The sequence below is a fragment of the Nicotiana tabacum genome, chromosome 8, assembly GCF_000715075.1.
Source record: "Nicotiana tabacum cultivar K326 chromosome 8, ASM71507v2, whole genome shotgun sequence".
NCBI lineage: Eukaryota > Viridiplantae > Streptophyta > Magnoliopsida > Solanales > Solanaceae > Nicotiana > Nicotiana tabacum.
In genome coordinates, this window is record NC_134087.1 from 11,568,113 (window position 1) to 11,640,201 (window position 72,089).

At 38.3% G+C, this 72,089-nt stretch overlaps 2 protein-coding genes across 2 annotated transcripts; one reads left to right on the forward strand and one right to left on the reverse strand.

Annotated features, from left to right (window-relative positions):
* Positions 1-310: 310 nt before the first annotated feature.
* Positions 311-5,610, reverse strand: LOC107767756 (putative folate-biopterin transporter 3). The gene is made up of 5 exons (XM_016586849.2): positions 5,007-5,610; positions 2,057-2,316; positions 1,657-1,752; positions 1,411-1,581; positions 311-1,229 (listed from the first exon to the last, which is right to left on the reverse strand). The coding sequence occupies exons 1-5, from the start codon at positions 5,368-5,370 to the stop codon at positions 618-620; spliced, it is 1,503 nt and encodes a 500-aa protein (XP_016442335.1). The 5' UTR covers positions 5,371-5,610; the 3' UTR covers positions 311-617.
* Positions 5,611-36,740: 31,130 nt separating this feature from the next.
* On the forward strand, positions 36,741-42,286 carry LOC107767757 (AP2-like ethylene-responsive transcription factor At1g16060). The gene is made up of 8 exons (XM_016586850.2): positions 36,741-37,095; positions 37,296-37,378; positions 37,557-37,565; positions 37,808-37,896; positions 38,026-38,099; positions 38,182-38,232; positions 39,426-39,502; positions 41,631-42,286. Exons 1-8 carry the CDS (start codon positions 36,914-36,916, stop codon positions 42,083-42,085), a joined length of 1,020 nt encoding a protein of 339 aa, XP_016442336.1. The 5' UTR covers positions 36,741-36,913; the 3' UTR covers positions 42,086-42,286.
* Positions 42,287-72,089: the final 29,803 nt, after the last annotated feature.

The following is a 72,089-nucleotide window of genomic DNA, read 5'->3' on the forward strand; positions in this document are numbered from 1 at the left end:
TTCTTTGAGTCCAAATGAACCACATTTTGGTTCTGGACTCTAGTTTTCCCCTTTTAGACAAGATAGACTCAGTGGTCAATCGGTGGCCTTAAGATTGACCACTAAGTCTAAAAGAAAGGGCATTTCGGTGCATAAAGTATTCCGCCTTTACGCAGGGTCGGGAAAAGGCCGCACCCCAAAAGGGTGTGATGCAGACAACCTACCCTAATGCAAGTATCAGTGGTTGATTCCACGGAATGCGTGTTCTTTTAGACTTAGCGATCAATCTTAAGCCCACCAGCCACAGTACTATTCCATTTGCTCCTCTCTATCACAGCAAGACCAGAGCCAACTGTACTATAGCACAATTAATAGCTGCACAAGATTCCAAGAACTACAACTACTCGTCGTACATATAATTTCACAAGGTCACTCTTTCTGAAGTATTATGAAGGAATACATGAAACGTAAGACTTGCCGGATGAATAACTTTGGTCAGTCAGCTCAACTTCTTTTTACCAGAAAGCTGGTAAATCCCATCTTGTATAATTTCTGTCATGCTGCACACCAATTCAGCAGCACAGGAGACAAAATGAAGTTTCAAACTGGAGTACATTTTCCCAGTTTGTAATTTTCACTCATGTATCCACTAAATGCTGGTCAACATTGCTAACAAGAGAAGCCATTTCCATATTCTGATTTTCAACAATATCGTCACCCTTTTTACTCTTCAACATTTCAGTTGGAAGAATAGAAGCATTTGGATCACTGCTTGGTATTAGAAAAAGAATACAAACTGGAAGGATTCTTAAACAGCTCCGGATCACTATCACTATCCAAAGGTTGTCGAATTGTGTCCTTGTAACGTTGAAGGTATGAAGTAAGAGGCCTCCACCCCAGGATGCTGTGAGCATACCAATATGATCGATTGACATTAGCAAAGCAAAAAAAGTTCCTTCAATGCCTGAAGGGCAAAGCTTTGAACTGAGTACAAGAAGAGGCATCCATTTGAGACGCCCGATCATATGAGAGAATGCTGCATCGCTTACAACAACAACATAATCAGGGATACCAAATTTTAAGTTTACACGTGAGACCAATATTAAATCTACCAGCCCTGAAGCACCATACAGTAACTGAGTCCAGAAAAGTACGCTACGGAAAGGATGGTTTTTAAAGGCATTCTGGTAAAGGAGAACACCAAGAAGAGAGCCCACCGCACCAACAGAAGATATGGACCCTACCATCTCCTGCACAACCCATGCAATTATATTCAGACGTCTTGTGTTAAGATAGTTTACGTCTTGTGTTAAGATAGTTTTCCAACTCGAAAAGAAAAGAATGACCAATTTTAAATAATGAGCAAGAAGTTAGGTCTTGAGTCATTTTCAAAGTTATCCACAATAGGTTGTAGAGATAAAATTCAAATACCTTTGAAAAAGACGGGCCATCCTTTGCATCTGTATACCAGTAAAACATTCCCTCGTGAATATGAAAACTCAATGCAAGAGAAATGTACATGTATATACATGGCCTCCAAACACTCTGGCATTTCAGTGCCATCCACATAGCTTTACCAGCATCAGAGAACTTTTGACTTACCTGTCTCAGAAACATACATATATGAGACAAATACAAAAGATAATAAGGATCCCTAAAGTGGCGAAGGCGACTTACCCGCTTATATGCAACGTTGGGTACATATGTTTCACGTGACATCATTCCTACCAAAATGACCAGACCAGCAGGGATGCTTAAAATTCCAAACACTCCCTGTCAGAGTTATCAGTAGACAAGAAAATATATCAGCGACATCAAAGCAGTGACTGCTATTGAAACAGTCAGCTAATCATGAAGCATGATGGTTCAGTATGATCTAAAAGTAACCTAAAGTAGCTTAAGATACTGATATAATTCAGGAAGTAAGAAAATCTTATTGAGATAGTAATACCCTAATTTTCATGTAATGAGTCTCAGGCTTGACAAAATGATTTGATCAAATTCGCAAACCTCAACCAAAAGCAGAAAGAATACATCCAGAAAAAAGGAAAGATAGCAAATAACTCAATCAACAAACCTTGGATCCAATTAGATGAACCAAAAAACCACTGATTCCGAACCCTATCAGTTGCCCCACTGAAGAGCTCAGACCACACAAGCTTTGCATGTCACTGGCAAGAGAAGGATGGCTTATGCTGTTCTCTGTCACACATGCATCAATAGTCACATCTGCTATTGCCACTCCCGCACTGCCAGCCATTAGGCACAACAAAGCAAATGCAAGGTGTAAGTTCTGGTTGATTGACAGACTAAGCATGGCGACAACACCAATGAAACCTAAAGAACAAAGGGAGGTAAGTCAAAAGAATGATTTTTTATTTGCAATGTCAATTACACGGCAGCTGGAAGTTGGAGACTAATGAATGCAATAGATTGTTAAACAAGCTACATCAAAAAATTCCATTTGTTAAAAGTTTTCATAAGACCAGCTGGAAAAAAACATGAAAAGGCACAAAGGATAGTTTTCTTTTGATTCCCCATATATGACAAAAAGAGTAGATGTGGTTCTTTGTGCTTATCAATTTCATCCTTCACACTTGGCTTTACATAATTTGGCCATAGAGCAACTAGATCAGCCACTTGAGTGTTTCCCTTCATGCTTTGGAGACTTCACAAAATTTAGTTTTCCCCATTCTCCACTGAATGTTAGGAGGCCCTATTTTGCTGGAGATAAGGTATCAATTAACTCATTACTCACACATGATGTGACTGAAATTCTAAACTAGCAAAATAGATGCGGAAATAGAAGCAGCAATTAGAGAATTCAATATTGTCAGAACTCACTTTCGATTGCGGTAGACAGTCTAGCACCTCAGCTGATTTGACAGAAAATAAAGATTTTGGAACTTTATTTCTCTCTTTTCTATGGTAGACTTTCTTATATTAAATGGCCGTGACAAGATTTTGCATATTTTCGTGTGTTCAAGACCATGTTTTGTGGAAAGTAACGACTAATGAAATCCGTTTATGTCGTCCCCACAAGCATATAAGCACCCAGATATGAACTTATATCCCCGCACTTTGTGTTTGCGCATATATTAATTTGTTAGTTGCAAATGTACTGGAAGGGTGGCATTACCCTCATACAGAACCAAAAACTAAGTGAAGGTATTGCCAAATATGAACAACTAAACCCCATTTTCACAAATCAATTAAGCAGAAAGTGAGTAAAAGAAAGAGAGGAGAATAACTCTTGGCAAAAAAGAACTGATATCCTTTGCTCCATGAGCCACTGACTTTTCTCCCCCTTTCTGGTGGCGTTTTTCTTTTCGTCACTTTATAATTCTTCGACCACCAAAAATTTATCATAGTTACTATGATGCACTAACCCCCGGTCTTTGCGAGTTCGGCTCATTTCTAACCATAGGTGATACAAGTAGCGGATTGGTATCGCAAATTTTAGCAATCCATGTTGTGATCCTTTTGTTTTAAAATGTAATACCAATTCATGTTTCTAAATGCATCTTGGAGTAAGAAAAATGTGAACCCAATTTCTTTCTTAATAATGTCCTGTAGTAAGCCTTCCAAACTCTCTATTTCTTAATATATATTAATCTATGATGTAAAGAAGCTACACATACAGAATTTATATTTTAGGTCAGGTTGCGAATAGCAAACTCATTCTGGACTCAGGAACCATAGCAAGTGACATATTCAGTATATCTTCTTTCAATCCCATCCTCCTTCCTCCCCTATGCTTTCCTCACTATCATATCTATTGCTTTCCTTTTCTGTTTTTTAATAACAGAAAAGGTCTTCCCCGGTATTCTAAACTCTTCTTATCATCCCAGAGAACAGATGACTTGGACAAATAATCTTATTTTTTGAACTACGCAAGTCTATCGGAAACAACCTTTCTACCTTCCCAAGGTAGGGGTAAGGTCTGCGTACACACTACCCTCCCCAGACTCCACTTGTCGGATTATACTAGGTTTGTTGTTGGTGGTGGTGTTGTTTTTGAACTGCGCAACTGCGATGAGCAAGTTCCTTAAAACTAGAGCTAGTTTGACCTCAGTGAGAGAGCAATGATTTTAGCATTCAAAATTTTAGGGGCCTCCTTTGAGCTGGACTACAAAAGAACAGGTAAGCAAATAATCTTACTGATCCTTTTGAATTCCTTGAACAAACACTGGTGCATCTATCTCCCAACGTTTCTCTAATTAAGGAGAAAATCACCATATGAACGTAAGAACAATTGTCACAATGTCACTATTGGAATAACACATAAATATTCTTCCATCTCCCAGTGACATCATATTGTTAGGTACTGACGGCTCATTACTGCCATGGTTTCCAGAAATGGGCCAGCTTCTAAAGACCAACGGTTACTATTGTACAGCTAGTATGAACAACTCATATCATCAAAATGATGGCAGTTTGGGACAAGATTGGAGCTCCTTGGTGTATTCACAGGGAGGAAATTTAATAAAGAAAAAAAACATTAGTCAACTCATTTTTGTAATAAAGATTAATAGCTTAATAAACGATTCAGAGCTCAAATAAAGCTTTACAGCCATAAGAAACCCCAAGCACACTAGGAATTTCAGCTGTTCCTCACGCTTGATCTTAACTTATGCTTAATGGTGGTTCAAATTTCAAAGTCATCATATTGTCATTACTTTACAAAGGATAAAAACATAGTTGAATTTTGAAACAAGAAACAGAACTAAGAAAAACAGATTCAAATTAAAATGTGGTTGTTAATTGATTTAGAAGCTTTCTAAGCAAACAAACCCAAGTGCTCACAACTTACATGAAAAAGAGAATGAAAAAAAAAACGGATCGCATGGTCAAAACTTAAGAATAATTTCAACAAACATGTCACAAAGAACAGAAAAACAAACATAACTAAAATCATTAAAGCTAGCATAACTAAAATCATTAAAGCTAGCAGGCAGCAGCTAATGAATTGAATAATAATAATAATCATACTAGCCGTTAATTCAATTTGCAAATGATGAACTTACCACCAAGCATGAAGTAAGGTCGCCTTCGGTATCCTAAAATAGGTAGAGTATCAGTTAAAAGACCCCAAAGAGGCTTAACAATCCAAGGCAATTGAATAATTCCAAAATAAATTTGGGCTTCAGATGGCTGTAACTTCTGTTCATCTTTCATATAATACTGTGTACTAATCTTGCTCAAACCTAAACTCATTCCCTGATTTATCCCATACACAATTACCACAGCTGACACAAAGCTCCAGTGCAACTCCTCACTTAACTTTCCTAACCAATAAAATGGCCTTAAAATCAGACCCAATATTCTGTTTTTTGGCTTCTTGTCTCTGTGAAGTTGGCCATCAAGTAAAATCGTACCTTCTTGGCCCATTATTCAATTGGTTTTCGATAAGAGATAACCAGATCTGAAAAGTTATTTCTGCATTAGATGATTTGAGTTCAATCAAAGGAGCTTTTAGAATTCGAGAAACATGATGATGGACTGAATCAACGTGTGAAATGGGTAACGGAAAACTGGTAAAGTCAAGTAAACAGTGCGACGACGAAGAGGAAGAAGAAAATCGCGTAACCAAATCGATGTGTTGACTTGAACGACAAGAGTTTTGGACCAAAACATCCCTAAATTATACTCTCTCAAACTTAAATTTCATCCTTTAAATATTTATATGATCACAAAACATCCTAAAGTTTAAATACAATGAGCAAAATACATCCTACTGTTGGTCAATGTTTGAAAACTAACGGCAAACAAAACCTTTTTCCCCCAGTACATGTTATTTACAGATTATCCGTTTCCAGTATTCTAACGTTAAAAGTTAGAAAATGGCCAATCTAGCCCATACTGGTCGAACCACCGTAAACTAGGCGTCTGATTGTAACCATCACTTGTTTTAAAATGAAATTCTATGTTTTGAGGCTTTAAAAATCTCTTTTAGCATCATCTCAATTTGTGTGCACAGTCCTGACGAGTAGCCAGAAAGCTTAAATGTGAAAATCTGTGAAAAATGATAAATTTTGACTATAAAATGAATTAATTTGACTTTGGTCACTCGAACCCGTGATTTGACGGTCCCGGAAGGTCCGTAGGAAAATATGGGACTTGGGCGTATGCCCGGAATCTAATTCTGAGGTCCCAAGCCCGAGAAATGAATTTTTGAAAGAAATTATTTTCTGAAATTGTTTATAAGGTTTGGAAATGAATTTTGATTAGAACATGTTGATATCGAGCACGTATTTTGGTTCCGGCGCCCGGTACAGGTCTTATATATGATTTATGATAATTGGTGAAGTTTGGTAAGAAACGGAATCCATTTGACGTGATTCGGACCTTAAATGCAAAGTTGATGTTTAAAGAACTTTTTGAGAAATTTCATTGATCTTGAGATTTAATTCAATGTTCATGATGTTATTTTGGTGATTTGAGTACATTAATAAGTCTGTACGATGTTTTTGAGGTTGTGTGTATATTTGGTTTGGAGCTCCAAGGGCTCGGGTGAGTTTTGGATAGGTCAAAGGGTGAAATTTTGGACTTAAGGAATTGCTGGCCTACAGGCTTCGCAATTCCCAAACTCATGTTCGCAATTCCCAAACCCATGTTCGCAATTCCCAGGCTTCGCAATTCCCAAACTCATGTTCGCAATTCCCAAGCTTCGCATTTCCCAGCATATGTTCGCAATTCCCAAGCCAGTAGAGATCGGAGTTCGCAATCGCGAACTCCTATTCGCAATTCCCATATCAGAGACCTGCAACTTTTATACTTAGACGATTATAAACTCATTTTTCATATTCTCTCAAAACATAAACACACTTAAGCGATTTTTCAAGGATTTCTCCTTCTCCAAATCAATTGTAAGTCGTTTTTAACTAACTTCCTTCAATTCTTAACATTTTTTAACATGATTTCAACTTCAAATCAATGATTTTCATGGGGGAAATTGGGTGTTTTGGGTAGAACCTAGGTTTTTCGAAAATTGGGGATTTGAACCTCGATTTGAGGTTCGGTTTCAAAATAAATTATATATTTGGGTTCGTGGGGGAATGGGTAATCGTGTTTTGGTTTGAACCTCGGGTTTTGACCATGTGGGCCCGGGGCGATTTTTGACTTTTTGGGCAAAACTTTGGGAAATTCATTTTCATGCATTCAAATTGATTCATTTAGCGCTTATTGATGTAATTAAGTAACTTGTGACTAGATACGAACGAATTGGTGGTGGAATCGAGGGGTAAAGCTATAATTGAATTGTGAATTGTGTTCGTGGTATCGAGGTAAGTGTTTGGTCTAACCTTAGCTTGAGGGATTAGGAGTTGTGTCCTATTTGCTATTTGCTTCTTGTTGAGTACGACGTATAGGCATGGTGATGAGTATCTATACGTTGGTGTCAAGTATGACCGTGAGTCTTATATTGTGATTTTCATGACTTCGCTGTATTATTCATGCCTTGGTGAAGATTTTTATTTGTTGTGTAATATTGTGAAAAGAATTGTGACCTATGAACATTGAGGAGTGTTGGCTCTAGTTGTATAACAAATTGTGAAAGTATAAGTGATAATTGAAACTCTAGAGCATTGGTTTGAGTTGTGAAGTAAAAGTGAGAAAGAGAAGAGATCATTATGTTGCCCCCTTGCCGAGCTATTGTTGAGTTGAGGTTCCCTTGTATTGTGTTCTTAATTGATATTACGGATGCTTAGGTTAATGATTCTTTGTGTTACGTGTTGTAACGAGTTTATTTATAGCTGAGGTAGTTAGGTGTTGTAACAAGTTTGGTTATAGCTGGGTAGTTAGGTGTTGTAACAAGGTTAGTTATAGCTGAGGTAGTTAGGTGTTGTAACAAGTTTGGTTATAGCTGAGGTAATAAGATGTTGTAACAAGTTTGGTTATAGTTGCTTCTCCCTTGCCGGGATATTGTTGAAATATCTTTGTTTCCTTACCGGGATGTTTGTTTATATTATTGTGCCCTTGCCGGGATTTCTTGTGATTATTGTTGGCTTGTACATGGGAGCGGGTGGTACGCCTACCACGAGATATAATGAAATGGGAGCGGGTGGTACGCCTACCACAAGATATACTGAAGTGGTAGCGAGTGGTACGCCTACCACGAGATATAATAAAATGGGAGCGGGTGGTATGCCTACCACGAGATATACTGAAATGGGAGAGGGTGGTACGCCTACCACAAGATATAATGAAATGGGAGCGGGTGGTACACCTACCACAAGATATAATAAAATGGGAGCGGGTGGTACGCCTACCACAAGATATAATAAAATGGGAGCGGGTGGTACGCCTACCACGAGATATAATGAAATAGAAGCGGGTGGTACGCCTACCACGAGATATAAGAAAATGGGAGTGGGTGGCACGCGTGCCACGAGATACAGGAAATGGGATCGGGTTGCACACCTGCAACAAGATGTGAAAAGAAAGTGAAATCTGCCTTTGTTTTCCTTATTATTGTTAGTGGTTGGATTTTGATTCCTTTATAGTTCTCTTGATATTATATTTTTACCTGTTATTCCCCGAAACATGTTTCCCCTTCCCATCTTTACTTGTTTATTCCTGCTTTACTTTCCGTTGTTTATTATATAACTGCACAAGTTTATTTCGTGGTCTGGTCCTAGCTTCGTCACTACTTCGCCAAGGTTAGGCTAGGCACTTACCAACACATGAGGTCGGTTATGCTGATACTACATTCTACACTATTTTGTGCAGACCCCAGTGTTGTGGACTTCAGACCGCAGCGAGATTGCTGATTCTTAATCATCAGGCGACACAAGGTAGTCCTGCAAACGTCCGCAGGCCTTGGCGTCTCCTTCTATCTACTATTTCTATTTCTTTCATGCATTTCTAGAGACAGTGTTGTATTTATTTCTTCAGACCCTTTATTTGTAGTATTCTTAGACCGTCTGTGAAACTATGACACCAGTTTTGGGTAGTCGAGACTCAAACAGTTGTACTAGATATTTATGTTTAGATAGTTTGTTGTTTTTTTCTTCCGCTTATGTTAACTTCCGGTATTTAAATGTTATTACTTCGAAATTGTTAATGAATATAAAATAGGTAAAAAGGTAAGTTGTGCTAATAATTGGCTTGCCTAGCTCGTATTAATAGACACCATCACGACTCCCGAGGGTAGAAAATCCGAGTCGTGACAAGTTGGTATCAGAGTTCTAGGTTTTTATGGGTCTCACAGTTCACAGACAACTTAGTAGAGTCTGAGGGATTGGTACGGAGATATCTGTATTTATCCCCCAAAGGCTATAAAGTTAGGAAAAGTTTCACTTCTATTCTTCCCTGTCGTGCGATTTTGTTCTCTCAATGCTGAATTGAAACCTCTACTCTTGTCCTTTCACGAATGGTGAGGTCGTGTACTGCTTCTTCAGCCGAGCAGCAGCACAGACCGGTGATAGATCAGCTACGTCTTCGGAGGCTTTGTGGAGGTTGGATAGGTTTCACCAAGCTCTTCACTACTACTTTCAGCGATGCATCTTCTGAGGATCCCCGACATTATCTAGACAGCTGTCATGAGGTTCTCAAGAATATGGGGATCGTGGAGACCAATGGGGTCAATTTTGCTATTTTTCACTTGTATGGATCCGCCAAGACCTGTTGGAGAGATTATTGATTGGCTATACCAGTTAGGTCATCAACTTTGACTTGAGAACAATTCACGCAGCTATTTCTAGAGAAGTTTCTCCCCATCACTCAGAGAGAGGCCTATCAGAGGTAGTTTGAGCATCTCCAGCAGGGTTCTATGATTGTTACTCAGTACGAGATTAGATTCATCGACTTGGCTCGTCATGCTCTTATCATACTTTCCACTGTGAGAGAGAGTGAGGAGGTTCATTGAGGGACTCGTCCAACTCGCTCAGTTAGCTAGAGGTGGAGGAAGAGGTGCTAGAGGTGGAGGTAGAGGTGCTAGAGGTGGAGCTCAAACCGCTAGAGTTGGAGTCCAGCCAGCAGCGGAACATCCCAGAGACATAGTTCAAGGTGGTGGGGCCCAGCCCCGATGTTATGCTCTTCCAGTCATGCCCGAGGCTGAGGCTTCCGATGCAGTTATTACAGGTACGGTTCTTGTTTGTCATAGAGATGCTTCAGTGTTATTTGATCCAGGGTCTACGTACTCGTATGTGTCCTCTTATTTTGCACCATATCTGGTCATGCCTAGTGATTCTTTGAGTGATCATGTTTATGTGTCTACGCCGGTGGGTGATTCTATTGTGGTAGATTGAGCCCATCATTCATGTATAGTTGTGATTGGAGGTCTTGAGACTCGTGTAGATTTGCTTCTTTTGGACATGGTCGATTTTGATGTCATCTTAGGGATGGACTAGTTATCACCTTACCACGCTATCTTGGATTGTCATGCCAAGACTGTGACCTTAGCCTTGCTGGGTTTACCTCGTTTAGAGTGGAGAGGGACTCCTTGTCATTCTACCCGTAATGTTATCTCGTATATAAAGGCTAGGCGTATGATCGAGAAGGGGTGTTTGGCCTATTTGGCATATGTTCGTGATTCTAGTGCTGAGGTTCCTTCTATTGATTTTGTGCCCGTTGTTTGCGAGTTTCCTGAGGTATTCCCTTCAGACCTGCCGGGTATGCCGCCCGACAGGGATATTGATTTTTGCATTGATTTGGCTCCGAGCACTCAGCCTATTTCTATTCCGCCGTATAGTATGGCCCCGCCTGAGTTCAAAGAATTGAAGGAGAAATTGCAAGACTTGCTTGAGAAGGGTTTCATTAGGCCGAGTGTTTTGCCTTGAGGTGCGCCGGTGTTGTTTGTTAAGAAGAAGGACGGATCGATGAGAATGTGTATTGATTACCAGTAATTGAACAAGGTTACAATCAAGAATAAGTATCAATTGCCGAGGATTGATGATTTATTTGATCAGCTTCAGGGTGCCAAGGTATTTTCGAAGATTGATTTGAGATCTGGCTACCATCAGTTGAGGATTAGGGCATCCGATGTCCCTAAGACAGCCTTTTGCACTCGGTACGGGCATTATGAGTTCTTGGTGATGTCATTTGGGTTGACGAATGCCCCATCAGCTTTTATGGATTTGATGAACCGAGTGTTCAGGCCTTACTTGGATTCGTTCGTGATAGTCCTCATTGATGATATTTTGATATATTCCCGCAGCCGAGAGGATCACGAGCAACATCTTATAATGGTTCTTCAGACCTTGAGGGATAGTCAGTTATATGTTAAGTTCTCAAAGTGTGAGTTCCGGTTGAGTTCAGTTGCATTTCTGGGTCATGTTGTATCAGCAGAGGGTATTCAGGTTGATCCGAAGAAGATTGAGGCAGTCAAGAACTGGCCTAGACCAGCATCAGCTACAGAGATTTGGAGTTTCTTAGGATTGGCAGGCTACTATCGTCGGTTCGTGGAGGGGCTTTCGTCTATCGCATCCCCGATGACCAGGTTGACCCAGAAGGGTGCCTAGTTCATAAGGTCGGATGAATGTGAGGCGAGCTTTCAGAAGCTCAAGACAACTCTAACTACGGCACCGGTATTATTTTTGCCTACAGGTTCAGGGACTTATATAGTTTATTGCGATGCATCTCGTATTAGGCTTGGTGTAGTGTTGATGTAGGGTGGCAAGGTCATTGCCTATGCTTCGCGACAGTTGAAAATTCATAAGAAGAATTATCTGGTTCATGATTTGGAGTTGGCAGCCATTGTTCACGCATTGAAGATTTGGAGGCATTATCTGGCGTGGCATGTGAGGTGTTCACGGATCACAAGAGTCTTCAGTATTTGTTCAAGCAGAAGGAGTTGAATTTGAGGCAGAGGAGGTGGTTGGAGTTGTTGAAAGATTATGATATCACTATCTTGTATCACCCGGGGAAGGCTAATGTGGTGGCCGATGCTTTGAGTAGGAAGTCAGCCAGTATAGGCAGTCTTGCTTATATTCCGGTCGGTGAGAGACTACTTGCTTTGGATGTTCAGGCTTTGGCCAATCAGTTCGTGAGGTTGGATGTTTCTGAGCCCAGCCGTGTGTTGGCTTGCACGATCGCTCGTTCTTCTTTATTGGAGCGTATCTATGACTGGTAGTACGATAATCCCCATTTGTGTGTCCTCAGAGACACGGTGCAACACGGAGGTGCCAAGCAGGTTACTTTAGGTGATGATGGAGGTTTGAGATTGCAGGGTCGAGTTTGTGTGCCTAATATGGATGGACTCCGAGAGTTGATTTTAGAGAGGCTCATAGCCTCAAGTACTCTATTCATCCGGGCGTCGCGAAGAGGTATCAGGATTTACGGCAGCATTATTGGTGGCGGAGAATGAAGAAGGATATCGTTGCATATGTGACTCGGTATTTGAATTGTCAGCAAGTTAAGTATGAGCATCAGAGGCCTGGTGGTTCATTTCAGGGGATTGAGCTTCCCGAGTGGAAATGAGAGCGGATCACTATGGATTTCGTTGTTGGAATCCCGCAGCCTCGGAAGAAGTTCGACGCAGTATGGGTCATTATTGATAGGCTGACCAAGTCAGCGCATTTCATTCATGTGGCAGTCTCTTATTCTTCCGAGAGGTAAGCTGAGATCTATATCCGGGAGATTGTTCATCTTCATGGTGTGCCCATGTCTATCATTTCGGACCGAGGTACGCAGTTTACCTCACGTTTCTGGAGAGCAGTTCAACGAGAATTGGGCATGCGGGTTGAGTTGAGCACAACATTCCATCCTCAGACGGACAGGCAGTCCGAGCGGACTATTCAGATTTTGGAGGATATGCTCTAAGCTTGTGTCATTGACTTTGGAGGTTCGTGGGATCAGTTTTTTCCTTTAGCGGAGTTTGCCTACAACAACAACTACCAGTCGAGTATCCAGATGGCTCCTTATGAGGCTTTATATGGTAGGCGATGTTGGTCTCCGGTTGGATGGTTTGAGCTGGGAAAGGCTCGGTTGTTGGGTACGGATCTGGTTCATGATGCCTTGGACAGGGTCAGAATCATTCAGGATAGGCTTCGTACAACTCAGTCCAGGCAAAAGAGTTATACTGACCGCAAGGTTCGAAATTTGGCTTTCATGGTCGGTGAGTGGGTTGCTTCGAGTGTCACCTATGAAGGGCATGATGAGATTTGGGAAGAAGGGAAAGCTCAGCCCTAGGTTCATTGGCCCGTTTGAGATTCTTGATCGAGTGGGAGAGGTGGCTTATAGACTTGCATTGCCGCCGAGCTTATCAGTCGTGCATCCAGTGTTTCATGTCTCCATGCTTCGGAAATATCACGGCGATCCATCCCACATGTTAGATTTCAGCACTGTCCAGCTGGACAGGGACTTGTCTTATGAGGAGGAGCCGGTAGTTATTCTAGACCGGCAGGTTCGTTAGTTGAGATCGAAGAGTTTTCCTTCTGTTCGTGTTTAGTGGAGAGGTCAGCCTCCTAAGGCATCGACTTGGGAGTCCGAGTCTGATATGCGGAGCTATTATCCCCATCTTTTCCCCGACTCAGGTACTTCCTTCTTCTGTCCGTTCGAGGACGAACGATTATTTTAGAGGTGGAGAATGTTTTAAAATGAAATTCTACATTTTGAGGCCTTAAAAACCTCTCTTAGCATCACCTTGATTTGCGTGCGTAGTCTGGGCAAGTAGTTGGAAAACTTAAATGTCAAAATCTGTGAAAAATGATAAGTTTTGACTATAAAATGAATTAATCTGACTTCGGTCAACGTTTTTGATAAACGGACCCGGACCCGTGATTTGACGGTCCCGAAGGGTCCGTAGGAAAATATGGGACTTGGGCGTATGCCCGGAATCTAATTCCGAGGTCCCAAGCCCGAGAAATGAATTTTTGAAAGAAATTGTTTTTTGAAATTATTTATAAGGTTTGGAAATGAATTTTGATTAGAACATGTTGGTATCGAGCACGTATTTTTGTTCCGGCGCCTGCTACAGGTTTTATATATGATATAAGATAATTCGGTGAAGTTTGGTAAGAAACGGAATCCATTTGACGTGATTCGGACCTTAAATGCAAAGTTGATGTTTAAAGAAGTTTTGAGAAATTTCATTGATCTTGAGGTTTAATTTGATGTTCATGATGTTATTTTGGTGATTTAAGTACATGAATAAGTCCGTAGGATGTTTTTGAGGCTGTGTGTATATTTGGTTTAGAGCCCCGAGGGCTCGGGTGAGTTTTAGATAGGCCACCGGGTGAAATTTTGGACTTAAGGAATTGCAGGCCTGCAGGCTTCGCAATTCCCAAGCTTCGCATTTCCCAACCCATGTTCGCAATTCCCAAGCCAACAGAGGTCAGGGTTCGCAATTGCGAACCCCTGTTCGCAATTCCCATATCAGAGTCCTGTAACTTTTATACTTAGACGATTTAAAACTCATTTTTCATATTCTCTCAAAACATAAACACACTTAGGCGATTTTTCAAGGATTTCTTCTTCTCCAAATCAATTGTAAGTCGTTTTTAACTAACTTCCTTCAATTCTTAACTTCTTTTAACATGATTTCAACTTCAAACCAATGATTTTCATGGGAGAAATTAGGTGTTTAACCTAGGTTTTTTGAAAATTGGGGATTTGAACCTCGATTTGAGGTCCAATTTTAAAACAAATTATATATTTGGGTTCGTGGGGGAATGGGTAATCGTGTTTTGGTTCGAACCTCGGGTTTTGACCATGTGTGCCCGGGGCGATTTTTGACTTTTGGGAAAAACTTTGGGAAATTCATTTTCATGCATTCAAATTGATTCATTTAGTGCTTATTGATGTAATTAAGTAACTTGTGACTAGATACGAGCGAATTGGTGGTGGAATCGAGGGGTAAAGCTATAATTGAATCGTGAATTGTGTTCGTGGTATCGAGGTAAGCGTTTGGTCTAACCTTAGCTTGAGAGATTAGGAGTTGTGTCCTATTTGCTATTTGCTTCTTGTTGAGTACGACGTATAGGCATGGTGACGAGTATCTATACATTGGTGTCAAGTATGACCATGAGTCTTATATTGTGATTTTCATGACTTTGTTGTATTATTCATGCCTTGGTGAAGATTTTTATTGTTGTGTAAAGTTGTGGAAAGAATTGTAACCTATGAACATTGAGAAGCGTTGGCTCTAGTTGTATAACGAATTGTGAAAGTATAAGTGATAATTGAAACTCTAGAGTATTGGTTCGAGTTGTGAAGTAAAAGTGAGAAAGAGAAGAGATCATTATGTTGCCCCCTTGCCGGGCTATTGTTGAGTTGAGGTTCCCTTGCATTGTGTTCTTAATTGATATTACAGATACTTAGGTTGATAATTCTTTGTGTTACGTGTTGTAACGAGTTTAGTTATAGCTGAGGTAGTTAGGTGTTGTAACAAGTTTGGTTATAGCTGGGTAGTTAGGTGTTGTAGCAAGTTTAGTTATAGCTGAGGTAGTTAGGTGTTGTAACAAGTTTGGTTATAGCTGAGGTAGTTAGATGTTGTAACAAGTTCGGTTATAGTTGTTTCTCCCTTGCCGGGATATTGTTGAAATATCCTTGTTTCCTTACCGGGATGTTTGTTGATATTATTGTTCCCTTGTCGGGATTTCTTGTAATTATTGTTGGCTTGTACATAGGAGCGCGTGGTACGCCTACCACGAGATATAATGAAATGGGAGCGGGTGGTACGCCTACCACAAGATATACTGAAATGGTAGCGGGTGGTACGCCTACTACGAGATATAATGAAATAGGAGCGAGTGGTACGCCTACCACGATATATACTAAAATGGGAGCGGGTGGTACGCCTACCATGAGATATACTTAAATGGGAGCGGATGGTACGCCTACTATGAGATATAATAAAATGGGAGCGGGTGGTACGCCTACCACAAGATATAAGGAAATGGGAGTGGGTGGCACACCTTCCATGAGATACAGGAAATGGGATCGGGTTGCACGCTTGCAACAAGATGTAAAAAGAAAGTAAAATCTGCCTTTGTTTTCCTTATTCTTGTTAGTGGTTGGATTTTGATTCCTTTATAGTTCTCTTGATATTCTGTTTTTACCTGTTATTCCTCGAAGCATGTTTCCCGCTCCCATCTTTACTTGTTTTTTCCTGCTTTACTTTTAGTTGTATATTATGTAACTGCACAAGTTTATTTGGTGGTCTGGTCCTAGCCTCGTCACTACTTCGCCGAGGTTAGGCTAGGCACTTACCAGCACATGGGGTCGGTTGTGCTGATACTACACTCTGCACTCTTTTGTGTAGACCCCAGTGTTGTGGACTTCGGACTGCAGTGAGATTGCTGATTCTTGATCATCAGGCGACCCGAGGTAGTCCTGCAGGCGTCCGCAGGCCTTGGCGTCTCCTTCTATCTACTATTCCTATTTCTTTCATGCATTTCTAGAGACAATGTTGTATTATTTCTTCAGACCCTTTATTTGTAGTATTCTTAGACCATCTGTGAAACTGTGACACCAGTTCTGGGTAGTCGAGACTCAAACAGTTGTACTAGATATTTATGTTCAGATAGTTTGTTGTTTTTTTTCTTCCGCTTATGTTAACTTTCGCTGTTTAAGTGCTATTACTTCGAAATTGTTAATGAATATAAAATGGGTAAAAAGGTAAGTTGTGCTAATAATTGGCTTGCCTAGCTCGTATTAGTAGGCACCATCACGACTCCCGAGGGTGGAAAATTCGGGGCGTGACACTGATCCAGCCATGAAATTTTCGTCGATTGTCCTTTTTTAATAAGTTACTCTCTCCATTCACTTTTACTTGACCTATTTTGATTTTTCACGCTCCTTAAGAAATAATAAATGAAGTACATAACTTATCATGATCCCCATATTAATTAATGCATATTTTATTTAATTTGAGAAAATAATTTGAAATGAGTAATAAATATTGTGGGTATAACAGCAAAAAAAAGTTGTCTTCTTTTGATATGCGTAAAGTGACAAGTAAAAATAAAAATCTATTTTAGTATACATGCCAAGTAAAAATGAAGGAAGAGGGTATTTAGTAAATTGACCTCTTTTTATTTATCTTGCAATTGATAGCCCTTAGATTATGGTCTAAAGATTTATTTTGAGCAAATTAAAAATCTTATAGATGTAACGACCCGGCCGGTCGTTTCATGAGTTATCGCTTTTGTTTTTCCCATTTCTGCTTCTTTGTATGTTGTTCGGCTGTATCTCATCGCATCGTGTTGGTTAGTTTGGGTTCGGAGTGGTTTTGTAGAGAAATGAGATACTTAGTCTCTTAAGTTGGCCTTTTAGTTGAAAAAGTCAACCGGAAGTTGACTTGTGAGTAAACGATCTCGGAATTTGGTTTTTATAATTCGGATAGCTTCGTGAGTTGATTCGGGATTTAGGAGCGTGATCGGAATATGTTTTGGAGGTCCGGGGGTAGATTTAGACTTGAATTGGCGAAATTAGAATTTTGGCATTTTTCGGTTGGTAGTGGAAATTTATATATCGGGGTCAGAATGAAATTCCGGAAATTTGAGTAGGTATGTTGTGTCATTTGGGACGTGTGTGCAAAATTTCAGGTCATTCGGACGAGGTTTGATAGACTTTTTGATCGAATTCAAAATTCGGAATTTTTTGGAATTCTTAGGCTTGAATCCGATGATGATTTGATGTTTTGATGTTTTTTCGAGCGTTCTGAAGGTTGGAACAAGTTTGAATGATGTTATGGGATGTGCTAGCATGTTTGGTTGAGGTCTGAAGGGCCTCGGGGGAGTTTTGGGTGGTTAAACGGATCAAATTCTTGTTTTGAAAGTTGCAGATTTCTTTAATTCTGTGTTGTAGAGTTTTGCCCTTCGCGTTCGCGAGAGGGAACTCGCGTTCGCGAAGGGATGTGAAGTGAGGTAGGAGAATTGCGCTTCGTGATGTTGGTCCCGCGTTTGCGAAGGGTGAGGCTGAGTGTGCATCACGAACGCGATGTAGGTCCCGCGTTCGCGTAGAGTAACTGGAGCAGCTGGGGGCCCTGGTAGTTTGTTCTTCGCGTTCGCGTTGGTGTGTCGCGTTCGCGAAGGCTTGGGGAGCTGAAGCTTCACGTTCGCGATGTGGAAGTCGCGTTCGCGTAAGAGGATTAATTGGTCAATGGAATTTTGTGCTTCGCGAACGCGAGGCTTTGACCGCATTCGCGAAGAAGGAATTTTTGCCTGGGCAGAATGTTTAAATAGTAGCCTTCGCGATTTTTGGTCTATTTCCACCATTGTTGAGCGATTTTGGAGCTTTTTGAGAAGGATTGAAGAGGGAATAAAAGGGAAACACTTGGAGGTTAGATTTTTGAACTCAATACTCGATTCTATGGTGATTTCTACCTAATTAGACATGAAATTTATGGGATTTAAAGCCTAAAATTGGGGAATCTTGAAATTAGAGACTTTGATTTAGGGATTTAAGGGGTCGTTTGTGGTTGGATTTTGATGTAGTTTATATGTATGAACTCGTGAGAGTGTAGGGATTCTAGTTTTGTGATTTTTATCGGAATCCGAGATGTGGGTCCGAGGGTCGGGTTTGGCATTTCTTGGTGTAGATTGATTATTTTCGAGTGGGCTTTGTTCCCTTAGCATGTTTTGATGGTATGAATCTGTTTTTGGTTAGATTTGGAGCATTTGGAGGCGGAGTCGAGAGGCAAATGCATCGCGGGCTAGAGTTTGGACCGGATTAAGGTAAGTAATGATTGTAAATATTATCATGAGGGTATGAAACCCCGGATTTCACATCGTTGTGCTACTTTGAGGTGACGTACACGCTAAATGATGAGCGTGGGGTCGTGTACCATTAGGGATTGTGACTTAGCCCGTCCCATACGACTGTTAAGTCACGTATTTGATTGAAAATTGTTTGATATCATTGTGTTTTGGAAAGTATTATCATGTTTTTGGGCTGAATGCCATATTTGGGCCTCGTACCAACTGTTTTGGACCTTTAGGGGCTTTTTACTACTATTCCTCACTACTTTGATTTAATATTTGTACTCAGTTATGCTGTATTCTACTATTTTCATAACTTAGCCGTATTTACTCCGTTTTGATCTTTAAATGATATTTTGGGCTGAGCATCATGTTTTACTATTGCCCGAGTGACTTGAGAGGTTTTGACTGAGTGATGTCGAGGGCCTGTGTTGTGAGGTTATTGTGGGATTGGGCTGTGCATCGTAGCATGTTGTACTGATTGTGATATATGAGAGGCCGAGGGCCTAATTTTGTTATGCCACGAGATGGCTTGTGATAGCGCTTAGGCTATAGGAGCCCCTCCGGAGTCTGAATACCCCCAGTGAGTGCGAGTACCCAGTGTGAGATGTGATATTGCCCCAAGGGCTGTTGTTGTTTCATGTTATTGCCCAAGAGGCTGATTACGAGTGATTGTGAGGTAGCCCGAGGGGCTGGTTCTGTTGATATTTTGCCCGAGGGGCGGTTGTGGTACATATTTGGCCCGAGGGGCTATTTACGTTTCTATCCTTTTACTTATTGTTTTCATTACTCATTTTAAACTATTGAAAGATGTTTTAAAAGGTTTTACTGAACTGAGTTATTTTTACGAGTTTTATTGCTTTACTGCATTGTTTCTGGACATATATTGTTTTGTTGTAGCGTTATGACATAGTTTACGTGTTTTCTTACTTCTCAGTTGCCTTTACTTTTATTACTTATTGAGTTGGCATACTCACATTACTCCCTGCACCTTATGTGCAGATCCAGGAGTCTTAGATCGCGATAGCAAGTGCTGATCAGCCTTCCAGCAGGTCTTCGGAGTTGACTAGGTAGCTGCTTGGCATTCGCAGCCCGGTGCTTCTCCTCCCTATCTTATTCAGCTTTGTATTAGCATTTGGTTTTTAGACTATGTTGTCCTTTCTTATTCCAAGACGAGTTATAGTTGCTCATGACTGGTGACACCCCGATGTCGGGCTGTATTATATTTCTGCACTGTTTATCTTAACTTATATTATGGGATTTTAGCTAAGTAATGGCTTTAAATGACTTATTATAAATGTCTGGTTGGTTTTGGAGTTTGTGTCGACTGGCCTAGTTTCACGTTAGGCACCATCACGATCGGGTCGGTTTTAGGATCGTGACAATAAAAATGGTAAGACTATGATCTAAAATTTTATATATTATTATAAATGTTGACCACAATCTAATATTTTATGAGCAAATTGAATATTATATGAGCAAATATTAGACCTGAGTTTAAAATTAGGATAATGTTATGAAACAATAAAAGAAGAAGAGTATTGTAGAGAAAAATAGAGAGAGAATTCTTATTGATTTGAGATGAATTAGAATGGAATAGAATCCCTCTATTTATAGGGTGAAAGTGATTTAGCCACCAAGTAACAAACACTAAAAATCTCTCTAAAATATAGACATTCACCTTAAATACAATTCTATTTATAACACTCCCTCTTGAATATCTATGCAATGGATAATGTGTCCCGTTAAAATCTCAACTAAAACAAAACCTAGTGGGAAAAAATCTAAAGAAGGAAAATACACTTATCTAACAATACGCCTTTTGATTGCCTCGTTAAAAACCTTGCAAGAAAAATCCAGTGGGACTAAATCTTGCAAGGAAAAAGAGTACAATGCATATTAACTCCCCCTAATGAGAGCATCAATTCACATTATTGAGCATTCGCATCCCAATCTTGTCATATCTCCTTTTATGAATCCTCCCTTCAATTGGGCTATCATGCTGCTTTGTCTTCGTACAAAATCATGAGTAGTTTGTCAAATTTCAACCACACACATTCTCGACTTGCTTCATAAATAGCAATTATCTCGGCATGATTAGATGAAGTAGCCACGATTGATTGCTTAGTCCATCGCCAAGATATGACAGTGCCTCCACATGTAAACACATAGACTTTTTGAGATCGAGCCTTGGGTGGGTTAGATAAATACCCAACATCGGCATAACCAACAAAATCGGGACTACAATTATTGCCATAAAATAAGCCCATATCGGTAGTCCCTTTTAGATACCGCAATACTTATTTGATTCCATTCTAATATCTCTTTGTAGGAGCAGAGCTATGTCTCACTAAGACATTAACTGAAAAAGTTGTGTCATGTGATCTTCTAGATCACTTGCCTCCTTATTATTTTCATTTTGATCATTTGCTCATCTTCTTTATCAAGAATTTTATTTGAAACCGATTTGTCTATACGTTTTAAGCATACTATAGATTTTGTCCTTCGAGGACTTATTCTAATAGGAGCATTTGTAGTGAGAATATAGTTACTTTCTTTGGGTCAGCAAATGCGTCTGGCATGCTTTGCATTATAATGCAGATGAATTATCTTTTTATGAACTTCAAGTTCATATTATCTTATTCGAGGATCTAGTGGTACAAATGATAAATCACTCCACGTAACTTTTTCTCTACTGTTTAGCATGCATCCTCCTTATGTTAGAAAAACTAACTTGCTTCTTTAACTTTGGAAATCCACCATTATGCATTATAGTGTTAATCAAAATATACACCGCACATCAATTATAATTAGATGGAATTATTTTGTTCCTAACCCTGAACCACTTGTGAGGGAATAATATAATATACTTTTGTATATAACATATATCAAACTGATATAGATAATTTTATTCTCTTAAGCAATAATTTAGCTATTAATTATATCACACCTCTTTTTTCCCGAAGAATAGGGAGTTTTTCCGATTAAAGTGACATTAATTGATATGAGATTGTTTATTTAGTTTCAGAGTCGTCACTTGGGATCATTTATGGTGTCCCAAGTCACCAGTTTATTGTAAACCCCAAATCGAGGAAATTTGAATCTGTTTTAAAGTCCACGAAACCAGAAGACCAGGTAAGGAATTTTGTTAACCGGGGAGAAGGTGTGAGGCACTCCAAATTTCGTGATTTTAGCATGGTCGCTCAACTATTAATAATTGACCTAATTATCTGATTTATTACGAATTTTAAGCCTACTGTGCATTTTTGACTTTCTAACAGCTTTTAATTAATTTAAAATGCTTTTGGGATTATGGAATTTATTTGAACAAGTCGTGATGTCGCGACACTTATTATTTTTAGAACACATTGCGAATCGCGCCACATGAAATGCACCCAAGATTTACAACATGTTGATATTATTATTTGAAGTTATGGTCGAATCATGTGAAATGCACACACTCGAATTGGGATTTACATAACATGACTATGCCACGGGAACCGTACCCATAGTCACAAATGACGCCGAAACCTATCAAATCACATTCGAATGACCTGAAATTTTACACACACGTTACAAATGACACTACAAACCTACTTCAACTTTCGTAATTCCAATCCGACCTTGATATCAAGATTTCCACTTTCGACCGGAAAACGCCAAATTTTCAATTTCGCCAATTCAAGCCTAAATATACCACGAATCCCCAAAATACATCCGAACACGCTCCTAAGTCCAAAATCACCCAACGGAGCTAACCAAATCATAAAAATCCAAATTCGAAACATATACTAAAAAGTCAAGACTGGATCAAACCTTTCAAATTTAAAGCTTCAAGTTGAGAATCATTCTTCCATATCTATTTCGATTAACCTGAAAACTAAAACCGACAATCTACATAACTTATAATACACCATACGGAACTAGTCATTCCCGAGAATTGGCAAGCGAAGTGAAAATGCTCAAAACGACTGATCGGGTCGTTACAATTTTACCTAATTATGGACTAATGCAACTAATTAATTAATTAACTAACCTAAGAATGCACTTCGTGATTTTATGTATTTAACTAATGCATTTAACAATGTAATTAAATTCTAAAATGCAATTTAAAATCTAGAATGCTGTGAAATTAAGATTTGAATATTTTATGATTTTCTATGGTTTTAAAACAAATCTAAATATGTATGAACAACTCTAAACTATTTTGGAATATTTTTAGGAGCGATTTGTATTAAGGAAAAAATTGGGTGCTAACAAATTGGAGACACTCAATAAATTATTTTGCTAAACTAGCTGTGATGTAAACCAACTTATCAAGATGAAATGTCTTGAATAGAAAATTTGAATATTATGCTCTAAAGTAAATTATTGAGCAAGTTACCTTGCAAACACCAAGTTGTGGGTTAATAATAATTGCATAGGTAACTATCTCATAGATACATCTTATGTGGTACATATGGCAGGTGAATGTGCCCATATTCACCTTTGATATTTTCAGTATTTATGGGATTCAATCCCAATTTTAGTTGGTCTATTAATTAACGAGAACAAGAAATATAAGAGAATTCGTAAAGAACTTTCTAGTTCTTTAATATTTACCCATGTGTCTCTTTTATTTTTGCACATCATACTTAAATTAACATAGCTAAAAGAATTATGTCAGCTCAATAAATTATCAATATTGATAAACTTCAGGTTTACACCATGACGCGTGCAATCATCAATAAACTCCAAGTTTATATGATATGGGTTTTTATATCATTAAACTTTTATTTTATTATAGCATTCTTGTCACGACCTCGTTCGCCCTCCATGAATATCGTGACGGCACATAGTCTCTAGACTAGGTAAGCCTAACAAATTGCGGAAACAGAAAACAACAGAATAAAACTAGCCAAAAACTGAAGAAATAACATAATGAGCGTTTAAGATGTCGCTCGCATATACAATACAAACTCTCGAACTGAAACAACATTTCCCAAAACTCGAAATCTCATGAAATCACAAGCTATTGGATAACTACAAGTGTCTAACTCCAGAATATCTAAACAAAAGTAAATACATAAGGGCTGATACTATAGGGGAGAATGGAAAGGGACTCCTCGATTTGCGAACGCGACAGATATACCTCGAAGTCTCTAGAGAATCGCCTCGCCTCAAGGGTAGTAGGGCTGAGTCGAAGTACCTCAATCTGCACATGAAAAACATGCGCAGAAAGGGCATGAGTACACCACATCGGTACTCAGTAAGTGCCAAGCCTAACCTCAGTCATGTAGTGACGAGGAAAGTCAGGGCCCTACTGAGTTTAGATGAAAAACAAGGTATAATAGTATAAAATAAGACAGTATAATTAAGTGCAGACAATAAGAAGTACACAGGATAGTAAGAACAACAACAACTACAATAGAGACAAAATAATCATAGAAAGAATACAGCTCAACACAGAGGAACAACTGGGGATCTCCCAGGATACTATCCTGTAGTCCCAAATATAAATATGCAGTGGATCTCCCGGGTGTCATCCCATAGTCCAACTCATAATGCGCGGGGATCTCCCGAAATACCGATCCGTAGTCCCAAATGTAAATATCCAGTACTGGGGGAATCTACCCGGTGCAGTCCCGTAGTTCTAATATAAAAGTGTAGGGGGGTCTCCCAAAATACAAATCCGTAGTCCCAAAGTAAACATGCAGGGGGATCTCTCGGGATACCATCATGTAGTCCCAAAGTAAACACACAACAGTAACACTAAGAACACTCAATTCAATTCAAATTTCATGCCAAGGTAATACAGGTATTTCTAACCTAGCATGCTACACAGAATCCAAATAAGACAGTTTGAGCAAGTAAAACAATTAAGTCAATTATACATACTTCCCTAAGCTAATAGTAGGCTTAAATTACAAGTAGTATAACAGGAAAAGAAACACAATTATAATTAATTAATGAAATGGGATTTTTAACAATTAGCAAAAGTACGCACTCGTCACCTTAAGTACAAGGCATTTCAATTATCAACAATACCAAATCCTAAGGGGAGTTCCCCCACACTAGGTTAGGCAAGCCACTTACCTTGAACCAACTCAATCAACTCGAAACCACGTTCTTGCCACGAGTATCCGACTCCAAATGACCCAAATCTATTTAAAATAATTGCATAATGTAAATATAACTTCAAGTAACTAATTCAAATAATAAATTCTAAGCTAATACACGAAATTAGGAAAAATGACCAAAACGCCCCTGGGCCCACATCTCGGAATCGAGTAAAATTTACAAATTCGGAACCCTCACGCTCTCACGAGTTCATTCATACCAAAAGTACTAAAATCGGACCCCAAATGGTCCCTCAAATCACCAATCAAATCTCTCCAATTAATCAAGCCCTAACCCCCAATTTACCACTGATTTTTCCTTCAAATTTCATGCTTAGAACGATAAAAATCACCATAATAATGAGCTTAGGAACCAAGGACCTTACCTCAATGAATCCCTCTAAAAATCTCCCTTTGAAATGGCTCCCAAAAGCTTCACCCCGAATGAAATATTGAGAAAAATGGCCAAAAATCGCGAAGGGTGAAATATATACCTTCTGATCCAGGGATTCCGTACCTGTGGCCATTTCCTGTTTTTGCGGTCTAACCCACCGCACTAGTGGTTTTCACTTAAAGGTCTGGGACTGCACCTCCGGTCACTCTCTCGCACCTGCGCCATCGCAGATCCATCTAGATGTTTGCTTTTGCGGCTCCGCCTGACTCACCTCTTGGCCGCTTCTGCGGCTTGCTTCCGCATCTGCGGGAGTCGCACCTGCGGCCTCCCAACCGCAGATGCGGTTATGACAGTAACCATAAAACTTCAGCTGCCAAACCCAACTCCAAACCTCCCGTCATCCATCCGAAATCACCCTGAGGCACTCGGGACCTCAACCAAAAGCACGAACAAGTCATATAACTAATATCCAAACTTATACAAATCTTCAAAACACCTCAAACAACATCGAATCAACCAATTAACATCGGATTCAAGCCTAAGAACTTTAAAAACTCTCGAATTACTCTTTCGATCAAAAAGTCTATTAAACCTCGTCCGAATGACCTGAAAATTTTCACACATGCCACTTTAACACTACAGAGCTACTCCAACTTCCGAAATTCCATTACGGCCCTAATATCAAAATTTCACTATCGAACCGCAAACTTCAAAAATTCAACTTTCGGCATTTCAAGCCTAATTAAGCTACGGACCTCTAAAATACAATCCGAACACGCCCCTAAGCCTGAAATCACCCAAAGGAGCTAATGGAACCGAGAGAATTCCATTCCGAGATCGTCTTCACACTACTTCGACTACGGTCCAAATTCTAAAACTTAAACTCTCATTTAGGGACTAAGTGTCCCAAAACTCTCCGGAACCCCAAATAAATCCTCTCATTAACTCACAATAGCAGAAACAAACACGGGGAAAGCAGTTAATAGGGGATCGGGGCGTTAATTCTTAAAACGACCGGCCGGGTCGTTACATCCTCCTACACTTAAACATTTATTCTTCCTCGAACGAGCATAGAGACATACCTGAAGTAGTGAAAAGATAAAGGTAACGGCTGCGCATATCCTGCTCGGTCTCCCAGGTCGCCTCCTCGACCGGCTGACCCTACCACTGAATCTTTACTAATACAATGGTCTTTGACCTTAGCTTCCTAACCTGTATGTAAACTATTGCTACTGGCTCCTCAACATAAGATAGATCCTTGTCCAACTGAACTGACCTGAAATCCAACACGTGCGATGGATTATCGCGATACCTCTTGAGTATCGAAACATAAAATACAGAATGTACTCCTGCCAAGCTGGAAGGTAAGGCAAGCTCATAAGCAACCTACCCAACATGCCGCAATATCTCAAAGGGACCAATAAACCTCGGACTCAACTTCCCTTTCTTCCCAAATCTCATAACGCCCTTTATAGGCGAAACCGAAGCAAAACCCGCTCTCCAACCATATAAGAAACATCACGAACCTTTCGATTCACGTAACTCTTCTATCTGGCTGGGCTGTGTGGAGTCTATCCTGAATTACCTTAACCTTCTCTAAAACATCCTGAACCAAGTATGTGCCCAATAATCTAGCCTCACCCGGCTCAAACCAACCCACCGGGGATCTATACCGCCTACCATATAAAGCCTCGTACGGAACCATATGAATGTTATACTAATAGTTGTTGTTGTAGGCAAACTCCGCCAATGGCAAGAACTGATCCCAAGACCCTCTAAACTCAATCACATACACACGGAGCATATCCTCAAGAATCTAAATAGTGCACTCGGACTGTCCGTCCGTCTGAGGGTGAAATGTTGTGCTCAACTCTACCCGAGTACCTAACTCATGTTGTACCACCCTCCAAAACCATGATGTGAACTGAGTACCTCTATCTGAAATGATGGAAACTGGAATACCATGCTGACAAACAATCTCCCAGATATAAATCTCCGCCAACCGCTTCGAAGAATAGGTAGTACACACGGGAATGAAGTGTGTGGACTTGGTCAGCCGATCCACAATCACCCAAATGGCATCGAACTTTCTCAAAGTCCGTGGGAGTCCAACTACGAAGTCCATGGTGATTCTCTCCCACTTCCACTTTGGAATCTCTATCTGTTGAAGCAGCCCACCTGGTCTTTGGTGCTCATACTTCACCTGCTGATTGTTGAGACACCGAGGTAGAAACCTAACTATATTTTTCTTCATCCGCCTCCACCAATAGTGTTGCCTCAGATCCTGGTACATCTTCGCAGCACCCGAATGAATGGAATATCGTGAACTATGGGCCTCTCCTCTAAAATCAAATCCCGAAGCCCATCAGCATTGGGTACCAAATCTGACCCTGCATCCTCAACATCCCGTCATCACCAATAGTCATATCTCTGGCATCACCATGTAGAACCTTGTCCTTGAGGACAAGCAAATGAGGGTCATCAAACTGACGCTCTTTGATACACTCAAATAAGAAAGACTGAGAAACCACGAAAGCTAGAACCCGACTGGACTCCAAAAGATCCAATCTCACAAACCGGCTGGCTAAGGCCTGAATATCCACCATGGGCCTCTCCGCTGCTGGTAAATAGGCCAAACTCCCCAAGCTCTCCGCTTGGCGACTCAAAGCATTGACCACTACATTGGCCTTGCCCGGGTGATACAAAATAGTGATATCATAGTCCTTCAGCAGCTCTAACCACCTCCTTTGACGCAAATTAAGATCCTTCTGCTTGAACAGATGCTACAAACACTAGTGATCAGTATAAATCTCACAAGGCACACCGTACAAATAATGATGCCAAATCTTCAAGGCGGGAACAATGGCAGCTAACTCGAGATCATGGATAGGATAATTCTTCTCATGTACTTTCAACTGTCTGGATGCGTAGGCAATTACCTTACCGTCCTGCATCAATACCGCTCCAAGGCCGATCCTCGAGGCATCACAATAGATAGAATAAGACCCCGAACTTGTAGGCAATATCAAAATTGGGGTTGTAGTCAAAACTGTCTTGAGTTTTTGAAAGCTCCCCTCACACTCTTCCATCCACTGGAACGGAGCACCCTTCTAGGTCAGCCTGGCCATAGGGGTTGCAATGGATGAAAACCCCTCAACGAATCGACGGTAATAACCCGCCAAGCCAAGAAAACTGCGGATCTCTATAGCTGAGGATGGTTTGGGCCAACTCTGCACTGCTTCCACTTTCTTCGGATCCACCTGAATACCCTCACTCGATACCATGTGGCCTAAGAATGCCACGAAATCCAACCAAAACTGACATTTCGAGAACTTTGCATATAACTTATTTTCTCTTAAAGTCTGAAGCACTGTCCTCAGGTGCTGCTCATGATCTTTCCAACACCGGAAATACACCAGAATATCATCAATAAAGACAATGACGAATGAGTCAACATATGGCCAGAACACATTGTGCATCAAATGCATAAAGGCTGTTGGGGCATTGGTCAGCCCAAATGACATAATAAGGAACTCATAATGACCATACCAAGTCCTGAAAGCAGCCTTCGGGGTATCTGGCTCCCGAATCTTCAACTGATGGTAACTGAACACAAGTCAAACTTAGAAAACACTCATGAACCCTGAAGCTGGTCAAATAGATCATCAATGCGAGGCAACGAATATCGGTTCTTCACTGTAACTTTATTCAATTGGCGATAATCAATGCACATACGCATAGAACCATCCTTTTTCTTCACAAACAAGATAGGAGCACCCCAAGGTGATATACTTGGCCGAATAAAACCCTTATCAAGAAATTCCTGTAACTGATCTTTCAACTCCTTCAACTCAGGAGGGGTCATACGATACAAAGGAATAGAAATAGGTTGAGTGCCCGGCAACATATCAATGCCAAAAATCAATATCTCTATCGGGTGGCATGCCCAGAAGGTCAGCTGGAAATATATCAGGATAATCTCGTACTACTGGGACTGAATCAACTGTAGGGGTATCAATAATAATATCTCTCACATAAGCTAGATACGCGTCACACCCCTTATCAACCATACGTTGAGCTTTAAGGGATGAAATAACTCTACTGGAAGTATGATCTAAGGTACCCCTCCACTCTACTCGCGGTACACCTGGCATAGACAACATCACAGTTTTGGCGTGACAATCAAGAATAGCATAAGGGGGCGACAACCAGTCCATGCCCAAGATAACATCAAAATCTACTATGCTGAACAATAATAAATCGACTCTAGTCTCAAAACCACTAAGACCAACTACACACGATCGATAAACGTGGTCCACAATAAGAGAATCTCCCACAAGAATAGAAACATAAATAGGGGAACTCAAAGAATCCCGAGGTACACCCAAATGCGGGGCAAAATAAGAAGACACATAAGAATAGGTGGGGCCTGGATCAAATAAAATCGATACATCTCTATGACAAACCAGGATAATACCTATGATGACAGAATCAGAGGCAACAACCTCGGTATGGGTAGGAAGGGCATAATATCTGGCCTGTCCTCCCCCTCTAGGGCGACCTCGACCTCTCTGAACTCCACCTCTAGCTATCTGAGTAGGTGGGGTAGCAACTGGAGCTGTAACCATAGTCTGAGAACTCTGTGGGGCACGTTGTGGCTGAGAAGTCTGTGGAGCTGTACCCCTTCTAAGTCTGGGGCAATCCCTCACCATATGGAATGTGTCACCACACTTAAAACAAGCTCTAGGAGGATGTGGCGGCTGTGACTGGCTTGGGCTAGGTCTGCTGGACTAACCACTAAAAACACCCTGCGCAGGAGGCGCACTAGATATTAGAGGTGCATAATAAGGCTCCTAAGGCCTAAGAGGAGCTGAAATACCGCTGGCTGCTGGAAGAGCTGAATGAACAGGGTGACTCATATAACTCCTACCATGACGAACTGCAGCTACATCACGAGACCAAAATAATGGCCCGACTCTCGAGACCTCTTGGCCTCCCTCTCCTCTCTATCCCTAGCATACATACCCTCCACTCTCCTAGCAATGCTCACCACCTGCTGATAAGAAATATCCATCTCCAATTCACGAGCCGTGCTAGACCTGATGCTGGGAATAAGCCCCTCAATAAACTAGCAAACCCTCTGTCGAACAGTAGAAACCAAGGCTGGGGCATGTCTAGCCAAGCTAGTGTAACAGACAACATACTCCGAGACAGTCATAGTACCATAGCACAAATGCTCAAACTCTGCACGCCATGCGTCCCTGAGGCTCTAAGGAACATACTCTCTCAGGAACATATCAAAAAACTGAGTCCAAGTCAGGGAAGCTGCCTCATCTGGACTGACTAACTCATAAGTACGCCACCACTCATATGCGACTCCTCAAAGTTGGAAAGTAGTGAAGGAAACCCCGCTCGATCCTGATATACCCATGGTACCAAGAATACGGTGGCACTCATCTAGAATCCCAAATCATCATATGATGCTAGAACACTAAATACACGAGGCTTTATACTTTTTGAACCTCTTAAGCCTCAGCTGCTCATCCTCGGAAGCTCCTGCCCTGTCCTCGGGCTGATCCAGGACTGCAAGCTATACAAGATTAATCTCTAGGACCTAATAAACATGCACTCGCTGCTCAGGAGTCCAGGTGGCAGGAGTTTGTGCTCCTCCCCTGTCCCCTGTCCTAAGATGTAGCTGCAGCAAGGGGAAACAACCCTGCCTGAGCCAGAGTGGTGTGCATGCTCATGAAATATGTAAGAGTCTCCTGGAGAGCTGGAGTAGTAGTAGTAGTAGGCGTATCAGGTGCCTGGACTTTGGCTGGAACTGCTGGTGGCACCTCGGAGGCAGCTAGCACGGGTGCTCTGGCTACACCACGTGCGCGTTCTCGTCTTCTACCCCGGCTCCGACCTCTAACGGCTCTAGTAGGGGGCGCGGGTGCTTGATCATCTCGAGTAACATGTGTCCTCACCATCTGTGAGAGAATAGAAGACAGAAGTTTAGAATTGTGATATCAACATCTTGCACGACAAAGAAATCAAATGAAGTGGTATTTTCCTAACAGTTACATAGCCTCTCGTAGATAAGTACAAACGTTTCTGTATCGATCCGCGAGACTCTAATAAACTGTCTTGTGATTCATGATTCCTATGAACCTAGAGCTCTGATACCAATTTGTCACGACCCTAGTTCACCCTTCGTAAACTATCGTGATGGCACCTAGTCTCTACGACTAGGTAAGCCTAACAAATTGCGGAAACAGAAAACAACAGAATAAAACTAGCCAAAAACTGCAAAATAACATAATGAAGCATTTAAGATGCCACTCGGCATATAAAATACAAACTCTCGAACTGAAACAACATTTCCCAAAACCCGGAATCTCATGAAATCACAAGCTATTGGATAACTACAAGTGTCTAACTCTGGAATGTCTAAACAAAAGAAAATGCAGAAGGGTTGATACTATAAGGGAGAATGGAAAGGGACTCCTCGGTTTGCGGACGCGGTAGATATACCTCGAAGTCTCTAGAGAATTGCCTCGCCTCAAGGGTAGTAGGGCTGAGTCGAAGTACCTGGATCTTCACATGAAAAACATGTGCAGAAAGGGCATGAGTACACCACAGTGGTACTCAGTAAGTGCCAAGCCTAACCTCGGTCGGGTAGTAACGAGAAAGGTCAGGGCCCTACTGAGTTTAGATGAAAAATAAGGTATAATAGTATAAAATAAGACAATATGATTAAGTGCAAACAATAACAAGTACACAGGATAGTAAGAACAACAACAACTACAATAGAGACAAAATAATCATAGAAAGAATACAGCTCAACACAGAGGAACAACTGGGGATCTCCCAGGATACTATCCTGTAGTCCCAAATATAAATATCCACTGGATATCCCGGGTGTCGTCATGTAGTCCAACTCATAATACACGAGGATCTATCGGAATACTGATCCATAGTCCCAAATGTAAATATGCAGTACTGGAGGAATCTACCCGGTGCAGTCCCGTAGTTCTAATATAAAAGTGCAGGGGGATCTCCCGGAATACAAAGCCGTAGTCCCAAAGTAAACATGCAGGGGATCTCCCGGGATAATGTCCCGTAGTCCCAAAGTAAACACACAACAGCAACACGAAGAACACTCAATTCAATTCAAATTTCATGCCAAGGTAATACAGGTATTTCTAACCTAGCATGTTGTACAGAATCTAAATAAGACAGTTTGAGAAAGTAAAGCAATTAAGTCAATTAGACATGCTTCCCTAAGCTAACAGTAGGCTTAAATTGCAAGTAGTATAAGAGGAAAAGAAACACAATTATAGTTAATTAATGAAAACATGATTTTTAACAATTAGCACAAGTACGCACACGTCGCCTCACGTACAAGGAATTTCAATTATCAACAATACCAAATCCTAAGGGGAGTTCCCCCACACAAGGTTAGGCAAGCCACTTACCTCGAACCATCTCAATCAACTCGAAACCACGTTCTTGACACAAGTATCCAACTCCAAATGGCCCAAAATCTATTTAAAGTAATTGCATAATGTAAATATAACTTCAATTAACTAACTCAACTAATAAATTCTAAGCTAATATGCGAAATTAGGAAAAATGACCAAAATGCCCCCGGTCCCATGTCTCGGAATCGGCTAAAATTTTAAAATTCGGAACTCTCACGCTCTCACGAGTTCATTCATACCAAAAGTACCAAAATCGGAACTCAAATCACCACTCAAAGCACTCCAATTAATCAAGCCCCAACCCCCAATATACCACTGATTTTCCTTCAAATTTCATGCTTAGAATGATAAAAATCACCATAATAACGAGCTTAGGAACCGAGGACCTTACCTCAATAAATCCCTCTGAAAATCTCCCTTGAAATGGCTCCCAAAAGCTTCATCCCGAATGAAATATTGAGAAAAATGGCCCAAAATCATGAAGGGTGAAATATATACCTTCTGACCCAGGGATTCTGCACCTGCGGTCTAACCCACCGCACTTGCGGTTTTCACTTAAAGGTCTGGGACTGCACCTGCAGTCACTCTCTCACACCTGCGCCATCGCAAATGCGTACAGATGTCTGCTTCTGCGGCTCCACCTGACTCACCTCTTGGCTTCTTCTGTGGCTTGCTTCCGCATCTGCGGAAGTCGCACCTGCGGCCTCCCAACCGCAAATGCGGTTACGACAGCAACCATAAAGCTTCAGCTGCCAAACTTAACTCCAAACCTCCCTGTCATCCGTCCGAAATCACCCCGAGGCCCTCGGGACTTCAACCAAAAGCACCAACAAGTCATATACCAATATCCAAACTTATACAAATCTTGAAAATACCTCAAACAACATCAAATCAACCAATTACATCGGATTCAAGCCTAAGAACTTCAAAAACTCTCGAATTACGCTTTTGATCAAAAAGTCTATCAAACCTCGTCCGAATGACCTGAAATTTTGCACACACATTACATTCAACACTACAGAGCTACTCTAACTTCCGAAATTCCATTCCGACCCCAATATCAAAATCTCACTATCAAACCAAAAACTTCAAAAATTCAACTTTCGGCATTTCAAGTCTAATTAAACTACAAACTTCCAAAACACAATCCGAACACCCCCTAAGTCCGAAATCACCCAACGTAGCTAACAGAACCAACGAAATTCCATTCCGAGGCCATCTTCACACTGCTCGGACTACGGTCCAAATTCTATAACTTAAACTCTCATTTAGGGACTAAGTGTCCCAAAACTCTCCGGAACCCCAAATAAATCCTCCCGTAAACTCACAATAGCAGAAACAAACACTGGAAAAGTAGTTAATAGGGGATCGAGGCGTTAATTCTTAAAACGACCGGTCGGGTCGTTACAATTCTTTTATTTGTGAAGTACAAACTGGAGAATAAAGCAGGTAACTTTTCACATACATATTACCCCGTAGTAATAGAAGATATTAAATTCTTCATTTATTTATAGTCTCAATATAACCAACCGCTTTCGCGAATACTTTAGAAACTCAATAAATTTCTTTGAGACTTACTACGACTCAATACCTTATTGAAAATCAATTGTATTCCTCCAAAATAGTACTCCCTCTATTCCAGTTTGTGTGAACTTATTTCTTTTTTTGTCCGTTTCAAAAATAATGACCCCTTTCTAAATTTGAAAATAATTTAGCTTAAACTTATAATTCTACTCTTAAAGAGAAGATTTTATAACTGCACAACTACTACGGGGCCATTTTTAACTTATTTAGGACCACAAATTTCAAAAGTCTTCATTTTTTCTTTAACTCTGTGCCTAGTCAAACAGGTCCACATAAATTGGAACGGAGGGAGTAATAATTGGCTCTTCTATATCTCTCAATTAATTTTATACTAACATATATTCATCAACATCCATATGGTAAATATCTATCTCAAAGAGAAAGTTATACCATTGTGGTCATGGTCAAAATTATTATAGGTAAGATATATTGCTTCTATTGCTTTTGCCTTGTAATAATCACACTGCCATAATATTTTGGCATTATCACAATAGGTATGTGATCAATGACCATTCATGCCATAATAATGAATTATTTTCTTATTTCATCTCAAACCTCTTCTAGAGGTTAGTGTGGTATATTCACTACCAGTAGCACGTTCATATTCTTTCAAGAATGAATATGTATTCATAAATCACATGTTGTCACATTCATATTATGAATAGACCATAATCATATATATGTGCTTTATAAAATCTCATGTCAAATCGATGACAAATATTACTTTCACAGAGTGAAGGATTATTTTGAGAATCCTTATTATTCTCATTACCACAACGATGACGATTATAATTTCATCTATTGCCACGTTCACAATCATTGATGCCTTCACAATAATAATTTTGTCTTCTTTCAGACTTATTACATATTGCTACCACATTCTCTTAACGGGACGAGAATAAAGCAAATTTAATAGGACGAGTTTCCACTTTTTGTGCTCATAATAATATATGAATTTGATCATGACAAGACATAGAAATTTTACCACTTCGGATAGTTATAATTTCTCACAAACTCTATTAGAGTTATAATCAAAATTTATTGTCTTTACTTGTATTTAAAATCAAATTATAGAATTTCAAGAATTTAAAAGAGGAAAATAAGGTAAAATACTTACCTTAAATCCATAGTTTATTCCTGAGGGAAGTTTATGGAGCAATCGACAATCATTATGCTCGATATTATGTATAAGTTGAGCACCATGCGCGTATCCCAAAGCCTCTACTCAATTGGTTGGAGTCTCGTGCTGATAACGTGTTATGAAATAATAAAAGAAGAATAGTATTGCAAAGAAAAGTAGAGAGAGAATTCTTATTGATTTGAGATTAATTATAATGAAATAGAAACCTTCTATTTATAGGGGAAAAAATGACTTAACCACCAAATAACAAACCCTAAATCTCTCTAAAATATAGATATTCACATTAAATACAATTCTATTTATAATAGATAAAATATAAACAATGGCCTAAAAATTGGACATTTGTGCAAACCAGCCGAACCAGTCGGGTAGAGGTCCTGCACATGAGTTGGTCTCAATCATCGAAACAAATTAGCCAGCCCAAACTCAAAACCAGATCGAGACCGAACCAAGTTTGTTCATGCCCACCTTAATCTGGTTTGCATAATTGTCAGTTTAATTGTAGTTGGGGGAGCTAGCTTGTACTCAACCTTTGATGAGGAAAGCGAAATAAATATTTAAATTGAACACATTTTTAAGACTGAAATATATGTAACTTAGCCTAGGTTAGGATAGGACTCAACTTATAATAGATAATATGAAGAGGCATTGCTACTAATTATTAAGGATAATGACTAGTCAAAGTAGGTGCTCCAACTTTTACTTGCATCAACACACACCAAGCCCACAGCCAACAAATTACTAATTGAGTGGAACTTACTATTTAGGTCATCATTTTAGTCCTTATCTTTTGCAGCCTTTTTTTGTTTTTTTTTTGGTTTTTCCATCTCTTTCGACCTGATATTCATTTTCCACCTTAAATGTGTTTGGAAGTGCGCCATTCTAAAAAGGTTTGCAAAATTTTTGGAAACGTGCACAATGTGTGTTTAAGAAAGTCTTGAAACAACTTTTCAATAAACTTTACGAAATTCGATTGCATATTTTAGTTATATGATTTATTATTTTATAAAAAGATATAAATTATAGTCTGTTTGGCCAAGCTTCTCTAAAGTCAAAAATATTTTTTTTTTCTTCAAAAAAAAGTAATTCTTTTTTCAAAGTTGGAGTGTTTAGCCAGACTTTTTGAAGAAAAAAAAAAGTGCGTTTGAGTACAAGCAGAAACAATTTTGGAGAAGCAGAAAAAAGTAGCTTCTTCCCAAAAGTATTTTTCTAAAAAGCACATTTGAGAAAAATACTTTTTAAAAATTTGACCAAATACTAATTGCTGCTCAAAAATATTTTTCAAAAGTACTTTTGAAAGAAAAAAAAATAGTATGTTCTCCAAATAAGTTGATTTTAAAAATTTGGCCAAACATAGTATTAGTAATTAAAGAAAGTAGTTCAAATTAGATTGGAGCAGAGAAAGTCTGATTGGGTAAATGGATGAGTATAAAATTGAGGCACAAAAAGCGAAAAGACAAGTCAAAATCTAAAGAAGAGAGAAAGACACAGAAACCAATTGGGAACAGGTCAGGCAGCTCTCTAACATAAATTAAAGGGCCAGCCTTTTCCTATTTACTTCAGTGAGCAATCAAGTTTCTATTTTAAGGTCATAGTCTCAAAATTTCATGGCGAAAACCTCAAAAGCAAATCAGAAAAACACTTGTTATAGTAATAACAGTGACAAGAATAACAGTAATAGCGGTGGTAGTGGTGATCATGCCATTTCCAAAGGGAAGAGAAAGCGAAAAGCCGTCGTCCCCAGAGATTCTCCTCCACAACGTAGCTCCATTTACAGAGGTGTCACAAGGTATATTTTCATTTGCATTAGTTCTATTCTTCGTTCAAGTATGTGATCATTTTATTTAAAAATTTTAAAATTGTTAGAATTTAATTAATTTTACATAAAAAAAATATTTAATACGTCTCTTCACGTGCCTGCAGCCTGTTATTTTTTCATGAGTTAAGTATGTGAAAATTCTTTTCCTGCTGGATACATATTATTATTAGGCACAGGTGGACGGGTCGATATGAAGCTCATTTATGGGATAAGAACTGTTGGAATGAAACACAGAGCAAAAAAGGAAGACAAGGTTCACCAATTTTTTGTCCATTATTTTTTTTTCTTTTTCCTTCATTAGTTTATTATTTAGTGATTATGAATATTTAGCTATGATGTTGTTCAACTACATTACTGATGGGATTTTTTTTTGTTTTCTTTGGCTCCTCTTTCTTAAATGGTGCTTGTGATCAAATCCAATAAAATTGCAGTATATTTAGGTAAGTTATCTATCATTATCATTCAAATTAAAATTGAAATTAAAATTTTATTTTCGGATTTAATATGCATTATTTCATATTGAAAGCCTTTGCCTACGTATAGCATATCAAATCAGTACTATTCATTACGAGATTTTCCATTTCTAAAAGGGAAGTTTAATTTTTTTAAATAAGAAAGTAAGCATTGCTGCTTACCACAATGAGTAATTGATTCAATGAATCTTATCTTATTTCTAATTAAGGGGCCTACGATGACGAAGAAGCAGCTGCACATGCATATGACTTGGCTGCATTGAAGTATTGGGGTCAAGACACCATCCTTAATTTCCCTGTAATTAATCTTTAATCTTATTTTTTTTCCAAGTTATTAGCTCTTTTAATAGTGCAAAATCTTGTTCAATCACTAATCCTAGTTCTTATACATTTTTATTGGTTTGTTTTCCTTTGGCTATGAATGTAGGTTTCGACGTACGAAAAAGAGCTTAAGGAAATGGAAGATCAATCGAGAGAAGAATATATTGGTTCTTTGAGAAGGTACTATCGACTTCCATAGAAACAAATTTTCCCTTTAATATTTGTACTATATTAATAAGGTAATGAGTGTTTTATTTTGCAGAAAAAGCAGTGGATTTTCAAGAGGAGTCTCGAGATATAGAGGCGTAGCTAGGTAATTAATCATCATCTTGAGAAATATTAAGAAAAATTTCTACCTTACCCAAAGGGTAAGGGGTGACCTACCCCTAGGTAACTTCGATAAAAATTATATGTATGTATGTGTATATATCCTAAATAATATAGGTATATATTTTGACTGATACCTTAAGATTCAAATCTTGGGTAGATGTAGTGGTCGATTTGGGGGACAAAACTTGACTTTCAATACATTGCCTGAGTTCAATTCCGACCCTAGCATTTGTTCAAACTTTTATTCCCGCCACTTTAAAATTTTGGATCCGCCTTTATCTTCACAAATTCGTTGTACACCTGTAGGCTATAACATTTTCTTGATTAGAGATGCAGACAATACAAGATCACTTAGTCTGCCCTACTAAGTATTAAATTAGTATTATGCACCGTATCTAACCAATATTCGGCACTTGAGACTTGCCTCGATACAAAATGTTCGGTGATCTAAAAGTGCTGCACTTAATTAAAGCCATAGGTCCACCGAAAAAAAGAAAATGAAAAGAGAAGTAAAGGAGAAGTATTGCATGCTTTTGCCAGCCACAAATGTTATTCTTAATTTTATTTTGATAGTAGTGCAGCTAGAATTTTCAACAAGAAATTTAAGAAGCTGTAAGAATATTACAACTAGTATTCGAATCTGTGATATACATATGAACTATTTGGTCTAGTTTTGCCACGAAATTAGAAATTTCTCTTATGTCAAAGGGAATTCCTAAATTTTAAATATGTAACAAACGTTTTTCTTGCCTTATTTAAATTATATAATTTTTCGATAAAAAGAATTCAATTGAACTCTTCAGACGATCATGTCACTCGATCCAGGGGATGTATGTAAAGATAAAATGAAGCTTGATATCAAGCCTAATTTGTCAAAAGTTGTTCTAATTAGATCGATGCCCATTATTGCAATTGGTATCACATGAACTGATATGGGGTTTAATCTCTTCCCATTCTTGTGCCATTGGATATGTCGTCCTGGCCTTGACTTTAGAACTCTCTATAAAATGCTTCACGCCTCTTCGAACATATGCTCACAATAATTAATTTCACCACATAAAGTAAGAAAAGAATAACATTAAATTTAACACGAACTATCTTTTTTTAATGTTGTAATTTATTTTTTGTTGTGTCAATTCTTTAAATGTAATCAATATTTGTATTACTCATTTGTAGACACCACCATAATGGGCGATGGGAGGCTCGCATTGGCAGGGTGTTTGGCAACAAGTATCTCTACCTTGGAACATATGGTACGTAAGAGATCCGTTCATACTACTTGTATATATTTTTCTACTTTTTTTGTCCTGTTTCTGTTGGAATTATCCCATTGTTACAGTTATAAATAAAAAGTAGAAAGAATTAAAATTAAAGGAATTATATGAGTCCTCCCTTTACATCTTGATAGTTTTGTTGAAAAATAATTTTAGGATTGTGTGATTGTGATTTTTATGTGAATTATTGTGTGATTTTTAAGCTAATGTTTGAAGTTGTGTGAAAAATATTTTTTGAAGTTAGAAGTTACGTTTGGAGATGCATTTTATTTGAAAAAAACTTAAGTTTTGTGAATGGAAGAATAAATTTCGCCCAAAAACTATCCTAAACTACTTTTTGGGAACTTGAAATTTTTTTCCAAAACATAATCATACTTCATAAATAAACAATGTTTTCAAAAAAAAAAAATTGAAAAAATAAAGCCAAAATCTATGGACGATAACTGATCAACAACTTAGACGTCCTTATCAAAGACATTATATTCTAAATCAGTACAACTCTAATGATATTATTCATAAATGCAATTAGAAATCTATAATAGTACATCTTGATGGCCCCGTGTCACTGCATGTGGTGGGGAGCTTATAGTTGTGTCTTAAATTAATATTGCCAAATGAAAACAGTTATGTCAGTTACCAATAAAGAGCCTATTCAATGTTTAATTATTCCAAAAGAATCCAAACATATCATTTGAATTGGAGAAAGTAAGTCAAATTAGAGAAGAAAAACAGCCAAGAAGTTAGCTAGATTAAATATTACTAGTTGGTTGTTGGGTTTATAGATCACCAACTTTCAACTGCTAGGTCTGCTATTTAAAACAACCCATGAGATCCTATGAGCCATGACTTCAATTTCAACCTCCAGCTCAATTTTCATTGACCGTAATTATTTTGATGGGATATTTCACACAAATTATGTGCATAGACAATTACTATGTATAGACCCAGAAGAGAAAAATATCACTGTATCTGTATTTTGAACCGGATATGCAGAAAATATATGATTGATGTAACAATTTTATACTATATGTAACAGTCCAGCCCGCTAGTGATATTGTTTGCTTTGGGTCTAAGCTCGCACGACTTTAAAACGCGTTAGTAGAGTTTAAGACATGTTTACTTATATACCCAGCATCTCTTATGTGTTTTGTCAATGTGAGATTCGCCTAAGGTATCACAATCGATCACAAAAGAACTTATAAACAAGTTACACGAAATGTACAGTATTCTTGTAACAAACAAAAAGACTTGATGAATACTTAAGGTGGGTCTTGCGCTTAGAGGCCTAAAATCAAAGACGTAATAAGAGGCCTAAAGCCAAGACGTAATAAGAGGCCTTGAACTTGTTTAATAATTTTAGATATTTTTGTTGAAGTTTATTCTTTTTATTTTTTGAGATGCAATTTCATCTTCACGATGTAACCAACCCCGATAAGATTTTATTAAGTTTAATTTTTAATTTTTTTCCTTTTACATGACCGTCAACGTAACTCACTATATAACATTGTCTCCCAAAGTAACAATCATGTAGAAATTTGCATTTACAATGATGATAAATATTTTACGATCTATTTAGCTTGAAGCATGTATATAGAGATCTTGAAAGAAAATATCTTACAAATTTAGAACTGTAAATAAAATTTATTCAAGTTGGAGTAAAAAGAACTAGAAAGTAACTACAAATTTAATTGTCTTTCACTTTCATTTGTATTTTTTCAATCAACTTCGAAAAAAGATCACATAAATATAAAACTATATTATTAATATTTGGTGACAAAGTAGCAAAAGATGATTGGAATTTTTTTATCACTATTTAATAATAAATATAATAAATATTTAAATTACATATAAAAAGAGTAGCTTTTGGGGCCTCTAATTTTGGGAGGCCTAAAGCCGCCGCTTTAGTGGCTTGGGGGTTAAGCCGCCTCTGAGGTCTTGAGATTGGAAATAATACAGTGTCTATTTATTGGATTATTTTCATTATGTATATATAGAATATGTTAAATTTTTTTAATTTTTAGTGTACTTATTATTTTTATTTCGATATCTCTTTTTTTTCCTTCCCTCATTTTTTTTTCAATTAGTAATTGATAATAATAACATGCAGCTACTCAAGAGGAAGCAGCAATGGCATATGATATGGCAGCTATAGAGCATAGGGGACCTAACGCTGTCACAAACTTTGACCTTAGCCGTTACATCAAGCGCAACCCTAATTCCACACCAATTCCTAATTCTACTGACCTAAATCCCATTCCTAACACAAAGGAGGAAATAGATTTTAACTTCATCCACCAACAGCACGAACAACAGCAGAGCTCAAATTCTGCCGGAACCACCGTACCTCCGCCACATGCAGTGGGCGGCACAGCTGCGTCATCGGTTGTTGACTTCCCAGAGACACCGCCGGAGCCGGACAGGCCACGGAGGAGTTTTCCAGATGACATACAAACATACTTTGACTGCCAAGATTCGAGTAGTTTTGTCGAAGAGCATGATATTATTTTTGGAGATTTGGATTCCTTTCTATTGCCTATGTTTGCATATGAGCTTAATACCTAGCTAACTAGCTTCACTTAGGTGACTTAATTAGGAGTTTGAAGGAATATTAGGGGATTCAAGATACATCATCATGGTTGTTTTAACTGTTAATACTAAAAGGTTAAGGGCAGCTGGAAGAATCAGACCAAAACAAACAAAATTAAAGGTCAGAAATATTGTTTCTCAGTTTTGATTTTTTGAATAATTGATTATTTTATTTTATTTAAAGAGTTATCTAGGGGAGAGAGTCAAAGCGAGGGATTCTGTTTTATGTTTTTCTTTTACTTCTGTTTAATGACTTCTCTTTGTCAAAATATTGCATCTAATATTTATATTTTGATAGATAGCCTTTAGAGTAATGTGTTAACGTAAACCTTTATGATTTATACTTCAACATCACACAAGAGGAGGTGATTTGTGTGGTGTCAATTTTCGCGTGCACTAAATTATTGAAGGACCTGGTTCTTCTGTGTGTTTCTTACACTACAGTCGCGGAATAAATAATGCAGAAAGTAAACAACACAAGGATTTTTACGTGAAAAACATCCGGATCAAAAGGTAAAAAACCACGACCTGCTATCCAGTAGAATTTTTCCAAATATTTCACTACAACTCTGAGCCAGCAACAAAGTTTACAAACTCTTGCAAACCTAAAGATTACCTCTAACTCTTGTAGCAACCAGCCACAGGTTGTTGCGACTGCTTCAAGTTAACTCTGACTTGAACAATATAACTAGAGTTTACAACCTCTTGCAAACCTAAGGATTAACTCTAACCCTTATAACAACACGCCACAGGTTGTTGCGGCTACTTCAAGTTAACTCTAACTTGAATGATACAACTCAAGTACCTAGTACAATTTGCTTCTAAGAAAGCTGAAAGGTACAACTCAAAACGCATACTACACTTTGAACTAGAAATAAAGAAAGACACATGAAACTCTTTATGGAGCTGGTTCTTTAATCTGGTTCGTGTAGCTTCAGGATCACACTCTTAAATCTCATAGGAATTGCTCACAAAATGCCTTGCTATGTTGCTCTCAATTCTTGCTTAACTTCAGTATATGTGTATCACATGTAAAAGAGAACACAACTGATATATATAGAGTTAGCAAATAAAGATTAACTAGAGTCCTAATGCTTTACTCTTCTTTGGTGGAAGAGTTCTAGTTATCTTCAACTTCTATCCTTCCTTATCTTGGATAGAGTTCTCTTCAAGTAAGGAGTCCTGCTCCTTATCAAATATGCAACCTTTTCGTTCAGGGATTATCAGAAATAACCACTTATACTTATCCCTTTAACGTGCAAGCCTTTTGCTTGATTCTCTTCGTTACCTGTGTACGCTATCCATGAACCTGGTTCATGCATGTATTTCTTTTTCAATCATCAAAACAAAATTACTCAGGCCAACAAATTCCCCCTTTTTGATGATGACAAACTTCGTGTTTTTCATAAGCATGAAACCTGTTTCAATTTAGCTCAACATCAATGCACTGTTATAACACTTTCCATTTGGCAGAATACATCGGCAACCCCTTTAACTTGTTTTCCCTTTTCACTTTAACACTTATTCTCAAAGTCATTCCATTTAAACACTCCAACCACCCCTTTAATGTGTCATCCAGACACTAAAATTTTAGACAGCCAAACATGATAGATGCGTGTAAGTCACACGCCAGAATAACCAATAAGAAAGAGACACGTGAATTTAAGGAAACTTTTAAAAAAAGATAAAAGTTAAAAGGAAAAGAACCCTCCGTCATCTTCCCGACCCCCAATCCAAACTTCTTCTGCCAATACAGTAAAAATGTGGGCCTCTTCTTCACCATTCTTTCATCTTTCGTTTTAATAATCAAATAAATTCTTCCACAAACCTCTTAGTGATACATCCAGTTATTCAACATTGGTAGATCTGAAATATAACAAGATAAAAAACTATTAATTTGGACATAAATAAATTTAGAAGTGAGTGAATTGCACGATCAATACCTGGCTGGACATAAAGCGCCGGAGGTTCTTCCCCAGGTTGTAATCTATCTCCCCACTAAAATTTGAAGCATTCCAACTTCAAAAATGGCAACTCCGATGAAGCTCCAAGCTCCAGCGAGCTCTATTTGGCCAGAAATAGTGTTCAAGCCAATCAAATATAGCAAAACTAATGCCAAACAGTTTCTGCACCTCGGGGGAGTATTTTTAACCCCTCTTCTTCAGATTTGATCCACTCAACTGCGACGAATTTGAAAAATGGAGAATTTAGCAAGTTGAGTATACAAGGTGTTTGACAAAATGCCAATTCCAATTTTACGCCAATTAACAGGTTCAGACATTGAACATGTTTCTTCTCATCAAATACAATCCCCCCATATATTTTTTGATAAAAAATAGTTGAATTGATTTGAGTAGTTCTTGTTCATATATGAGCTCTAAATTTTTTCGGCCAGAACGCTGCTCTTAGTCATGGCTATTTTTGAGTAAGAATTGAAATGGAAGCTTGGATCTTAAAAACGAGATAGTCATAAAATTCTATGTATTAAAGCAGAAGCTTCGATCTTGAAACAGAATAGTATTAAATCCTACACTGAAAATTTAAAAGAGAAGTTTAGTGGAAACTTTTCTGGCAAAAACTATTTATTTTCTGGCAATAAGTATGAGTAATTTGTTTTTTGGACCATTTCACGCGCTTGAAAAATATTCGTCTTGCCATGTCAGCCTTTTGTGTCTAGATGACACATTGAATGGCTGGTTGGAGTGTTTAAATGAGACGACCTTAAGAATAAGTGTTAAAGTGAAAAGTGAAAATAAGTTGAAGGGGATACCGATGTATTCTGCCCTTTCCATTTTAAAGACACAAATCATCAAGGACCGGGTTCATTAGGTTATAAACATCACAGTGCAAAGCAAAAACACACCTTATCTTCCCCCTTTTGGCATAATTGAAAAGTTGCATAATTAAGTTAAGTAACAAGATTTTAATAGATATCACTCATGTCCACTAGGGCTACTTCAAATGCAATCATGGATTCAATTTTCTCTTTTCCAATCTAAGGATATTAGCCATCTAAGAAATATCAATAAACATTTAGAGCAAAAGCAGTGAATTTCATTGATTGATAAGATACTACCACAAGGCATATGAAAAATAAAACCATAGAACCATGAGCAGAAAAACAGAGAAATCTCACTTGGGTCACTGGTTACAATTGGGCTAGGAAGGATTTAGGATTGGGAAGGACCATGTTCTTGATTCTTGGTTTGAAGCAGTTTCAGCATATCTTGAAGAATACCATCATTCTTCTCCTTTTACTTTGCAAGCTCACACTTGAGATAGTCTCTCTCAGCCTCTACTTCAACCAACCTAGTCTTCAATCGTTCAATCTCAACATCCTGAACTATTTTCTTCCACTATTTGAGCCTTTTTGCTCTTTTTGGTAGACGTGGTTATTTTAGTCACAACTGAACCCTCTGCCACAACCTTTGTTTCTTGAGAAATCTTTCTCTTTTTGGCACTAGGTATGGTTACTTCCACATCTTTATATTCATCCTCATAAAGCAGAATCATCTCCTAAATCTAGACTACTCCACTTGGCTTACCAGCTTTTTTTCTTTCGAAATGACTTTCTTGGCACTCTCAGCTAAGGCCTTTTTACATTGGCCTTAATCTGCTTCTTCTAGCTCCTTGTAGTTCACGCTCTTGTGGGAGGGGTTGCTAAGGGATAGAAGGAGCACTTTTTCTCTTAGTACTACATATGCCCTTTGCTGTAGTTTTTCTAACTTTGCTCTTCTTTTTTTGATTGTAACTATTTGACACCTTTTACAACAGATTGGGACTCTTATCTATTTAACAAGAGAAGGAACTAGTTCATGAAATAGTTTCTTTAACCTAACCAGGCCATCTGTTGCACTTCTATCACCAAAACCATCACATATCTCATGTGATTCTATTCTCATACTTTCATTCATAGTCTCCTCATTATCATTAATCTCTTCACTCCAGACCACCATTGCACCTACTTCTTCATTCAAACCAACAAGAGTGGGTGAACTAGATCAACCACTCTTTCTTCTTCCCTTCCTCTCACATATACATCAACACCCTCACTCTCATTTTCTTTTTACCACCAATTTTTTCAGTCCCAACTGTTTCTACACCAGCAATCGAACCAACAAACACAAACCTATTTTTGAGACTCTCAGTAATTTTAAAGAAACATCAGAAGTTTTTAATCCAGAAGTTACCTTTTCAGTTTCAGATGAAACCGGTTCCTTCCCCTCAGTTGCAGACGAGATAATCAGAATTTTGTGGTTCTTCTGCTTGACTGGCTTGTAGATTCTCATTCAATTTCTTGGCTTGTTCTTTGTTTGCTAATGTTTTTCGTGCAATCATTTGATATGTGTTTTCTTGGGGGTTTGGGTGGTTGAAAGTGTAGGTATTGCCATTTGATCATTTGAGAAACTTGAGATAAATAGAGAGAGTTTTGAGGTTTTGGAGATTTTGATCTTTCAAAAAAATTGAGATAAGAGGGTAAGATCAGATCAATTTAAAGAGGAAAAGGTTGAGTGTATAACAACACCTTTTTGAAGTCTAGAAGTGTAATCACATTGGAATTTTCAGTTTGAAAGGACGTTCGACTCTTCCCCAAATATTTCGACAATTAGGGTACGTGAGACTCTTGATGAAACTGGTTCCTTTGTAACTATTTGGTTCAAAAGTAGTTTGGGATAAAGTGGAAATCTTTTCAGTACGTGATCCATATACAATTATTTCAAATTACGCGGAGTGTAGAATACATACCTTATAAGCTCGATGAACCAGGTTCTTCACTGAAAGTTCTCTTATGTAAGACTGATTTTTTTCAAGAAAATAAGGATAATATCATTAGACACCTGTGAGATATTTTAGCACATGGCACAAGAGTATACTAATAAAAGCATGAGACTAAGCAATATCTAATTTAATTATTTACAAAATTCATAAATTATCTAACCAATCATTGAATTAGAAACGGTTTCTTTTAGGTGATATTAATCATCCCTAATTCTAATTTGTTCCTTTCAAAGTAATCCCTACTCAAAGCTTTTGTGAAGATGTCGGCAATTTTCTTATCAGTAGCACAAAATTCCACAGAGCAACACCTCTCAAAATTATCCCTTTGAAAACAATGCCCAACATTTGTGTGCTTAGTTCTCTTGTAATGGACTGGGTTCTGGTCATACTAATTGCACTAGTGTTATAACTGTCACACCTCCTTTTTCTACCCGTATATAAGGCATTTTTTCCAATTAAAGTGATAATAACCGAAACAGGATTATTTATATTTATTCAGAGTCGCCACTTAGGATAATTTATGGTGTCCCAAGTCACCGGTTAAAATCCCAAATCGAGAAAAGTTTGACTCTGTTTTACAGCTTGTGAAACACAGAAATCCTGGTAAGGAATTCTGTTAACCCGCGAGAAAGTGTTAGGCATTCCCTGGTTCCGTAGTTTTAGCACGGTCGCTCAACTATTATTATTGGCCTAATTATCTGATTAATTACATACTTTAGACCTATTGTGCATAACCTTTGACCACTTTTAATTATTTATGGAATTATTTCTGGAACAAGTTATGATTGTCGTACACTTATCGTTTTTGAACACATTACAAATTGCGTCACATGAAATGCACCCGCGGTTTACAACATGTTTATTTTTATCATTGTTTAGAGTTGGGGGGTCAAGTCACGCCAGTGTGCACTCAAATTTTAGGGTTAGGTATCATGACTATGCCACGGGAACCGTACCCATTGTCACGATGATTCATTTACGCGCATAAAAGTTTGCCTACCCACGTGATTGGCTTAAGCATGCTCCTAGCGATTTTTAAACAAATAAAGTTAAAGCCACAAGAACTAGTCTAAGCCTAGAGCAATTTTAATTATGTCTTCCCCAAATTCAGTTACGTAATCAAACATATCACAAAGTTATGTTTCTGACAATTTATGACCCAACTTCCTTAAGAAAAGAAATGATTAAATTAAATGGTAAGCTAGTTTCTTAAACCAAATAAAATCAATGGTCAAAATCAACACAAAACCAAAAAAATACTTCAATCAAACATTAATGATCGAGATTTGAAAAATAAACAGGGACATCAACGGGAATGATGAACCCGAAGCAAGAACCACGACCGGTGAGGCCGAATGGAACAACCAACCGGTGACCTCGACTGATAGCCTCACGAACTCTCTTATTCTTTTTCTAGGTCGGAAGGAGCGGCCATTAGAACCTAGTTCTACTAGGATAAGTTTGACGAAGAGGAAAACTAAATAAAGGCTAATCGATGAATCAGAAACTCAAGAATTGATCAATAACTATGTAACTTCAATTGCAGGTCTAAAATTAACTTGAAGACCCAAATTTAATGAACAAAAATAGCTGACACCAGAATAGCATTGAAGTTTTGAAATTTTCAATTTCCCTAATTTTTTTCTTTACTTCTAAAAGTGTGCGTGAGTGAATAGGGAGGGAATGAAAAGGGAGTGGCGACGAGGGGGGCTGCTATGGTGGTGGATGGCTGTGAGGGTGCAGCTGGGTTCTCTGGTGGGGTTGGTTTTCGGCGAGGGGTCGCTAGGCGGAGATGTGAGAGAGAGATCCGCTGGTTTTTTTAGAAGAGGAGATGGGCGCTGCTGTAAGTGTCTTCTAGGGTTCTTTGTTAGGTTTCCATGGAGAAGAAGAGCTTAGGGTGTGTGTGTTTTCAACTCAGAAACAGCTGATCTCCCTTTTTTGCTAGGGATTTTTTTAGGTTGTGTATAGGTCTTGAAAATGCGTGTTAGGGTGTATAAGAAGAAGGGGAAGTGGGTCTTAGGGTTTGGGCTTTAAAAATTGGGCCATCTCTTTGGACTTCTTCAATTAAGACCAAATAACATTAGCCTCAAATTTCATACTCTTTCTTCTAAAACAAGACTAAAATACTACACCGTTTACTAATTAATTATACTTAAGTAAAATAACTATTAAAATAAAACTAACCATTAGAACAAACCTATTTTTGGTATTTTTCAAATATCATACTAAAAGATAAAAATGGAAAAATCATTGTAAAATTAAAATAATATTCCTGAAAATAAAGTGGAATCATTTTTTGTATTTTTGAATTTTATGTAAGGTAGCTAAATTAAAAGTAGCTAGATAAAACATTAATTAGATAAATAAAAAAATATTTTTGTAATTTTCATTTTTATGATAAAATAAAGTAAAAGAGTCAAAAGTATTTAGAATAGCGATACTAAACCTAAACTAAATATTTTACGCTAAAAATGTGTAAAATATTAGGGAGGATCAAAAATTACATGTCTACAGCTGCCCTCTTTGACTGGAAATGCGAAGAGTTTTCAGACAAAGAACGACGAGATAGGTTTTTTGACCTGACCCTTATTTAGAGAGACCAAAAACTAAAAGAAAGGAGAATGTGACCGAGCCCTGGTATCTGAGCTGCCTACATATCCTTGGCTATAAAGGAATCAGACCACGTGTAGTTCAGAAGTAGGAACAGTGATGGAGTATACCGAGGTGGAGAGCCGATTGAGGTGTCGTTCTGTCGAGGTTCCGGTCCGTGGTCCTGTTATTACATCAAAATCAACAATAAAAAGCCTAACTAAACCTGTCATCTATGAGTTACAAGATTCCTATATATAAATCTTCTGAAGTTTGATCTTGAGTCTTGGATGGTTCTTCATGCAGACTTTTGATTTGAACCTTGATACTTGCTAGCTGCAGGTGCTAATTCATTTCTTTTTTTTCTTTTCGGATCAAGACCGGCCATGTAGTGCTTGTGACTTCAACCATATCTTGAGCAGTTCATATCTTTCTCTGCTTCTGCATTTTAGATTCACTTCCCTTTTTTCCTTTTTTTTATATTTATTCTGGATCAAGATCACTTCTGTTGGTCATCTCGGACTATTGACTCGCATTCCTGTCGCGAGCTTCTGCTACTTCTAACTTGAATTGAATTCTAAAATGACTTCCTTTGTTCTCCAGGTGGGCGCCTGCTACTGACTTGAAACTTGAAATAATTCTGAAACAAATTTTGAAATCACTTCCCTTGTTCTCCGGGTGGGCGCCTGCTAATGACTTAAAACTAGAAATGAATTCCCTTATTCTCCAAGTGGGTGTCTGCAACTGACTTAAAACTCGAATGAATTCCCTTGTTCTCCAGGTAGGCTCCTGCAGCTGACTTAAAACTTTAAAATGAATTTCCTCGTTCTCTAGGCGGGTGCCTGCAACTGATGCTAACTTAAAATTTGAAATAAATTTCCTTGTTCTCCAGAGGGGCGCCTGCAACTTAAACTTGAAATGAATTAACATGTTCTCCATGTGGGCGTCTGATGCTGACTTAAAATTTAAAATAAATTCCCTTGTTCTCCTGGTGGGCGCTTGATGCTGATTTAAAATTTGAAATAAATTCTCTTATTCTCCAGGTGGGTGCCTAAAACTTAAACTTGAAATGAATTCCCTTGTTCTCCAGGTGGGCGCCTGATGCTAATTAAAATTTGAGATAAATTTCCTTGTTCTCTAGGTGGGCGCCTGCAACTTAAACATTAAATGAATTCTGAAGTAACTTTCCCCATTCTCCTGGTAGGTGCCTGCTACTGACTGGAAACTTGAAATAAATTCCCTTGTTCTCCAGGTGGGCGCCTGATGGTTAAACTCGAATGAATTCCCTTGTTCTCCAGGTGGGCACCTGCAACTGACTTAAAACTTTGAAATGAATTCTCTTGTTCTCCAGGTGAGCGCCTGATGCTGACTTAAAATTTGAAATGAATTCCCTTGTTCTCCAGGTGTGCCTGCAACTTAAACTTGAAATGAATTCCCTTGTTCTCCAAGTGGGCGCCTGCAACTTAAACTTGAAATGTATTCCCTTGTTCTCCAGATGGGCGCCTGATGCTGACTTAAAATTTAAAATAAATTCTCTTGTTCTCCAGGTGGGCGCCTGATGCTGACTTAAAATTTGAAATAAATTCCCTTGTTCTCCAGATGGGCGTCTGATGCCGACTTAAAATTTGAAATAAGTTCCCTTGTTCTCCTGATGAACTCCTGCAACTTAAACTTGAAATGAATTCCCTTGTTCTCCAGGTAGGCACCTGCAACTTAAACTTGAAATGAATTCCCTTGTTCTCCAAGTGGTCGCCTGAGGTTGACTTAAAATTTGAAATAAATTCCCTTGTTCTCCAGGTGGGCGCCTGCAACTTAAACTTGAAATGAATTCCCTTGTTCTCCAGGTGGGCGCCTGCCATTACAACAAAACAGAAAAAACAAAAGAAACTTTTCTGCCCCAGTTTGGTACCGGGAACATCTGTGAGTGTTAATCGAATCATATTATCCAAAAGAGATTTAAGAATTTAAACGCTAAATCCCATTATCCAGGAGGGCCCTAAAAAATTTAAAATTAAATCTCATCTTAAGAGTGAAAACTTCAAAGCTAAATTCTACTTCCTAAAGGTAAAACTTAAGCTAAATCTCATTATCTATAAAGGTCTTAAAAACTTAAAACTAAATCCCGTTATCCAGGAGGGTCCTGACGGACTAGAAACTAAATTCTATTATCCAGGAGGGTCCTGAGAACTTGAAATTAAATCACATTATCCAGGAGGGCCCTGAACTTAAGGAAAGCTAAAAACTCTTCTAATTAGGGAGAATGTCTAGGAGGTACGGTTCTTCTCGACTAAGGAAAATGTGTAGGAGGTAAAAACCTTCTTAACTAGGGGAATGCCTAGAAAGTAAAACCTCCTTAAACAGCCTTTGTGCTGACAAAATGTGGGCACGACACTTGAAAAATGCAAGCTTCCAAGCTTTGATTTGGCCATAGTCTTCGTCTCTGTTTCAAACAAGGAAAACTTGTGAGTTCAAACATGGTAGTTGGTTTGTGGCTTGACTTTGAGGGCGATTTGTTCCTTCACTTCCCATGATAACTTTGATTTCAACTCGAAAGACCTTGCTTGTTTATTGACTAACCACTTTCTCTGTCATCCTTATCATAGAAAATACCTATGGTCTGTTCAAACCCAACATCCTCTATTTATTGCATTGTGCTCATGAATTGACAGATACCGAGCCTTTGTATTTCACATGAGTCCCAAAGCACGTCAGTTTTCACCCACTCAGTGCCCATACTGTTCTTTCCTAACTTATGCCACTTGTTCTGAAGTCATTTCTCACTTGTTCTCACTTGAAGTCATTTCTCACTTGTTCTGACCAAATAGACTCAAGAAGAGGGAGTAAACAAAACAAAGGGAACAGAGTAAGGGACATTGGAAAGAGATGAAACATAACAGGAAAATTACAAAGTGAAAACTTATCAGATGTGGATACCAACTCTTATAACCATGACATATGCTTTTGGATTAAGTGGCCTAATCTGTCAAGCAAGTCTAATGTTCAACTCTTGTTGTACCTCTGAGTCGTGAAACTGGGCTTCAATGCTCCAATTATCCTATCTGATTCACGCTCCTTATTCGACCTGTAGTGGCCGAAGGGTTTTCACCATCAAGCCTCTCTCATTTTGCTCTTTCTCTCAACTTACCGTCGCCTTATGGTGCCTATGAAGGTTTTCACCGATAAGACTCTCTCATATTTTTCTTTTCTTCTTTTTTCCTCTGATTCTACAGATGACAAGACATTAACCACGATAGAAATATCATATGCTCCTGGCATGTCTGACTTGGCACTCTCAAAGATTATTTGGGAGGTCTTTTGGACTGTAATGTGGCTTTTGGACAGGGTTAGAAAGAAGGGATATCATAAAGGCTCAAAATAACTAAGACATGGTTAATTTATCTACAACTTTTAGAATCCATTATAAAAACTTTGTTCCAATTTCTAAAACAAGGGAATTTGATTCTCTTTTTTTCTTTTTGAGATGGAATTTCTAAGAAAGACTGCCCCACTCTCGACTTTGTGGGATTATGAAATATTTTATTTGGTGTGACTGAAACTTAAGGCTGCCTACATATCTTGTAGTGACAAGAATCAGGTCGAACGTAGTTCAAAATGATGCTTTCTTTTCGTTGCTATTCTTCTTGTTCTTTATTTTCTCTTTTTTTTCTTTTTCTATTTTCTCTTTTGTGTTTTTTGACTTTTCTTTTAGAATGAACTTTCTAAAACAAACCTATGGGGACATAGAACTTTTTTTTATTTTGACTCTAAATTGATTCCAAAAGAGGGAAGGTCAATAAAATTAGCATACGCTCAAAAGGGGTACTGAACAATATAAAGTGTTTGGGTAGCTGAAAGAGGGCCTCCGAATATCTGAAAATGTCAAGTACAACACATGCAACTTGAAGATGAAAGAGGAAGATCATGCATAACATTTCTTTTGCAGCTTCGACATTGATATCACTAATATGACTTTCACCTTTTTTAGTACCTTGTCAAGTACAGAACTCTCGTTGGGTGATTTCTTCTCCACGATGGATACCCTCCATCTGTTTGGATCAAACTCCCTTGGCTTTATCCATAACTTGAGATGCACTCGGACTTAAAGTTTCTCGCTTCAAATTGTCCGGGATGCACTCTCCTTTAACGAATTCTTGTCATCCTATTAACTTCCCAAATTATCTGCCCCAGTTTTACACAGTTCGGGCTTTAAATGATCTCAAAATGTCCCAATCTGTACTTATTTCCCTCAAATGTCCCTATCATCTTCAAAATTATTTCATTGCTTCATGATTAAACTAACTTTTAAGACTAGGCCTAGAATTATGTGTGCATGTCATGTCACTAGAGCCAGCATGAAAAGAACTATAAAAGGAAAGAGAACTAAACCAAAAAAAAAGACTAGAAATAACAGAAAACAGAAAATTGCATTAGACAGATGGTGAAAGGGTTTGAACAACAAAACAAGCAAAATAAACTAGGTTACAACCTTGGAACAAACCTAGATAACTCTAAATAAATTACTACGGCTAAAAGGAACTAGGAAAAATAAAAGGATAGAAGGGTTTGAGTCACAAGATAATATTCGGGTTACAACCCTGAACTCACCCGAACAATAGAAATGACAACAAAATGAACCACCAAGACTCATCCCGGTTAGCCAAGAAAGGAGCGTCTTTCCAATTACCAAGCTTGGCATCTTAGCCACTGAGTTTCACATCAATATTATCAAGACCATTACCAACTTCAATATCATTAACTTCAGTCAGCAAGTTCCCAAATGGATTCGCATACCCCCTGTCACTGTCCTTGATCACAATTATCTCTTATTGAATCATTCTTTCTATTTCCCTTTTCAAAGCACGACAATCTTCGATGCTCTGCCTTGGACATTATAGTGGTACATGCACCGTATAGTAGGATCATAACTTTTTGCATATGGATCCGTAGTATAGCCGAGGAGCAGCTCAATCAAGCCAGAATATTTTAACTTCTCAAACAGGTTTGTGTAGGATTCTCCGATTGGCGTGAAACTATTTCTTTGCCTTTGTTTCCCTCCATGCCTATGTTTTTTAAGGTTATTGGGTGCCTGAAAATGCTGTGAAGGTGCACGAGAATTTTGGGATATTGATGCTTGCTCTAGGGAGTCACCTAGTGGTTGGACAAATGACCGGATGTCGTTCGAAGGATAATACTGCGGTGGATTATGTGGGGCTTGGGGATGTTCATGAGTTCGGTATTGAGTCTAAAAGCGTTTAGCAGGAACGCCAACTAGATTCTATCGTTGGCGAGGCTCAGCAACATCTTTTCTATCAATCGGAGGACTGACCCGAGAAACTTATTCGTTCCATCTGAACCAAAACTCCCTAAAACTTTCTTTGGGTTTATTTTCTATCTGAGATAGGGAGGAGCAGTCTAGGATAATGTCTTCATTGTGCTGATAGTGCCGAACAAAATCCTGAGCCATGTCACCCAATGTATGCCACTTGCTGACATCTTGACGAGTTTGTCATTCCAAGGCTACCCTAGTCAAGCTCTCACTGAAATGCACCATCAGCAGCTCATCTTTCCCGCCAACATCTCTCATTTCGCTGCAATAACCCCTCAAATGGGCTATTGGATTTCCATGCCCGTTATACAAGTTAAACTTTGGTATTTTAAATCCTGCGGGTAAGTGAATGTCAGGGAACATACACAGATCCTTGAAGGCAATACTCTTCTGACCTGCCAACCCTTGCATGTTTCTTAAAGACTACTCTAAGATTTTCACCTTCCTGGATATCTCATCTTGCTCCACTGTCTTAGCAGGCTTTTCAATTTCCCCGGGAGGCTCAAAATGAGGAGTTTGAGAGTATGGATCCGAGACTTTGAAAGTTGGTTCTGGAGCACAGTGTTGGACATCGAGAATTTTGTACATAGTCTCGCTAGAGGATCGAGGAAAGGTAGCTGGTGGATGAGCTACAAAAACATGAGTGGTCAAAGGAGCGGGATATGAGGTGGTTTTGGCGGGTGGAGTGTGAAAAGGTTGTGGGGAGATATTAGCAGCAGTGGGAATCTAGATTTGTGACAGTGGCAGAATGATGACAAGGCTTTCAGGGTAGCTAGTGGGAAATAATGGTGGAGGACGCCCACTAATCCAGGCTTTGTATATTTTGGCCATCTGTCCTTTCAACCTTAAAACCTCTTCTTTCAACTCAGATTCTGACTCAACAATCTCCTTAGATGGATCAATAACACCCGTGTCCTAGTCTTTGCTAGCCATGGCTACCTTGCTCTTTGACCTTGTGTTGTATGTATGAGTTACTTAAGAACCACAAACCAATCACCCTTCTGCTCAATGAAGATAAAAAAAAAGGAACAAAATGGGGTCATCCTGTTAGCATTAGGGCATTTAACAGTTTAAAATATCACATTGTGTGCAATGCACCTAGCAACAATTAACGGTTCTAGAATGACTTCGAGGGTCACAAGGTCACTTGGCATCATCCCAATTTTGTTCATTTCAATCTTCTCTTTTCTTTATTTTCTAGCACTTCTTGGCTTGCTCATTTTCCTTTCTCTTTTTTTCTTCTAATCATCACTCTTTTCTTTCCTTTCATTTCTCACATCCCATAATTTCATCTTTTTTTTGTTTCCTTTTTTTTCTTTTTCGTTTAATTTTAAAAAATGATTCGATCGAACCTTATATAGGTTGCCTACGTATCATGACGTCGCATGAATCAGATCTTTGCGTGGTTTGAAAAAATCGAGAATAGACTAAATAAACTAACGTTCTCTTTTTCTTTTCTTTTTTCTTTTTTTTTTCTTTTTTTTATCGTAATGACTACTCTGATGAGAAAAAAGAAGAAAATCTCTCTATTTTTTTAGACTCAATATTATATGATCTATTCTAAACTCAATCTTAAACGAACATATATTTTTCTTTTTCTCTTTTTTTTGAAACAAATACTTTATGAGAAATTATTAAGGAAAAAACCCTAGAAGAGAAAAAAATATTTTTTGATTCTTTTTTTTAGGAAGGAAATCTAAAGAACGAACCAAAGAAAAATATTTTGAATTTTCACTTGATATCTTGAAGAAAGATTTCGAAACAAGAAATGAAAAAGATAAAAAATAATTTGGATTTCAGTGTTTGATTACCTAAAGGAGAAACTTTAAAGATAAACAAAAAATAAAGTATATTTTTTTCTTCTTCTATGTACAATGTCCTAAAGTTCTAACGAAAATTAAAAGAATATTATTTTTTTGTTTTATATATATTTCCCAAAGAAAAACCTCAAAAGAAAGTTTTTTTATGGATTTTTGGAATTAATATCTTAAGAAATTTCTAAAGAGGTATTAAAGGAAATTCTCTTTTTTTTTTTTGAATTTTTAGTCTTAATTACTAAAGGAAATATAAAAGCAACTTTTATTTTGAGTTCTAGATATTAACTCCCTAAGGAAAACCACCTCAAAAGTTTTTTTTTTAATTTCTAGAATTAGTATTCTAAAGAAAACTTCTAACGGAAATATAAAACGCAAAATCTCTTTTTTTTTGGATTTTTGAGTTATAACACACTTTTTCAAATACAAAATAGGAAGTACAATAACAAAAGACTCGACATTATTGTACAAAACTAGAAGGTAAAAGACGATATAAAAAGAAAAACAGACTCAAAACATTAAAAAAAATCTCCTTAAAGAACTCCTGAATGAGCGATCCTGACTGGATAGTCCCGGGGTGTCTGTCATGCTCAAACTCCGGTAAGTAGATCTACACCTGTATGAGAAAACTGAAACCAACACTATGTGAGACAAGAATACTCCCTACTGGACACATGCAAGACATGATTTAGGCTATTTTTGCAAAATGGATTATGTGACCAAAAGGTGGATAGAAGTGCAAACTCGACAAAAGTGGCCTCTAAGACATGGAAAAAATACTTTGCAGAAATGACCCATTTTATAGAAATGGTCTATGTGGACAAAAATGGCTAAACATGCAAATTCAACACAATGGGCCTTAAACAAAGAGAACATCTTGTTGTGGACTTAGAACTCTAAAACATGGGTCACTGAACCACTTTTGCGAAAATGACCCTATTTTGCAAGAACGACCGATGTTGCCAAAAGTGGCTAGACATGCAAATTTGACAAGGACAGACCTTTAAAGTAAAGAGACATCTAATTATGGATTGAAGGTTCTCCAGACACAATTAAACAAATCACTTTGCGAAAATAGCCCTATTTTGCAAAATGACTGATGTGGCCAAAAGTGGCTAGAGATGCAAGATTTGGTTACGACTGTCGAAGCCAGGAACCTAAGACTCACTAGGAAGACCGGACCCTATGTGGGCTGCCTACATATCCCGCCCCGAAAGACGAGAATCAGGTATGCGTAGTTCGGGAAGATTGGATACGGGGGAAAATTTAAAAAACTAACTAATTTAGTGAAAATATATTGTCTTTTTTAAAAAAAATGATGAAACATGTAAACTCTTTTTGGATTTTCTTTTTCCTTTTTTTTTTTGATTTTTTTGAAAAATAATGGGAAAGTGCAAAATCTTTTTGGATTTTTCATTTTTTTTTGTCTTTTTCTTTAAAAAAATGTGAAAGAAAAACATAACTGGGCCCTACTTCAACCTTTTTTTCTCATTTATCCTCAAGCCTCATTGGTCCGCCAAATAACCCTTTTTACCCTTGAAGATTGCAATATGTAGCACATAGGATGCATCAGTGTCACGACCCTAAATCCGGACTCTGTCGTGATGGCGCCTATCATGAACAAGGCCAGCCGACACTACTCCCAATTCATTTTGACCAGTTATAATGATTCGGTTTAAGTCATTAACATGCTATAAATCCCAAAATAAAAGTGAAGTAGAACAATTGCGGAAATAAACACAGCCCGATATTGGGGTATCACCAATCATGAGCACCTAACATAAGTCTAAGAGTATGGAAACAAGGACTACACAATCTATTACAGAATCTAGTACAAGGGGAAAATAAAGATAATAGGGAGAAACACTGGGTTGCGAATACCGAGCAACTACCTAGTGAACTCCAAATAGTCCGCTGGAAGCAATCAGCCCTCGCTAGCAGGACCAGAGGCTCCTGAATCTGCACACAAGGTGTAGGGAGTAATGTGAGTACACCAACTCAGTGAATAATAAAAGTAAAAGCAGCTGAGAGATAAGAAAACATGTAAAACACAGCAAAATGCTACAATGAGGCAGTATAAAAACAATACATTGCAATAAAACAGTGAAAACTTGTACAAAACGTCTTAGTTCAGTAGAAACCTCTTTTAAAACCTCTTTTAGCAGTTAAACAAGTGAAAGAAAAGCAATGAGGGAACATATACACATAAAATTAGCCCCTCGGGCAAAAGATCAACAGAATCAGCCCCTCAGGCCATCTCAAAATCACTCGTATCAGCCCCTCGGGTAATATCATGAAACAACATCAGCCCCTTGGGCTATATCACATTACAAACTGGGTACCCAAGCTCACTAGGGGTGTACAGACTCCGGGAAGGGCCCCTTACGGCCCAAGCACAATATCAACCCATCTCATGGTATAACAACTCAGGCCCTCGGCCTCATAATCATAAATCAGTACAACACTGCTGTGGCATGCAGCCCAATCCCATACTAACCTCAACACACAGGCCCTCAGCCTTACTCAGTCAGAAATCTCTAAAAGCCACTCGGGCACAGTAAAATATAATGCTCAGCTCAAAATATCATTTAAGATGTCAAAACAGAGTAAACATGGCTGAGTTATGAAAACAGTAGAATATAACACGATTGAGTACAAATATAAAGTCAAAATAGTGAGGAATAGTAGTAAAAATCCCTTAAGGGTCCAAAACAGTTGGCATGAGGCCCAAATATGGCATTCAGCCCAAACATGATGATAACAAACAGTTTTCAATCAAATACGCAGTAAAACAGTCATTCGGGAGGGACTAAGTCACAATCCCAACAGTGCATGACCCCACGCTCATTATCTAGTGTGTGCGTCACCTCAAGGTAGCACAACGATGTGAAATCCGGGGTTTCATACCCTCAGGGCAACATTTACAATCATTACTCACCTCTATCTAATCCAACTCTAGCCCGCAATGCCTTTACCTCTCGAATCGGCCTCCGGATGCTCCAAATCTAACCAAAATCAGTACATAACCATCAAAATATGCCAAGGGAAAAAGCCCACTCGAAAGTAATCAAAATACAATGCAAATCCCGAAATTAACCAAACCCGACCCTAGGGCCCACATTTCGGAATTCGATAAATTTATATCAATCAACTCCTTATCTCCCCACGAGTTCATACATATCAAAAGTACCAAAATCTGACTACAAATGACACTTCAAACACTTACTCAAAGGTCTCCAATATCAAGCCCTAATTCCCAAGTTTTAACCCTTAATTCCTATTAATTTCAAGTCAAGTAAGTGAAATAACACCATAGAAACGAGTTTAGGGTCCAAAAACTTTACCTCTATGAAATCCCTCTTCAAATAGCTCCCTCAAGCTCAAACCCGCATGAAAATGGTGAAGAATAGGTCAAAAACCGCAAAGGAAACCTTTCATACTTTCTGGCCTAGGCTTTCCGCACCTACGGTCCAAATTCCGCTTCTGTGCTACCGCTTATGCGGTCCAAACCACCGCATATGCAATTTTCACTTAAAGCCCCAGCTCCGTATCTGCGATAGAACTCTTGCACCTGCGCTCACCCAGTCGCTTCTGCGGTTCCAGCTCCCCAGGGCCAAATCTGTATCTGCAACCCTCTGGGCACTTCTGTGAGCCCGCACATGTGGTCCCCTAGCCGCAGGTGCGGTTATGACAGCAAATGGGAATTCTTCAGCTGTCAAACCCAACTCAAAATCTTCTGTCAACCATCCGAAATCACCCCGAGGACCCCGTGACCTCAACCAAAAGCACCAACAAGTCATATACCACTATCCAAACTTATACCAATATTCAAAACACCTCAAACAACATCGAATCAACCAAATCACCTCGAATTCAAGCCTAAGGTTCCAAAATCTTCCGAATTCTGCTTTTGATCAAAAAGTCTATCAAGTCACGTCCGAATGACCTGAAATTTTGCACACACACATCCCAAATGACACAACAAACCAACTGTAACTCCCAAAATTCCATTCTGACCCCTATATCAAAATCTCACCTATCAACCGGAAAACGCCAAAATACCAATTTCGCCAATTCAAGCCTAAACCTACTACAGACCTCCAAAACACGTTCCGATCACACTCTTAAGTCCTAAATCATCTCTTGAAGCTATCTAAACCATCGAAATTCACATCCGAGTCCTTTTTCATAGAAGTTAACATCCTGTTGAATTTTTCAACTTAAGCTTACTTAAATGAGACGAAGTGTCTCAAACCTTACCAAAACCTTTCCGAACCCAAGCCAACCGACCCGATAATACATAATACCACTGAACAAGACAATAAAAAGTAGAAATAGGGGAAAACAGAGCGGTAACTCATAAAATGACTAGCCGGGTCATTACAATCAGAATAGTCTATTAATTTGGGTACACCAGTCCTAGACGGACCCAACCCCTGTGTTGAGTCCCCAAAGTCAAATGCACGTGATGCAAACAAGTATTCCTACTAGGTATACAGCATACGGCTATGTTATTCTAGGTTTAAAACCTAGGTGTATTGTTCTAGACCTGGCTTACCCGAGCGGACAACTCGAGCCGAGGGGGGCAGCGTATCGGTAACTAAAAGATCATCCGGCTTTACAACTTGTTCGAACCTCGTTCTAAATTGGGATATGACACTAACAGAAAAGAATTTACGCCAGCGTGCACTTCCCCGAATATTAAAAGAGAAGGGTTTTGCAGCAGTTTTTATGCAGTTCAAATAATATCAAAGCGGTATAAATTGACATTTCGCACATTAGGCCCAAACATGTAATAAAAATCAGATAATAAAAAAAGCCAAATATAACAATTATTCTAAGCTCGAATTCTTGAACCCTAAACCAGAGATTCTAGGTTCTGTCCCCAACAGAGTCGCCAGAGCTGTCACACCTCCTTTTTCTATCCTCAAAGGGTATATAAGAGAATTTTTCCAATTAAAGTGACAATAACGAAACAGAATTCTTTATATTTATTCAGAGTCGCTAGTTGAGATAATTTATGGTGTCCCAAGTCACCGGTTAAAATCCCTAATCGAGCAAAGTTTGACTCTCTTTTACAGCCTACAAAACATAGAAATCCGGGTAAGGTATTCTGTTAACACAGGAGAAGGTGTTAGGCATTCCCGGATTCCGTGGTTTTAGCACGGTCTCTTAACTATTATTATTGGCCTAATTATCTGATTAATTACATACTTTAGACCTATTGTGCATTTTTAACCTTTGACTGCTTTTAATTATTTATGGAATTATTTCTAGAACAAGTTACGATTGTCGTACACTTGTTATTTTTGAACACATTGTGAATCACGTCACATAAAATGCACCCGCGATTTACAACATATTTATTTTTATCATTGTTAGGAGTTGGGGGGTGAAGTCACGCCAGCGTGCACTCAAATTTGGGGTTAGGTATCATGACTATGCCACGGGAACCGTACCCATAGTCACGATGATTCATTCCTACCCACGTGATCGGCTTAAGCATGCTCCTAGCGATTTTAAACAAAATAAGTCAAAGCCACAAGAAATAGTCTAAGCCTAGAGCAATTTTAATTCTCTCTTCCCTAAATCCAATTACGTAATCAAACATATCACAAAGTTATCTTTCTCACAATTTATGACCCAACTTCCTTAAGAGAAGAAATGATTGAATTAAATGGTAAGCTAGTTCTTAAACCAAATAAGATCAATCGTCAAAATCAACACAAAACCAAACAGATACTTCAATCAAACATTAATAGGAACACAAGTTAGAAATGAAGGATGAAAAGAGTCTTAGAATTAAACCTCAATGTATAGCCAAAATTCTTCATGTTATTGATTAGAAATTGATTCCACAAATAAGGAAACACGATCCAAGATTTGAAAAATAAACAGGGACAACAACGGGAATGATGACCCCGAAGCAAGAACCACGACCAGTGACGCCGAATGGAACAACTAACCGGTGACCTCGACTGATAGCCTCATGAATTCGCCTATTCTTTTTCCAGGTCGGAAGGAGCGGCCATTAGAACCTAGTTCTGCTAGGATAAGTTTGAAGAAGAGGAAAACTAAATAAAGGCTAATTGATGAATTAGAAACTCAATAGCTGATCAACAGCCAAGTAACTTCAATTGCAAGTCTAAAATCAACTTAAAGACTTAAATTTAATGAACAAAAATAACTGACACCAGAATAACATTGGAGTTTTGAAGTTTTCAATTTCCCTAATTGTTTTCATTACTTCTAAAAGTGTGTGTGAGTGAATAAAGAAGGAATGAAAAGGGAGTGGCGACGAGGGGGGCTGCTATTGTCACGACTCAAACCGATGGGCCGGGATGGGTACCCGGTACCTTACTCAATTGAGTACCAACGTAACGTATATTTCTTAATACATCACCATATACACATGCATACGGGCCTAATAGGCCAACATGATCCTTTATAAACTCAAAACATAGGCCGACAAGGCCGTACAATCTTTTATGTACACGGCATATGTCTATAAGCCTCTAAGAATACATAAATGTCATAAGGGTCGAGACAGAGTCCCGCCATACCAAACAATACACGTCTAAATCATACCAACCAAACGAGCAACTCCGAAGCAAATGGAGCGCACCAACATCTTTCGCTGAGCTGATAGCCTACTTGAAGGGCTCTCGACCTGTCTATCGGGACCTGCGGGCATGAAACGCAGCGTCCCCAGGCAAAAGGGACGTCAGTACGAATAATGTACTAAGTATGTAAGGCACATAAATAAATACATGAGAGATATGGAAGACATATAGAGTACATGACTCAACCTGTAAGTCTGAATAACTTTGTAAATCATAAATTACTTTTAACGTCATGCATATGCGTATGAATGTCATGTCGTGCATAGGTACATATTTCATAATATCATTAGCCTCTGAGGGCATCCCATCATATCATATCGGCCACTGTGGGCAAAATCATCATCGTATACCAGCTGATCAGGTGGTGATGCGTATATAACGCCGTAACCTTTCCCATATTCCATATACATATACACATACATATATACGTGTATATAACGCCGTTTGAATCATATTTACATATATATATGAATATATAACGCCGTTTGAATCATATTTCGACCACTGTGGACAACATCATCATCATATACCAGCTGATCAGGTGGTGGTGCGTATATAATGCCATAACCTTTTCCCATTCCATATACATATATTTACATATATACGCGTATATAACGACATCTGGTCATGGGTCAATGCACATGAATGCAATGCATGAAAAGTACATCAATAAAATCATTCGGAAGGTCATAAGACCACTTTGCCTCTGGAGCAATATCATAAAGTAACATCTTTTCAACTTTCGTATTTTTCTGAGACCCATGAACAGAAGATAATAATAATTCTCATGGGCAATCAAGAATATAGACACCCCTACTATTTTTATGAATAGAGTAATTTATAGAAAGTGTGTATTTGCTCGTTTCTTTAACATAATTTGGACTATGCCAAAAGAAAGAAGGGAGGTCTTAACATACCTGAGTCGATTTTCTTGACAATCCCTCTGACTGTGACGAACACGTAATGGCGAGATCGAAATAGGGAACAATCCGTATGAAATGCTCAGAGCAATAACGTTGCTACTGCAAAATCATCTTTGTCTAGACTCTTTCTCAAGAGATTTACAACGTTTCTATGTATATGAAATGAACAGTTTGCTGAAACTTTGCTAAAGGGATTATAAAAATGTTGCATCTTTGTTGAAACTCTCTTTCTCAAGAGGCTATAACGTTAATATGTATGGAATTGAGAGTTGCTGAAATCCTTTCGTAAGAGACAAAAATGACTAGCTTTTTAATTCAAGAATCTTACGTGTAAGTAAGGCATCTCTTGCCTAATGACTCATCAAACCTTTTGTTGCCACTTTGGCTTAGATTAATTCCAAGTGGCAGCCTCAAAAAGGATATTTATCCACTTAATTTTAATTAACTAGGTAGTGTCTCGTTACCCGATAATTAATCAATTACCCGCAAAATTGAGAATTTTTCTCACTTACTTAGAATATTACTCACTTTTCATGTACCTTATACACCTTACTATTATGGCTATATAATACCTTGTATGGCACTAGTCCATAAATATCAGGTATTTTAGCTCGGGCCATATTTTACCCCAACATGCCAAACTTCGACAAAATTCATTTTCTTTGATATTACTTACCCTCTTACCTTTACGAATTTACTCATCACTTATAATTCTTATAATCTCCAAATAATATTTTCTTGGACTGATGTCAATTACCTTAGGACAAATTCAACATACAATACTACGGGGTGCAACATCGTTGTAACTTATTACTGCAAAGCGTAACATTTTCGTAATGTAATACTGTTGGGTAGAATACTGTCGTAACTTAATACTGCAGGACATAATATTGACGTAATATTGCGAGGTGTAACATCATTCCCCCTTTGGAACATTCGTCCTCGAATGTTGACTGATGCTCTTATCATTTTCGTAACTCATAACTCTTGTGAATACATTAATACTCTTCTTGCCATTCAAGCATTTGCTCTATGAATAAATCCAAAGTCTAGGGTATTTCCCCCTTTTAGGCTTTTTGCTCATATCATGACCTGTGGTCAAAATCTTCCTATCTTGCAACTGTTGTTACCTCCTATCATACAGCCTGTATGACCCTGGCTTTGTAAGTGCACTTATGCGATTCATCTTTCCTTTTTCCTTTTATCTTTTAGTCAATCTCTAGGCCTTACTTTGTATATACAAGGCTTAATATGATGCCTCTTTAGGCCTCTATAGGTATGTTGAAGTCCTTTGCTCGATACTTTGTTGAATTCACGAATATTGTTATATCTCATCGCATAGGTCCGTTTAGAAATCCGTATGAATTTACTGCCATAACTCTTACTTTAATTTATCATTGCTGAGGCCTGCTACCAAATCCCAACTTACTCTCGTTGCTTATTCCAGATTGGGCGACCTATACATATCAATTTATAAACTTTCCTTCAACTTGCTTTCACCATAGATTCCCTTATGTTATTCTGGAACGTCAAGCGAGACATCACATGATCTCCAACTTTTCTCTACTCTCTTAACTAGACCTCTCAGTACTTAGAAACCATAGGCTGGAAGATATGACGCAGACGATGCTGCTATCATTCCTGGTTATTGGATCCCCAGGCTTATAGCCTTTTATCCGAAGTATGGACTATTCACGATCTTCTGTCTTTGAGTATCTCGTACGTTGTTCACCTTTACCTCCTTAAAATCTCGCAGCGTATCTTCTATCTCTTTCCTGACCTCCCTTATACCTAGGTGTAATTCACGTCCATAACTTGAAGCTCTATTTTAATACTTGTACCTCTGGTACATACACAATCCGGTGGGAGCTTCGTACTGACTTCTTGTGAGGCTGGTACTTCTTCTAACTGGATTCCTTGTAGAGCCATTATAGATTATGGTTGTTGTGTTATTTCTCTTGAACATCTAATATTAAGAGTGATTCTGTCATTTTCTCAAGCACAACTTCTATAAATTTTCTAGGTCCAATAATCAGACTCCTGATTTACTTAGGTGATGTAATTCTTTAGTTTCCTCTTCCTTCTGATCAACCTTTACGTAGGCTTAAGCTATCTTCCTATCTGTGGATCATGGTATTAGTTATTACTTTAGCCTTTCATAGGCGCTGAGGAATATTCATGATAAAATCCTTTAATAATTCAATCATTCATCTATGACCCAGGCTCAATTCTTTCTTTTAACGTATACTAGAATCTTCAACGGCTGTATATGATGCATGTATAAAACTCCAAACCCATAAGTGCGTTCATAACATAACCCCCTCTGGATCATTGATCGAATAATTTCTTTCGTTCCATGTTAGCTTTCTTTCAGCTTAAGCTATTACTTTTCCTTGTCTTTCTGCCCCCTTGTTGCATCCATACTTATCTTATCTGAATGCCACACATGCCAGAGTTTTCGTACAACTCACATATTCTCGAATATTACTTTTAATTTTACTTTCCGTTCATTAGCCACGGTAGGTTCCACTTTCCTTTGGAGTGCTTACAATGTTGTTGCGAGACTGTGGTTACATGACCATTTCCTCTTTAGGTCGTTGTGCTTAGGTTGAAGCCTTCTTCCTTATTTCCTCAGCTAGTCTTTCGTTCTAGTACTTAGGGAGAACCCTTGTCTCTCGTAAAGCTGAGAGCTTATTACTGACCTTTTTGATGTCCTTCCTTGCCTATAATCATCCGTAGCTGCTTACCTCCGTACCCTTGTGCTTGTAGGGTTGCTTCTGAACTGATATTTTGACTGTCTTCCCAGTGGCACTTTCTTTTATCCATGTAACACTCATACGATACCTTTAACTACCCTGACTCATGTTTGAATATACCTCAAGTATTATAATGACATTACTACAAGGCTAAATTTTCCATGTTGGGGTTTACTACATTTATCTTGCATGAGTTGCTGATTTGTCTGTAACTTCTTGTCTAGCCATAGCTAGGCTCTTCCTGAATCAACTACTAACTACTTATCGGTCCTGTTCCTGTATCAATATCCCGCGTAATCTTTCTTGGGTTATTTTCTTTGTCTTAACTTACCCCTCGCACTAATTCCTTATTAATCAGTAATATCTCAGGCAGGAACCCTTACTTCCTCGCCTTTACATCGTGTTTGCATAATACTCTGGTATCGTAGCATATCTGTAGTCTTTGAGTAAGTGCAACCTCATCCCTTTTTCGTTTTATCTCATTCTTCCTTTATCATTTAATATCCCCCCCCCTCCTTTAGGGGAGTACTAAGACTTGGAGCTATGACGGCCTGCCTATAGATGTTTTGCCTCTTCATCTTTGACGTTCTTTCACATTATCGATGACCCTTACTTGCCTTGCGGTAATCTTTCTGTACCAAGGATAACAAAATTCCTTATTCGCAAGAGTGGCATTTAGTGTAACTAGCACACATAGTCCCTTAAGCTTAACTTTGTTCATATTTCTTGCTTTAAGGAAGCGTTTCCCTGAATGACTATTCTCTGAATTTATCGTGAATCTTCTTCTGTGGTCCATTCTATTACTGCCAGAATGAAATCTGAAACTCCTATGATGCCGAGTATTTTCCAATCATTCAATCCTTAATTCATATTTAGTTTACCAGTCCATACTGATTTCTATTACTCTGGGAATTAACCCTCCCCTCTGGTAGTCGCGTTGGAGTCACAAACTTATTTCTCAAAATGAGGATATAACCTTATGGCCTATATTCTTTTGTTGTCTCAAGGCCCATCGCCTTTCGTCTCTTCCTTCATTGACTATAGGTTTTGTAACATTCTACCGTTTTCATCCATGTATCACACCTTATTCATAATGCTTCCTTATCTCTCTCTCATTATTCTGCTAATATTTCTGCATATTCCTTTTCTTGTGAAAACTTCAATACGACATTCTTTCGCTCTTAGCTTTCCTTTGCTTCATCCAGTGGCTCTTCAAGTTGCTTAACGTTCTCGCTTTACTAGGGACACGAGCAACACTAAGGTAATATTTATCCCTTCAAGGCTTATAGTACATGTCTTTGTAGTACTCATATCTGGCTGCACTATTTTTAAATGTACCTTCTGGGTATCTCACAAGGAGATCTATTAGCATATTTGCCATATCCTTCGAAAATGTCAACTGACACAAACAATTCATCCATCATATCTTCTTATACTATTTCTATTAACCCTCATAGGGCATATCTGGAATGGGTGCGCCAATTGTATATACCTCTATTACATTTGAATATAACTCAAAAAGCTTATGTTCCTCTGCCTGAATTATAAACACTGTTAACCTTTGTTAATTGGGTGCCTTGTACCCTTCTTCATCTTGCTTCTTTTACTTGCTGAAACTTGTACTTATCTTCTTAATTTCTCATTGTCCTTCACCATAAAGATGGATAGGCATTCTTGCCTTGAGGCTTCTTATCAAGAGGCTTACACCTTTCAGCACATGCATGATCTTCTAAAGACCTCATATTTACTTATCATAAGCATCATACAAAGTTGAGTTCCAATAATCCAACATTTCCACAGCTATAGCTCTTATCGATCATCTTTCTGAACGTAGGCATTGTCTTATTACGAATAAAAATAGAAGCTCGGGACTTGAATTCTTATAAGTGAGCTCTACCACACGATCTAGAGTAAGAAGAAAGAGTGACAGTCTTAAATGCCCTGTAGCCTCCTGCTTATAAATGTGGTGCACGACACACCCATAAACAAGACTCTACTAGACACGACTTGTAGACTCCCTAGGATAGAACTGCTCTGATACAACCTCTGTCACGACTCAAACCGATGGGCCGGGATGGGTACTCGGTACCTTACTCAACTGAGTACCAATGTAACGTATCTTTCTTAATACATTACCATATACACATGCATACGGGCCTAATAGGCCAACATGATCCTTTATAAACTCAAAACATAGGCCGACAAGGCCGTACAATCTTTTATGTACACGGCATATGTCTATAAGCCTCTAAGAATACATAAATGTCATAAGGGTCGAGACAGAGTCCCGCCATATCAAACAATACACGTCTAAATCATACTAACCAAACGAGCAACTCCGAAGCAAATAGAGCGCACCAACATCTTTCGCTGAGCTGATAGCCTACTTGGAGGGCTCTCGACCTGTCTATCGGGACATGCGGGCATGAAACACAGCGTCCCCAGGCAAAAGGGACGTTAGTACGAATAATGTACTGAGTATGTAAGGCACATAAATAAATACATGAGAGATATGGAAGACATATAGAGTACATGACTCAACCTGTAAGTCTGAATAACTTTGTAAATCATAAATTACTTTTAACGTTATGCATATGCGTATGAATGTCATGTCGTGCATAGGTACATATTTCATAATATCATCAGCCTATGAGAGCATCCCATCATATCATATCGGCCACTGTGGGCAAAATCATCATCGTATACTAGCTGATCAGGTGGTGGTGCGTATATAATGCCATAACCTTTCCCATATCCCATATACATATATACATATATATATATACGCGTATATAACTTCGTTTGAATCATACTTACATATATATGCGTATATAACTCCATTTGAATAATATTTCGGCCATTGTGGACAACATCATCATCATATACCAGCTGATTAGGTGGTGGTGCGTATATAACGCCATAACTTTTTCCCATTCCATATACATATATTTACATATATACGCGTATATAACGCCATCTGGTCATGGGTCAATGCACATGAATGCAATGCATGAAAAGTACGTCAATAAAATCATTCAGAAGGTCATAAGACCACTTTGCCTATGGCTCAATATTCCTTCTGGATAAACTTTTTCAACTGCGTATTATTCTGAGACCCATGAACAGAAGATAATAATAATTCTCATGGGGAATCAAGAATATAGACACCCCTACTATTTCTATGAATAGAGTAATTTATAGAAAGTGTGTATTTGTTCGTTTCTTTAACATAATTTGGATCATGCCAAAAGAAAGAAGGGAGGCCTTAACATACCTGAGTCGATTTTCTTGAAAATCCCTCTGACTATGATGAACACGTAACGGCAAGATCGAAATAGGGAACAATCCGTATGAAATGCTCAGAGCAATAACGTTGCTACTGCAAAATCATCTTTGTCTATACCCTTTCTCAAGAGATTTACAACGTTTCTATGTATATGAAATGAACAGTTTGCTGAAACTTTGCTAAAGGGATTATAAAAATGTTGCATCTTTGTTTAAATTCTCTTTCTCAAGAGGCTATAACGTTAATATGTATGGAATTGAGAGTTTGCTGAAATCCTTTCGTAAGAGACCAAAATGACTAGTTTTTTAATTCAAGAATCTTACGTGTAAGTAAGGCATCTCTTGCCTAATGACTCATCAAACCTTTTGTTTCCACTTTGGCTTAGATTAATTCCAAGTGGCAGCCTCAAAAAGGATATTTATCCACTTAATTTTAATTAACTAGGTAGTGTCTCGTTACCCGGTAATTAATCAATTACCCGCAAAATTGAGAATTTTTCTCACTTACTTAGAATATTACTCACTTTTCATGTACCTTATACACCTTACTATTATGGCTATATAATACCTTGTATGGCACTAGTCCATAAATATCTGGTATTTTAGCTCGGGCCGTATTTTACCCCAACATGCCAAACTATGACAAAATTCATTTTCTTTGATATTACTTACCCTCTTACCTTTACGAATTTACTCATCACTTATAATCCTTATAATCTCCAAATAATATTTTCTTGGACTGATGTCAATTACCTTACGACAAATTCAACATACAATACTACGGGGTGCAACATCGTTGTAACTTATTACTGCAAAGCGTAACATTTTCGTAATGTAATACTGTTGGGTAGAATACTGTCGTAACTTAATACTGCAGGACATAATATTGACGTAATATTGCGGGGTGTAACAGCTATGGTGTTGGACGGTTGTGAGGTTGCGGTTGGGTTCTCTAGTAGGGTTGGTTTCCGGAGAAGGGTCGCTGGGCGGAGACGTGAGAGAGAGATCCGCTGGTTTTTTGAGAAGAGGAGATGGGAGTTGCTGTAGGTGTCTTCTAGGGTTCTTTGTTAGGTTTCCATGAAGAAGAAGAACTTAGGGTGTGTGTGTTTTCAACTCAGCAACGACCGATCTCCCTTTTTTCGCTAGGTATTCTTTTAGGTTGTGTTTAGATATTGAAAATGTGTGTTAGGGTGTATAAGAAGAAGGGGAAGTGGGTCTTAGGGTTTGAACTTTAAAAAGTGGGTCTCTTTGGACCTCTTCTAAGACCAAACAACATTATCCTCGAATTTCATACTCTTTCTTCTAAAACAAGACTAAAATACTACACTATTTACTAGTTAATCATACTTAAGTAAAATAACTATTAAAATAAACCTATTTTTGGTAGTTTTCAAATATCATACTAAAAGATAAAAATGGAAAAATCATTGTAAAATTAAAATAATATTTCTGAAAACAAAGTGAAATTATTTTTTGTATTTTTGAATTTTATGTAAAGTAGATAAATTAAAAGTAGTTAGATAAAACATTAATTAGCTAAATAAACAAAATATTTTGTAATTTTTATTTTTGTGATAAAATAAAGTAAAAGAGTCAAAACTATTTAGAATAGCAATACTAAACCTAAACTAAATATTTTACGCTAAAAATGTGTAAAATCTTGGGGAGGGTCAAAAATTACATGTCTACAATAACAAAAGATGGTATACAACTCAGCTTCAGCAATAGACAAAGCTATAGAGTTTTGCTTTTGGTGGCCCAAGATACGAGACATGAGCCAAGAAAGTATGTGTGACATACCTGAAGTGTCATTCTACCTATAAGAAAACTTGCATAATCAGCATATCCCACCTGGTTGAAATTACTTCCTTTTAGGTACCAAAGG

Coding starts and splice junctions, on each gene's coding strand:
- LOC107767756 (XM_016586849.2), bottom strand. CDS start 5,370: ATGGGCCAAGAAGGTACGATTTTACTTGATGGCCAACTTCACAGAGAC. Junction 1,753..2,056: donor TTCATCTAATTGGATCCAAG/GTTTGTTGATTG, acceptor TAACTCTGACAG/GGAGTGTTTGGAATTTTAAG. Junction 1,582..1,656: donor CCAACGTTGCATATAAGCGG/GTAAGTCGCCTT, acceptor TTTCTGAGACAG/GTAAGTCAAAAGTTCTCTGA.
- LOC107767757 (XM_016586850.2), top strand. CDS start 36,914: ATGGCGAAAACCTCAAAAGCAAATCAGAAAAACACTTGTTATAGTAAT. Junction 37,096..37,295: donor ATTTACAGAGGTGTCACAAG/GTATATTTTCAT, acceptor TATTATTATTAG/GCACAGGTGGACGGGTCGAT. Junction 38,233..39,425: donor AGATATAGAGGCGTAGCTAG/GTAATTAATCAT, acceptor ACTCATTTGTAG/ACACCACCATAATGGGCGAT.